The following is a 72,089-nucleotide window of genomic DNA, read 5'->3' on the forward strand; positions in this document are numbered from 1 at the left end:
TCTTTGGAAGCTGACAAGGCTCGGCTACAAGAGGAAGTCAAATCTTCCTCCTTGAAATTGGATGGCGCAGTCAAGATAGCTGCTGAGGCTCGCCAAGAGGTTGACTCTCTGAAGGTGGAGCTGGGCAAGCTGAAAGAGAAGTTGAAGGAGGAGGAAGCATCCAGGCTGGTGGCTGAAGCTCGGGCAGCCGAAAAGGATGAAGTCCTTCGTCAGTCTTCTTTGGCCTTACTTGGTAATTTTTATACACTTCTGTCGATTGATGTACTTATGGACTCGATCCTTTTGCCAATGTACTTTTTTCTTGCTTTTCCCTGCAGAAGCAGCGAATATCCCTGCTAATGCCCTGGACAGAGTTCCAAACAAATTTCCAGCAAATGCTATGTCGATGATTCTCGCCTCTCACCAGCTTACGCGGGAGCTTCTTGTAAAGGGGAAGGGTGCCCTGGCGCGGATGCACTCGATGATTTTCCCCAAGATCAAGCAGGAGAAGACCCTGGGACAGCTGGTCGATGCCTTCGCGGTTGACACCAAGGAGGTTATCGAGGTATTCAAGCGTACATCGCGCACTTATGGTGCTGTCCTTGCCTTCCAGCTTATGATGGGTTACGGCTTTAAGGGTGACATCGAAGAGATGACCAAGGAGCTGCCGAAAGAGCAAGACGGGCAGCTTGTTGATTTAAGCGCCTTTAAAGTGTCTGCCCTTACTTGTGCCCGCTAGCTCCTTGATCTGGTTTCATCAAGGAAATCGTCGGCTGGACCCAGTTTATCGACTCAGACCCAAGCCCCTTGATTCTTGTAGCAAACATATGCTTGAGCTGATGTGAAACATTGTTCTGCCGCAAAACTTATGCTTGTAATAAACTCCGTGCTAGCAATGTTGTTAGAACACTTTTGTTATGATATTTCTTCTTGTATTTCTCCCGATGAGAGTTATTTCAGATGCTCAGCTGTACCATATCCATCATCCTTTTGTAACGGTGTTTCTTGCAGGTCTTCCCAGTGCCCTCATTTGTTGATGACTCTTCGGGTGCCCTTCCTGAAAGTGATCGGATCCAGCGTATGAAGGATCGGATTACGTAGATGGAAAAGGACTTGCGCAGCACTTATGCCTTAGCTGCTATTGTCAATAAGAAGAGCGAGATTGCAACCGATGTGGAACGGTACACTCTTACTGAGCTGCATAAAGCTACTGAGAGTTTGAACTGTAAGTTTCCTGACTCCTTTGGTCTTTTGTCAACAACACCTTGTCTGACTCTTTACTGATTCTTTTGCCAGTCATAGCTTTGAACCGTGCGGAAGAGAACAAGCGGATACACGAGCGAGTGCATGCTTTAACCCAGCTTTCCTCATCCGAAGAGATTTTCTGGCGGGAGCACTCGAAGGCTTCGGCTGTTGCAAAATTTCAGGATCGGGTCCAACAAGTCCACCAATTCTTTGATAGGTGCTACAAAGCTATGAGGGTGGTTTGGAAGACAATGTTTCCTTTGAATGCAGTTCCCCCCACGCTTTTGACTTTGATGTCCGAGTTTGGAAACGCCAAGAAGGTTCGGGACTTGGTGCGAGCTCAAGTTTTCGCAGGGGCCAAATGTACGCTTGCCCTTGTGCTTGCTCGTTATCCCTCAGCATGTTTGCTATCTATCGCCAACGCAACTGGTGATTTTGAAGAACTGTACCCGAAGGTTTTAGTGCCCGCCAATATAATTGTCGACGGGCTTGAAGAGGAGTCAAATGTACCTGAAGAAAGGGAAACTCCGCAAGGGTAACGTCAGGGTGTAAAGTTATTTTTGTAAAATGAATTGCATTGGCTAATCCATCCAAGTGTTAGGATTGTTAAGCCAAAACTTGTTATTTGGTAAATACATGAATATGTACTTTTACCGTGCTGTTGGCAAATTTTTGAAGGAGCAAATCTTAATTGCCCGTTATATGTATGTATACTGGTTGGTCAGCAAATCATTATGAGTGATCAGCTCAAGTTGCAGGTTTTGCTAAACCTGTTGTATGCGCAACTTTGTTTTCAACCGATTGTAAGTTTCGACAGTCACTCCCGAATATTTCGGGTGCAATGATTCTGCCAATGAGCCCGTTGTTCTTTGATATTTCCATAAGTGAAATATCGAACGTGGGTTGTTTTATGTTTTACAAACTCTTGCTTTTTGCGGCACTCGTAGAGGCATCTGAAGCAGAGGGAAGGATTAATGTCCTTGTTTTTCTTTGCAGCACTCGTAGAAGTTTTTCCCTTGGGGCGCGATCTTCTGCCGCGCGTTACGTTGTACCGTTACTTGTAAGCAAGGTTCACGGTGGCGCGGTCATATATGCTTTAAATTACTGCAATGCTTAACAAGAGTTGAAACTTAAGTGCTCATTGATAGGGTAAATACGAAACTAGAGGGCGAAAAAGGGAGGCCCTGTGTAAAGTAAAGGGAAAAAAATTAAAAACTAAGGAAGTGCTTTATCAAGGAAGGGGTTCTTCTCATCTTCAACAACATCTTCTGATTTCTTCGTCATGCTAGTGGTTGCTACAGCGTTGTTGATTTCGCCAGGGGCTTGGGCAGCGATTGTCAGTGCCTTGCTGCCTGCTATATCTTCTGCATCGGCAACTGCCGAAGCTTGTGCTGCCGAGGCTTCAAGAGCAAGGTTGGCTGGCTTCTTCTTGGTTTCCCTGCCATGTTTTTCCTCCTTGATTTCTCGTATCGTCAGCCTGGGCGGAGGGTTGACAGTTTCTCGCTGTGGCCCAAACTTTGCAGCAATCCTTTGAAAATCACGATCACAATTGTCCGAGCGGGAGAAACTTCCATGGACTGTGATGTTCGTTCCATTGTTCCCAGACATTCTCAGCTTGAGGTATGCATAGTGCGGCACAGCCATGAACTTGGCATAAGCTGGTCTCCCGAGTATGGCGTGATACTGTGATTCCCAGTTCACGACTTTGAACTCGATCTTCTCCTTCCTGAAATTGTCGGGTTTGCCGAAGACGACGTTCAGGTATGCTTTGCCAAGAGAGTACGCTGGTGAAGTAGGGAGAATCCCATGGAAGCGGGTGTCTGATTCTTCTAACATTCTCATGGTGATCCCCATACTTTGAATTGTGTCAAGGAATATCAGGTTGAGTCCACTTCCTCCGTCCATGAAGATTTTGCTCATCTTGAACCCTCCTATCTGTGCTTCGACCACTAGGGCGGCGTGTCCTGGTTTTGGTATAGTCATCGGGTGATCCGCTCGGCTGAACGTGATATTCTGAGACGACCACTCGACATACTCAGGGATGTTCGCCATAACGCTTTCTGCCAGGTTGATTTCTCGGGTGAGCTTCTTCATTTCTCTCCTTGAGACGCTTGTCCTATGAATCATACTCATCTGCCCACGTGGTGGTGGAAATGCCTCGTTGGGTTGATGAGGTTGAGCTTGCTGGACTTGATGTTGCGGTGGAGGTGGTGGTGGTGGCGTTGGTAGCTGTTGCTGGCCTGCCTGCTGGATGAGTTTATGCATATCGATGAACTGCCGACAGTCCCTGAGCAGGTGGCTAGACTTTATTTTACCATCCTTGGAATCGGTATATGAATGCAGGTAGAAGGGGGCGTTGATCTGCTCAGCGTAGGGTAGTTCGGGAGTTCTCTGTTGTCGTGGTTTATAGTTGCCACGGTTCCCAGAGTTGTTCCGATTACCGTCCTGTCGATCATCTCGCCTGTCATCGTACCGATCATCCTGCCGATCAGAGTAACCTGCGGCCACCAAGTTATTGTCATCGTAGCTGCGGTTCTTCCTTCTCTTGTTGCGATCCCTTCGACCACCCGAATCGTGCTTCGGCTGGTCGTCCTCTTCGTCGTCACTGCGCTGTCGTGGCTTTCGAACGTTGTCTTCGCCATCGGCCCAGCTGTTGGCGATTTCCATTAACTTGGTTATGGTTTTCGGCTTCTTGCGCCCAAGTTCTTCTATATAGCTTTCACGTCGGATGCCATCACTGAAGGCGTCGATCGCTCTGTTGATAGATACGTCTTCCGCAACGTTCAGGAGCTTGGTGAATCTCCCGATGTATGCACGCATCAACTCCTTCTGCTTTTGCTGACAATGCCGTAATTCCTCGATCCCGACGGGCCTTTTGTAGGTTGCTTGGAAGTTGGCGACGAAGGCTTCTACTAGGTCGTCCCATGACTTAATGGAACCCTTTGGCAGACCTCTGAGCCAGGCTCGCGCTGAGTCCTTTAGGTAAAGCTATAGGCACTGCATTGCTACTATCTGGTTCCCTTTTTGCAGAATTACTGTTTGTAGATAGTCCTCTATCCAGGATCTCGGCTCCTGCTGCCCATCGTATTTGGCGGCGTCGGTAGGGGTGGGTTTGAACTTCTTAGGTGGCATCGCCTCCCGAATTTTGTAGCTTAAACAATCGGCCCCCCCTAAGTTCGCCGTCGTTCTCCTGGGTCTCATCCGAAGAATCGCTGTCGAATTCCTCTCCGAGGGCGCGTCGTCGCCTTGCTTTGTCGATCCTACTCTGAGTAATTTCATCCCGAGCGTCTCTTGCTCGATGCTTTAAGCCGCTGGCCTGCAACGTGGTCTTCTCCTTCCGTGGAACTAGATTGTCTCCTAATATCGCGAGACTTTCTAAGGCGCCACGGTGAGCCTGAGCCATGGATCCTTCGGGACGCTGATTAATGAGGTATGCTGCAAGGTTGGCTGTTGCTCCCGCAACGATTTTTGGCCGTGGCATTCCCGCGGTGTCCGTAGTCATAAAGGACTTGGCCAGGTTTGACGTTATCTCCCTTGCATCATCTTCCGAAAGCCTGGATATTCTTGATCGATGTTTGCCTCCTCCGTGGGTACTTCGAGAGGCGCTTCCCTGCGAGCCCCTCCGTCGCTCGCTGGATCGGTCTGCCGCAGACAGGCGTCTCTCGAGGGTGGCTTGCTCCTTAGCTAGGCGCTCCCGATTTTTCTCCAATATGGAGCGGTAAGCATTGAGAGTGCCAACCATGGTTCCCGCCGGAAGCGGTGTGTTGTTAAGCATGGCTGCTTTGGCTGCTGCCCACTCCTCCTCTGCGATGGTGTGGTCGCTGTTGTTGTTGCTAGCGCTGTTTTCAAAACTAGCTCGCCTGCTGGAACGGGGGGTGCGAACTTCGTCTCCCCTGTTAGCGACATAAACTTGGAGGGGCGCCACTCTTCGGGTGTCTCCTTGGGTGATGCTGCCGATGCTGTCCTCTCCCAATGAATAGTAGGCATTGCAGATGAACGGCGTGTCGCTTGACCCCAGTCCGTGCCTGGTGTCGCAGTTCAGGCAGTAGTACGAGGTTAGCTCCGAGGACGCGGGATCATCAGATCCGACCGACATAGAGGATGCCGAACGGGGAGTCGAAGGCGCGGACGGACTCGACGGGCTTATCAGGCCGGCCGAAAGGTCGAGTGATGACGACGCGCTTGGACTCGTCGATCTGGAGATGGGTGATTCTAGCAGCCGAAGAATTCCTTCTGAGTTGACGTTGTAGTGGACGCTCCCGAAAGCCATCTCCATGTTGCCTTGTAGACCGGAGAAAGTCGAGCGAGACGAATCGCTATGTGGGGTGAACTCGTAGGAGCCGAAACGAATCTGGCTTCCTAGACGAGGCGATGATGGTGTTGACGAAGCTGCCAATGACATGACGGGTTCAACCGATGTCCGATCTTGTGCCGACAGGGTTCCCACAGACGGCGCCAATTGTCGAGGGTACTCCTCGCCAATGCCCTCCGATAGGGGCTTAGGGTTGACGGAATCCTGTAAGCTGACACGAGACATCGGTTCACAGACAAGCGGGGAGAGCAATTTACCCAGGTTCGGGGCCCTCGATGAGGTAAAACCCTTACGTCCTGCCTGTCTGTTCTTGATTATGATGATAATGGGTCACAATGGGGTGCCGAATAGTTCGGCTAAGATCTCGTCGAGATGGCTATTGCTAAGGCGACCTAGCTCTAAGCTTTTGCTGGCTAAGATTGCTAAGATTGATCGTGTCCCTCGGCAGCCCCTTTCCTGGCCTTTATATAGGAGGCCAGGTCTCAAGAGGTCTCACCGAGTACGACTAGGTTTACAGTAGTTTTAGATCCGATCTTTCCTTGTTCGATTGCTTCCTTGTCTTGCTCGTCAAGGAACCTTCTGATGCGCCGTCCTAGTGGCCCATCTCGCCTTCAGGTGTCTTCATGGGCCTCCAATTAGTCAATATAGGATAGGGTAATGTGGGTTACCCGAAGGGTAGTGCCTGTAACACCCCAACTTTTACAACCTTGTTTAAGTGTCCAGAATGAAAAAAAAAATCAGGGCTGACAAAACCTTTTTATGTTAACATGTTGACATAGTGTCTCTTGCATGTTTGTCTTTGTTTGAGGTGCTAAGCGTGTATGTTTTAAGATGTTTGTTGAACAAGTTTGTGAAACAATACATTCCTTGTGCCATAGTGATCCTTTCTTTCAAAATACTACTACTTATTTGACAAAACCTTTATCTTGGCAACTCATATTCTTTTTAGTGATTTAACTTTTCTAAAACAAAGAGCCAAGATTTATTTTAGACACAAAGGTTTTCCAAACTAAGTATTTATAAAACTTTAGAGATCTATAAGTTGGTATGAACCAACTACTTTGCAAAACATTGTTTTATAAATGTTTTACAATGGATTTCAAACACTTTTCAAAGAATATAAAATTGAGGAGAGGCTTCTGTCTCCACTATTTTCTGGGAAAATACCTTGCCAAAGATTACTACCTTATTTAGAACCCCTATCCAAGCCTTACCTAGACATGATCATCATTTGGCACTTGTTCAACACCGCTTCTGGAAATGCTTGTATCTTGTGGTGTTAACCTTGCTTGACTGTGGGCATTACCTGGCGTGACATAGGTTGATGAGGTCTAAGACCCCGTGTGTGGCCCGATCTCGCGGATTGACTTCGAAACCAAGAGGGGAGATGGGAAAACGCGAGGAACACGAAGAACACAACGAACACGAGGAACTCCGAGACTCACGCACGCACACCAACCCGATACACCCGATACTTACCCCCGTGGCTCGATGGACCACGCCAATAGAATCACCCGGAAGAGGCACGCGGCAGAATTCCCGGTGAGAGATTGGTGTTGGAGAAAAAGAGATTGGTGAGGGAGAGAGAGTAGCTTGTACTAGAATCTCACTCAACAATATCCCAATCAACAACAAGGATGGCCTTGATTACAGAGGGATGATACCCAAGGGAGACTAAGCTCAAAGTTAGGTTTGAGTTCAAAACAAGTCTAAAGAGGTCTAGGGGCGTCCTGGGGGTATATATAGTCTTACAAGGCGTCATGGGCCGAAAAGGTACAAGTGAAACGGTTCGGGCCGAAAAAGGTGACTTAAGTCGTGCAGGCCGGTCAGGGGGCCGGTCAGACCGGGCCTGTGACCGGGCAGGCCGGTTTCAGACCGGGCCTGGGACCGGGCGGCGACCGGACGAGGCTCCGAGTCCCCTGGATGGCGCCCGGATGTCACGAGCGGAAACTCCGGTTTCGGACCGGGTGGCCCGGTCAGGAGGCCGGTCAGACCGGGCTGTGGACCGGGTGACCCGGTCAGGAGGCCGGTCAGACCGGGTTCTGGACCGGCCGGCCATCTTCTCTTCCTTGCGCTCTTCGGGCGACTTCCGGTCCAGCTCCAGGTCCATCTTCGCGTCCAGCTGCTCCTCTCCTCCTCTTGACCATGGTGTGTCCTCCTCTTCGTGCTCTTGATGCTCCTTGTACCTAATGACACATAACACGTCGGCATGAGGTAGCAATCCATCCAAAGGGGTACCAAGATCAAGGGTGGTGAGGAGTGAGTTCACCTCATCTTGGAGAGCCTTGACTCGGGCTCGTGTCATCGGTCCACTTGGGGGACTTGTTGGTCTTGGTGTGGAGGTGACCGAAGGCCACCCCGCATCATCTCCCCCCCCCCTTGGGAAAGAGTCGTCCTCGACTCTTGTTCCTCCTCATCTTCATGATATGGCGACAAGTCCGCAACGTTGAAGGTGTTGCTCACCAAGTACTTGGAGGTGGGGATGTCGATGACGTAAGCGTTGTTGTTGAGGCGTTTGAGGACCTTGAAGGGGCCATCTCCTCTTGGCTTGAGCTTGGAGTTGCGCTCACAAGGGAACCTTTCCTTCCGGAGGTGGATCCAAACGAGGTCTCCTTCTTGAAATATCCTTTCCTTCTTCTTGGCGTTGAGGCGGGTAGCTTGACGAAGCACATGTTCTTGAATGGTAGCTCTTGTTTCTTCATGAAGTTTCTTCACGTCGGCGGTGCGCTTGGCGAAGTCCATGTTCGTCCGCTCATGAAGGGGAAGTGGTAGTATGTCGAGTGCCGTGAGCGGCTCAAACCCGTAGACGACCATGAAGGGACTCCTTGATGTAGTCGAGTGCTTGGCGCGGTTGTAGGCGAACTCCGCGTGTGGAATGCATTCCTCCCATGACTTCAAGTTCTTCTTCACGAGGATGCGTAGGAGGGTGGAGAGGCTTCGATTGACCACTTCCGTTTGGCCGTCCGTTTGCGGGTGCGAGGATGATGAAAATAAGAGCTTCACTCCAAACTTTTCCATGAGCGTCTTCCAAAGATAACTCATGAACTTGACGTCTCGATCCGACACAATGCTTTGCGGTACTCCATGTAGGCGAACAATTTCCCTGAAAAACAATGAAGCAATGTGTGAAGCATCGTCGCTCTTATGGCAAGGTATGAAATGAGCCATCTTAGAGAATCTATCCACTACCACGAATATAGAATCATGACCATGCTTAGTGCGAGGCAATCCTAGAACAAAATCCATGCTAATATCGGTCCATGGTGCATATGGAATAGGCAATGGGGTATAAAGACCATAGGGATTGGAGGTAGACTTAGCTTGTAAGCATGTGGTGCACCGGCGGCAAAGGCGTTCGACGTCGCGGTACATTCTTGGCCAATAGTAGTGGGTTGAGAGCATGGCATATGTCTTCTCTCGACCAAAGTGACCCATAAGACCACCTCCATGTGACTCTTGCAAAAGCAATTTTCGAAGCGAAGACTCGGGAATGCAAATCTTGTTAGCTTTGAACAAGTAGCCATCATGCAAATAGAAATCATCCACTCCTCGCTCAACGGAGCACTTCTCAAAAATTGGAGCAAAGAAAGAATCGGAAGGATAGAGTTCTTTGATCTCTTCAAGTCCCAAAACATGAAAATCCAAACGAGTTAGCAAAAGGGTGTTTTTGTGGGAAAGAGCATCCGCCACAACATTGTCCTTGCCCTTCTTGTATTTGATAACATATGGGAAGGACTCAATGAACTCGACCCATTTTGCATGTCGTTTGTTCAAGTTGTGTTGGCTTTTCAAATATTTCAAGGACTCATGGTCGGAATGAATGATAAACTCTTTTGGCCAAAGATAGTGTTGCCAAACTTCAAGAACACGAACCAAAGCGTAGAGCTCCTTGTCATATATAGGATAGTTGAGGCGTGCGCCATCTAACTTCTCACTATAGTATGCCACGGGTTTGCCCTCTTGCATAAGAACACCACCAATACCAAGCCCACTTGCATCACACTCAATCTCAAAAGTTTTTGCAAAATTTGGAAGAAAAAGAAGAGGAGCTTCGGTAAGGCGTTTCTTCAACTCATCAAAAGCATTTTGTTGGGCCTTGCCCCAAACAAACGGAACATTCTTCTTGGTAAGCTCATTCAAAGGGCAAGCGATGGTGCTAAAGTCTTTCACAATGCGGCGGTAAAAACCGGCAAGTCCATGGAAGCTTCGGACTTGGCCAACATTTGTAGGGGTAGGCCAATTATGGATGGCCTCCACCTTGGAAGAATCAACTTCAATCCCATTAGCGGAAACCACAAAGCCAAGGAAAACCAATTTGTTTTGAGCAAAGGTGCACTTGGGGAGGTTAGCATAAAGCTTTTCATGTCGCAAGATGCACAAGACCTCTCTCACATGTTGCACATGGTCCTCGAGGTTTTTGCTATAAATAAGAATATCATCGAAGTAGACAACCACGCTCTTGCCAATGAGAGGACGCAAGATGTGATTCATGAGGCGCATGAAAGTTGATGGAGCATTGGAAAGACCGAAAGGCATAACGAGCCATTCATAGAGACCAAGTTTGGTCTTGAATGCCGTTTTCCATTCATCACCAATAGCCATGCGGATTTGATGGTAACCACTACGCAAATCGACTTTAGAGAAAATCGTGGCACCACTAAGTTCATCAAGCATGTCATCTAAACGCGGAATGGGATGGCGGTAACGGACCGTAATGGCATTGATGGGGCGACAATCCATACACATCCGTTGCGTCTCATCCGGTTTAGGCACAAGAATCACGGGAACCGCACAAGGGCTAAGGCTTTCGCGGACGTACCCTTTGGCGAGGAGATCTTGAATTTGGCGGTTGATCTCCTTGGTCTCTTCGGGGTTGGTGCGGTAGGCGGCACGGTTTGGGAGTGGAGCGCCGGGTATGAGGTCGATGCGGTGTTCTATGCCTCGGAGTGGTGGTAGTCCATGAGGGAGCTCGTCGGGGTAGACGTCTTGAAATTCCTGCAAAAGAGACAACAAAGACGGAGGAATGTTGGATAAGTCGTTAGCCGCCGACGAGGTTCCCTTGCATATGAGCACATAGTGCAATATGGTGGATGGGTTCTCTTGGAGCTCTCTCCACTCACTCTTGGTGGCTAGAAGGACACTCTTGGACTCACTCATATATGGCTTGTGGCGCTCACTCTCTTTGTGGTGGGTCGCTCCCTCTCCTCTCATCTCACTATGGTGGGTGCGGAGTTGTGCCCTCGCTAAAGCCTTCGCATTATCCGCGATGATTTGGCTAGGAGTCATCGGGCGCAACTCGAACTTCTTGTCGTTGACCTTGAAGGTGTATGTGTTGGAGAGTCCATCATGTATAGCCTTCTTGTCATATTGCCAAGGGCGGCCAAGCAACATGTGGCACACCGTCATGGGTACCACGTCACACTCGATGGTGTCCTCATAAGGTCCAATCTTGAAAGTGACGGTGACGGTATGTTGTATCTTGACGTTGCCCTTGTCACTCAACCATTGAATATGGTAGGGGTGAGGATGCTTGCGGAGAGTGAGGTTGAGCTTCTCACACAACTCGGTGCTCGCAAGGTTATGGCAACTTCCACCATCGATGATGACCTTGATTGACTTGCCACCAATTCCGGCACGGGTTTGGAAAATGTTGCACCGTTGTTCTTCCATAGCATGAGGTTGTGTGGTTAGCACCCTTGTGACCACAAGTGAGGGACTTGGGTCATGCTCACATAAGAGAGGATCTTCTCCACTTTCTTGCTCATAAGCTTCTTCACTTTCCACGGCGGCTTGCACAAGGGCTTCATATTCATCCTCATCAAGAGTCTCGATGTCACCATTCTCCATAGTGATCATGACCTTGGTGTTCTTGCACTCAAACGATTTGTGACCTTGGGTGCCACACTTGAAGCAAGTGACACTAGAGGGTCCCGTGGATGCCTTAGAGGAGGCGGTGGAGGAGACCGTTTGCTTCATGCGACTTTGGATAGTCGGTTTCTTGGAAGGTGTAGAGGAGGCGTCGGCCTTGGCACTTGTAGTATAAGGAGTTGATGTAGTAGGAGGAGTCGATGTAGCGAGCTTGGAGGAGAAATAAGTCTTGGCCTTGGAGTACTTGATGTCCTCAATCACTTGGCGCTCGGCCTTCGATGCTTGGTGGACCAACTCAACCATGTTGGAGTAGGGTTGGAACTCGACGATCCTCTTGATGGGGTAAGTAAGGCCATTGAAGAAACGAGCAATTGTTTGTTCCTCGGACTCTTGGATGTTGGCTCGCATCATAGTGAGCTCCATCTCCTTGTAGAACTCCTCAACGGTCTTGGTGCCTTGCTTCAACTTTTGGAGCTTGTTGAAGAGGTCGGTCATGTAGTGCGCGGGGACAAAGCGAGCATGCATTTCTTTCTTCATGTCTTCCCAAGTGTCAATAGGAGGTTCACCCTTCTCTTCTCGGAGAGTGAGGACTTGCTCCCACCAAGTGTTGGCGTAGTCTTCAAACTCTAGTGATGCCATAGCCACTTTCTTGGCACCGGAGTAGTTGTGGATGCGGAAGATCTTGTCCACCTTGAGTGCCCATGAGAGGTAGGCTTCGGCATCTTCTTCTCCCTTGAACTTTGGCATGGTGAATTTGAGTCTTCCAAACATGTTCTCTTCATCCTCCAAGGTTCTTCTACGAGGAGGGGCGCCGTCATCTCTTGCGGCTAGAGGTGGAATAGGAGGTCTTCTACGGCCAACCATAGCATTGGGTTGGCGTTGAAGATGAACGCTTGCTTCACTTGGTTCACGGTGAGGATGTGGTTGAAGATCTTGTCGCGGTTGAGGACGATGCTCAAAGTTGGGTCTCTCATCTTGATCATGGTGTAGCTCTCCTCGTCCACGTTGGTCATGGCGAGGGTGGCGACGGAGATCTCGCCGAGGTTGATCTTGAGGACCTTGGTCTTGGGGATGGCCATCACGCCCATGGTGGGTATGGCTATCCGCTTGGTGACGATCTTGGTGAAGGACTTGGTCTTGTGGAGGACGCTCATGTGGACGAGCATGGCGATGTATTTCTCCACGCCTAGAGTTGGAGCGAGAGTCTTCATGACGAGCATGTGGGCGATGAGGTCGATGATGGTCTTCATGCCTTGAGGAAGAGCTTGAGGACGAAAGGCCACCATGAGAGTAATAGTCTTGTGGCGAGCTTGATGAAGAGGAAGTAGAGCGGTGTCGACGATGACGACCCAAGTTGGTGATGGCGCGCTCGAGGCTGTCCATGCGCCGCTCCATGTTGGCATCATTGGCCGCCATTTGGCCATTCAAGTTGTCCGTAGCTTCACGAAGAAGGGCCAAGTCTTGGTTCACGACGGAGAAGTTGTGAGCCACCTCATCGTATTGCTCATCGATGCGGGTCTCGAAGAGGGTGAGTTGCTCCTTGAACTCTTGTCGTTGCGTCCATAGGTTGTGTTGAGTAGCCAACCTCTCGGTGTTGCGGAGGATCTCTTCATCCCTATTGGTATCTCCGTTCCTATCCATGATGGAAAGACAAGAACTATGTTGTGTATGTTAGTGGAAGGAGACTACCTCGCACTCTTACCAAGGTAAGATAGTATTGAGGCAATCCACCAAACCGAAAGCAATATCAAGTGTATCGGGAACACACGCAAAACCACACGCAAAAGCTAGCAAATATGGTATTAGGCGAGTGTTGTGGAAAGCCAAAAGACAAATCCAAGATCGAGTATGTTGTTAAAAGTGGGTGAGGACCAAAAATCCAAATGTCAATGTGAAGATCACTATAAACACGGAAAAAGTTGTGGAACACACACACGAGATAAGCGGGGTTAGTGCAACCAAAAGTGAGCGGAAAAGTGTATGTATAAGTGCTCGGTGTCACACTAACACAAGGAGAGCCAAAGCTTTGGTTGCAAAGGAAGAGACAACAAGATTCACACGCGGCCTCTCTTCTCCTATCTCTCTTTGCTTAAAAGCTTTTTCTCTTTTGTATATGGCGGCACTTGCACTCGTTTGTATCTTTGGTGGCACTTGGACACTTTGTATGTATGGGCGTATGGATGTATGGATGTATGGATGTATGGTGCCACTCGCACTCTTTTTGTGTTTTGGGGGCTTTTTGACGCACTATGTTAGCGTTAGCCTCGCTTTTGCTATCTTGCCACACGAGTGTTTGCTTGGGTGCCTTACTCAACGCGACACACACACCTCACAATGCGGGGCCACGTGCAATGTCTCGCAACACTAGACAAGCAATGCTCGATGGGATAGATCGCAAAAGGAAGAGGGGTTACAAGGTGAAAGCTGCAAGTTATACCTGCAATGGTGGTGGTGGTGGTGGTGGTGGTGGTGGTGGAGATCGCCGGAAGACGAGGTCGAAGGAGGGGGCGTTGCTGCGCCCGGTCTGGGGCCCGGTTGGACCGGCTCCTGGACCGGCCTGGCCGGTTGTACGGCCGGTCGACCGGATTCTGGGCCGGCCCAGCCGGTCTGTAGCCCGGTTGACCGGTGCTCAACCGGATCGCGCGATTTCTCTCTCTTGTTCTTCCCCAAACCAACTCCAAATCGACCAAATCGAAGGGAAACGATGGAATTGGAGGCTAAAAGTTGGGGAAATAGTAGATCAAACACAACAACACCAGATCCACGGACCAAAACCACTCAAAACGCAACCAAATCACAGATCGGTCAAGAGGCAATTTATGGCTATTTTTGGGGATTTTTTGGAAAATTTTCTAGGAATGAAATCGGGTGGGTGGGAGGTCAAATCCGCGGTAACCAAGAGCTGCTGATACCATATGATGAGGTCTAAGACCCCGTGTGTGGCCCGATCTCGCGGATTGACTTCGAAACCAAGAGGGGAGATGGGAAAACGCGAGGAACACGAAGAACACAACGAACACGAGGAACTCCGAGACTCACGCACGCACACCAACCCGATACACCCGATACTTACCCCCGTGGCTCGATGGACCACGCCAATAGAATCACCCGGAAGAGGCACGCGGCAGAATTCCCGGTGAGAGATTGGTGTTGGAGAAAAAGAGATTGGTGAGGGAGAGAGAGTAGCTTGTACTAGAATCTCACTCAACAATATCCCAATCAACAACAAGGATGGCCTTGATTACAGAGGGATGATACCCAAGGGAGACTAAGCTCAAAGTTAGGTTTGAGTTCAAAACAAGTCTAAAGAGGTCTAGGGGCGTCCTGGGGGTATATATAGTCTTACAAGGCGTCATGGGCCGAAAAGGTACAAGTGAAACGGTTCGGGCCGAAAAAGGTGACTTAAGTCGTGCAGGCCGGTCAGGGGGCCGGTCAGACCGGGCCTGTGACCGGGCAGGCCGGTTTCAGACCGGGCCTGGGACCGGGCGGCGACCGGACGAGGCTCCGAGTCCCCTGGATGGCGCCCGGATGTCACGAGCGAAAACTCCGGTTTCGGACCGGGTGGCCCGGTCAGGAGGCCGGTCAGACCGGGCTGTGGACCGGGTGACCCGGTCAGGAGGCCGGTCAGACCGGGTTCTGGACCGGCCGGCCATCTTCTCTTCCTTGCGCTCTTCGGGCGACTTCCGGTCCAGCTCCAGGTCCATCTTCGCGTCCAGCTGCTCCTCTCCTCCTCTTGACCATGGTGTGTCCTCCTCTTCGTGCTCTTGATGCTCCTTGTACCTAATGACACATAACACGTCGGCATGAGGTAGCAATCCATCCAAAGGGGTACCAAGATCAAGGGTGGTGAGGAGTGAGTTCACCTCATCTTGGAGAGCCTTGACTCGGGCTCGTGTCATCGGTCCACTTGGGGGACTTGTTGGTCTTGGTGTGGAGGTGACCGAAGGCCACCCCGCATCATAGGTTGACCTTGAGTGAATTTTTTTTGTGTTTCCTTGCCTCTGCAAGTGGGAATGATGTTCTCACTTGTCTATAAACTGGAAAAATCCAAACATAATCTCTAGAAACACCGATCACTATCCTCGTGGCCATTTTCCAACTTCCCAATTTGTCCCTCTCTTAAAGATCAATTTACCTCCCCTTTGCTTGATAAACCCTTCTCTGGTTTAGGAAGGGATTCCCAAAAATCTCTCCCTAATTTCTCAAAACTATTTTTTTTTGTTTATTTGTCAAACCACTCTTGTTTTATCAAATGATTTTCAAAAAATCCATTTCCTAATTTTAAAACCTTGGGTGACCTCTGACCCTATTTACCAAATCTTTCCTTTCCAAAATTATTATTTTTGAATAAAATAATTTACTTTAACATCTTTACTTATTTTCATTAGTGCATGTGATGGTGGTAATACCATTTCTTGCCGTTCTCTTATTCCAAAATTCTTTAAAAATTTGCTATAATGCAGGTTATGCTAGTAGACATATTTTAACTCAAAATAGCCTCTTTTACTTCTTCAAATTTTCAAAGGCCTTGTTTACCAAAATTCATTCAAATTTGGCCCTAGACGCGGAAAGTGACCCAAATATTTATCAAGTAAGTTCAAGTTTAAATGGCAGCGCTTGGACCATAAAATGTACCCCTCTGATTTATATAACATCATTACCTCATCTACCAAGTCTTCATCTAATTAGATGATATTTTGACCTTTTCATTTGATTAAATCTCAGTTTAATTACATCTATCTCTCCAACCCCTTTCCTTGTCAACCCTTGAAAATCCTTCTACCAAAATCATTCCGATCTGCACCATCTAATCCCTGTTTTGGATGACCCCCTGATTCCTAAACCATCCCCTTGTCCTCTTTTGTTTAGTACAAATGGGAGGAGGCCGACCCTGCATGCATGGCACTCTTGTGCTATGTCGCTCCCTCTCTATCTTCTATTATATTTCCTCCCCACCACTACCTTGACCACTCACAACAGCACTCTCTCTCCCTAGTCTACATGCTTCAATATCGTCCTTGGTTGTTTGCTCTTGGCCGGAGATAAGGGGAGAGAAAGACCACGCCATGCACGGGGTAAGAACTGGCGAACCTCTTGCTGCCTCGCCCTCCCTCTCCCTCCCTCTCTTCCTTCCTGCCAAGCCAATGAGAGCCATGCACACTTCTGTCCCCCACGCAACGCAGACCAGCTAGCCCTTGTGATCACTTTAGCCTTGCTCTTTTGTTTGACATAGGAGAAGGAAGCCGAGCCATGCATTGGCATCCAATGACCCGTAGAATCGTTGCACCTCCCGTCCCTCTCTCTCTCCATCCAACCCATGCCAGCACCCTCCCTGTCACACGCACGATCTGTGCCGCGCCACTCCTTGCCCGGAAGCCTCCTAGCCCAGGCCTGCAAGCTCTCTCTCGCAGCCGTGAACTGCCGCCACCCGAACGCACCCTCTTGGCGTCGAGCACTCCATGGCAGAAACAACCTCGCCATCCATCCCCCACCCTCTCTCCTGGTAAAAGGCTGTGCGCCACGATGGAGGAGTGCTCTACTACCACCCTAGACTTGCTAGCTAACCCCGACTAGCCCTGCCTCGCTCGTGAGCGTCCGCGTCGTCTGCAGTACTTTTGTCGAGCAGCAGCAGTGCGACATGACGCGTCGTCGACCTCCCTCCAAGCAGACCGAGCCTTCCCCGACCTGTCCTCTCGCCTCAGGGCTCCCCTCGTCCCTCTTAACTCTCTGGGCAGCCCCAGCTCCCCTTCTTGTCCCCTTCCTGCTCACCTGCTGGGTTTGCTCGCCGCCCTTGATCGCCAACTCACGGACGCCACGTCAAGGCCGAGCCCGGGGCTCGTCCTGGCCTAAAAGCCTCCGGCCTCCCCACCCCTTTGCACACCCCCACTCACTCCCTCTCATCCTCCCCCATACCCAGGCAGAACCCCTGCACTCCCGTCCCCGTTCCTCATCGCCTCCATACCGGGAGCACCGGATGACGGAGCAACGAAACAACCGAGATGGAGCTCGTCTCCGATTTCTCCTCTCCATCTCCCTGCCTCTCTTGCTTCCTCGATCTTGTGCTCATCCGAAATTGTCCCCGTTCGTGTCCAGGAACGTTCGTGGAGGCCGGCGTCGTCGAGTTCATCCGCCGCACCGTCAACCAGGTCGCTGTCCACGTCGACGTCCAGGACTCGTCGGCATACGCGCGTCGAGCCTCTGCGCGCGGCCCTGACCTCTGCGACCTCCCTGTACCGCCGCAGTCGCCGCGACCTCCGCCGGTGAGCACCACACCGTCTTTTCCCTCATCTCAGTCGGCAGGTTCCTCCGTGATGGTTTTATCACCGACGCTGAGCTCCTCCTCGGCCTTGTTTTCGTCCAGATAGTCGCCCGCGTCGTCGACCTGGCGCGCGTCGGCGCGTCCCTCTCCACTGAGGTGACCTTCGCCGCGCCGCCCCTGTGCCTTCACCGTCGACCCGCGGTGAGCTCCCGTTCCTCTCCGTCGTAGCCAGGTCGCGGCCGAGCCTGTGTCTTCCGTCGTCGCTGGTGGATCGGTAGAAGACCGCCGAATCGTCATCCCAGGGCTGCATGCAGCCCAGCCTAGTGCATGGCAGGCGGGCCCCGCCCCAGGCCGTTTAAAACCCGTCCCTCCCGCACGCATGGGCACCGAACTGGGCCGACCCAGCACTGCGCTGGCCGGATCCCATGTTTTGGCCCGTCCATTTTTAATTTCCTTTTCATGTTTTAATCTGCCAGAAAACACTTTCCTAGGTGTTGAAATTTAGAAAATTACTCTATTGCCCTAATTTTGTGAATCAAAATTCTGGATGCTCCTGATAAATTTATGAATCATATAAAATTGCATACATTCAGTTTCCTCACGTACATTTGTGCTGAATATTGTTCTACTGAAATGTGTCTGTTTTAGTATTTTATTAATTGTGAGAGTTGTGTGAATCCTTTCTGTGTGAATTCAATTTTTCTGTAAACTACTCATCAGTAGCTTTATTTTGGTATAAATATCACATGCAGGAGCCTCCTAGAATGTGCTTGGTTTGTGAAACTAGATCTGGCCAGTAGGCTCTTTCTTGAATTTTATTTTGAAAACTAAACATGTTTTTGCAACAATACCAAGTCCTCCTGGTAGATATCATGTTATGCTTTAGCCAGGTCAGAGGAAATAGTTTGGTGACTGTTATTTTATTTCTGGGGATTTTAGAACCAAAATAGAGTATCTTTTTACTATAAAAATTGTGGTAATTATTTTATAGCTCCGAAAAATGCCAAACCGATTTTGGTGTGTCACATTTTTCATTACCTGTCCAGTGGCATGATTGTCTCCGGTTAGTTCTGCTCTCTTACAGGTGTGCTTGAATATTGGAGTGATATAGTTTCTGCTTTATTTAAATCTTTAAAATTATTTGAAAACTCATTTGTGCATGATTCCAGTCTAAGTGTGTTCTACATGTTAATATCTTCCAGTAGGTATGTTGCATGTATTTTTTGTGAGTCACAGAAAGATTTAGGCCATTTATTTGGTCCCTAAGTCATTTCTGGCTTTATAAAAAATTTATCTATTGTTTTTAAAACCCAAATTTAGTGAATCCAATTTCTGTAGCTTTATAAAGTAAAGCTTTACACTCTGTGATTTTACCAAAAATTTGTGTGCATTATTCTGGAGTGGTTTGTTAAATTGATGCTAGTGCTTATTTTACCGATAGGAAAATTGTGTTGTTTTTATTGAAAATGTTTTTTTAATGAACCTTGGCACCAGACCCCTACTGGTGGTTTCCAAAGGTCATTAGCCACCTTTGATTGTGTAGGTGTTTTTTTATTGGGAGGCAGAGAGCCTCATTAACACAATAACCGTTTTTCCCTAGGTGCTATCATTTGATGTGTTTATTGTCTCTGATTTAGTGGTTGGCTGTTGTGTGTTGTTGTGTGGTTTGATGCTATGCATAGGGATTGATTGCCTTCTCTTTTATTTTGTGACGTTAGAATGCGAGTATTATCGGAGAAGAAGGAGAGGATCTTGGTGATGATTTCGAAGAGGAAAGAAGAGCAGAGGATCGTGAAGAAGTCCATGGACAAATAGCCAACCAAGGCAAGCCACCTCTTGATGCATGTCTCATCCTAATTATCTTACTCTTGCATTATCACAGGTTTTGTTAAATTGCATGTCTTTTATTTATTTATGTGAGTGGTTCCGCCACTCGAAGTTTTATTATTCCACCCTTCTGGGTGCAGCCCTCGTGTTACCTACTGATCACACACTTACTAGTGAGGTGGTGCTTAGCACCTAATCATCCTTGTCGCCGCTTTTCAAAGAAAAGTCGGACTATAGGTCGGGAGCCCTCTTTAAAAAGGTTTGTGAAAATGTTTTCAAGAAAGAAGTGTTTCGAAAACCTTGGAATGGGGTAGCCCTGCCCAAGTGTGGGTTTTTGAAAAGGAAAAGGTTTTTGTGAAGAAAAGTTGCTGGAGGCAAGTGGAGACAATTGTTTTCGAAAAACTTTGGTGACTGAGTACCTAACCGGACCTAGCCAGTACAACCACATTACCCTTACGTGGGACGGGGCGTAGCGTAGTAGTTTGTCTCGCCTTAGTTTGAGTCCTGCAAGTGTAGTGGCAGTCCGACCATGGACGCTTCGACCGGGGTTCTTCCCATGAGAAGGGACGCAACCTATTTGCCTGTTTAGGTACGCGGGGTACAACTTATGAGCTCCCATTGAAATATGCCTAAGTGGTTGGATGGCATTCCGGAGGGTCGAGTGTGCTGGGGACCTTGCTACTCCTGGATAGCCCTCGGACTCTGGTGTTGGGAGGTACAACTCATTCGGCATGTCTTATGCTAAGGCGAGCAGGCGAAAAACTACGATCGGGTACTTGTCATGGCATATGTTATTATGCAGGGATGATACCCACACGATGAGTATTCGGATCTTGTGGGGAAAGTGTACAACCTCTGCAGAGTGTAAAACTATTCGAATAGCCGTGTCCACGGTTATGGACATGGAAAAGGTTGTTGCTCGGCATTGAAGGAGTTTTGTTTTACAAAAGGGTTTTCTCAGATATAGTTTTGGGAAAGTGATGCCAGTGGGACTGGTGGAAAATGTACCTGGGAGGTACGGTGGAAAGCTGGAATGTTTGTGTGGCCATATGAGATGGCCGGAAATAAAATTGGGCCACCCTTACCTATTAGTCTGCAAACAAAATGGTTTACAAAAAGGTTTTTTTTTTATTTTAAAAAAAGATATAGAGATGTCATACTCTCGAGAGGAACCACCTCTCGCTCCTTGTCGCCCTAGTTCAGTGCCTGATCCTTGCTACTGCCAAATATGCATATCCTTTACTTCTCTCTAAGGTGGTTTGCGAGTACAATTCATAATGTACTCATGGCTTTGTCCCTGGCTATTTACTTGGCCAGACTTGGTGAAATCCGACGGATGAAGGAGTCTACGACGTCTATGCGAGCTAGGAACGTCTTCCCAGTCAGTTGCCTGTAGGGTTATGGCATGAATTGGGCCATGTGAACGCTTTTGTGTGAAGTATTTCCGCTGTGTGATTGTTGATCTCCTGCCATTGCGGCTCTTATGTAAGTATTGGTCATGTGACCTCTTGTAATCTTTTTATTCGGTATTGTAATGGATGATGTATTTGATACCAGTTCGGTTATGCTTTCACGACACATTGATCATGGGATCGTGAATGTGTATGCATAATGGGTGTTTCGGACAGCTAGTCCGGGGCCCCACAGAGCTGGTATCAGAGCCATCCTGACTGTAGGATACCCTAGTTAGCATGGACGTTAGTTAGGAAACTAGTATTTTGGGAAAATTTATTTACAAAACAAATTCTTTCTTTGGTAGGTGAAAGAATATCTTCTAATTTTCTTATCCCTTCAAAACTTCTAATTCTTACTTCACTCTATGATTTCCAAAGATCTTGAAAGCTTTGATTCTACTATCTCACCCTCTTCCAAACAAACATATTGGACGATATCCCCAACTTAGACCCGAAGACTCCAAGTCGAAGATGGATCAACCTTTCAGGAAGTCTCAAGAATCTCCGACTGCAGCTATTGAAGATTGATGCTGACTTAGCACTATGCGTATAGGTATAATAAGACCATGTCTCTGGTGGTCCCCAAAGTCTATCAAGGAACTGACCTTGTTCCTCTTTGGACTTGCACTTTTGCAGTCGTCAGGGATCAAGTCCTCAGTTTTTGACTAGTAATTTTTTACGCCAATCACAAGAAGTTCTCGACTTGGAGTACCTCAACAGTTACCCCTCTGAATTGGGACCAGAAGATCCTATGAAGCTTTCGCCCCCCGATTCAACATCGATGGCTCAACATCAGGTCTACTCCACCACCGACTGCTACAAGAATCAATGTTGAAGTCAATATGAACAAAATGAAGATGTCTACATCCCTGACCAACCCAAGCCAATAGGATGGATATAGGACAAACTCAAATGCTTTGGTTGAGCTACCCCCTCGTATCAGGCATCCCCGAGTACTTAAATTACCTCGTGTGGTTTTCATGATTGCTTGTGGTTCTGAATTTGCTCCTTGAGTGCTTGTGATTACTTGTTGTGGGTATGCTTGATTTACCCTTTTGGCCTGAAAAACCCTCCTTGTGTGGTAACCCTGTCTAGGAAACCCTCCCTAAGATATTTTACTCGCATTCGGGCAACATTCAGGTTGAAATTCTAACTGTTAGTTCGAAAAGCTAACGGAGAACCCTAACTATAATTTGGGTAACAACTAGATGCCACCCTGTTTTCCCGAAGTACCCAACTCCAGTACGACATTCAACCCAAGACACCCTGCGACGCCAAGGAAGCAGAAACCAGTGTCTTCAAGATCGACTGCAACTCCGCGAGAAGATGAAGCCATACAAATTTTGTCTAACCCTAGAGCATAACCTCGCTAACCTTGAGGATATCTTCTAACAACTACACCTTGGCTCCCCTTCTAACAAGTTGGGTGAGCGATATCACCGAAGCCAAGTTACCCTACACGGTCATCTAGTCCCTATCAAGTGAAGCGCCTGAAGACCCTTCGAGACTCAACATTTAACTGAGTGGTAAACACCGTCTGTGCATCCTGAAGCTGCGGACTACACTTCGCCCCTGAAGATTCCTCAACTCAAGACAGGAGATCGGTGACTTCTTCAAAAGCGCCCGGCAGGACCCCATGGCTGTAGCTCTGAGTTTTCCCGAACCCCCGATAAACAATCTTAAGGGTGGAAGACGAAGTCTTCCACTAAAATTTGAAGCTAACCCTAAAACTTTTGTCCCTTCGAAAGCACCGTTAGGATGCTCTAACCCTCCAAGGATCCTGGACCCCTCGAAGATTGTTAGGATGCTACAGATCTAACACCAGCATAGAGAAGTCAACCTCTTCATGAAGCTTCCCTCGGCGAAAATCTATTGCGTCTCTCCGAAGCTGAAGCTGTGACTTCCCGACAATGACACGTCTACCGGAGGATGCAGTCTAACTTAGATTAACCTATAAAACATTTCCAGTCCGACGCTTAGTAATCTCGGGACGAGATTATTTTAAGGGGGGAAGGATCTGTAACACCCCAACTTTTACAACCTTGTTTAAGTGTCCAGAATGAAAATAAAATCAGGGCTGACAAAAACTTTTTATGTTAACATGTTGACATAGTGTTTCTTGCATGTTTGTCTTTGTTTGAGGTGCTAAGCGTGTATGTTTTAAGATGTTTGTTGAACAAGTTTGTGAAACAATACATTCCTTGTGCCATAGTGATCCTTTCTTTCAAAATACTACTACTTATTTGACAAAACCTTTATCTTGGCAACTCATATTCTTTTTAGTGATTTAACTTTTCTAAAACAAAGAGCCAAGATTTATTTTAGACACAAAGGTTTTCCAAACTAAGTATTTATAAAACTTTAGAGATCTATAAGTTGGTATGAACCAACTACTTTGCAAAACATTGTTTTATAAATGTTTTACATTGGATTTCAAACACTTTTCAAAGAATATAAAATTGAGGAGAGGCTTCTGTCTCCACTATTTTCTGGGAAAATACCTTGCCAAAGATTACTACCTTATTTAGAACCCCTATCCAAGCCTTACCTAGACATGATCATCATTTGGCACTTGTTCAACACCGCTTCTGGAAATGCTTGTATCTTGTGGTGTTAACCTTGCTTGACTGTGGGCATTACCTGGCGTGACATAGGTTGACCTTGAGTGAATTTTTTTTGTGTTTCCTTGCCTCTGCAAGTGGGAATGATGTTCTCACTTGTCTATAAACTGGAAAAATCCAAACATAATCTCTAGAAACACCGATCACTATCCTCGTGGCCATTTTCCAACTTCCCAATTTGTCCCTCTCTTAAAGATAAATTTACCTCCCCTTTGCTTGATAAACCCTTCTCTGGTTTAGGAAGGGATTCCCAAAAATCTCTCCCTAATTTCTCAAAACTATTTTTTTTTGTTTATTTGTCAAACCACTCTTGTTTTATCAAATGATTTTCAAAAAATCCATTTCCTAATTTTAAAACCTTGGGTGACCTCTGACCCTATTTACCAAATCTTTCCTTTCCAAAATTATTATTTTTGAATAAAATAATTTACCTTAACATCTTTACTTATTTTCATTAGTGCATGTGATGGTGATAATACCATTTCTTGCCGTTCTCTTATTCCAAAATTCTTTAAAAATTTGCTATAATGCAGGTTATGCTAGTAGACATATTTTAACTCAAAATAGCCTCTTTTACTTCTTCAAATTTTCAAAGGCCTTGTTTACCAAAATTCATTCAAATTTGGCCCTAGACGCGGAAAGTGACCCAAATATTTATCAAGTAAGTTCAAGTTTAAATGGCAGCGCTTGGACCATAAAATGTACCCCTCTGATTTATATAACATCATTACCTCATCTACCAAGTCTTCATCTAATTAGATGATATTTTGACCTTTTCATTTGATTAAATCTCAATTTAATTACATCTATCTCTCCAACCCCTTTCCTTGTCAACCCTTGAAAATCCTTCTACCAAAATCATTCCGATCTGCACCATCTAATCCCTGTTTTGGATGACCCCCTGATTCCTAAACCATCCCCTTGTCCTCTTTTGTTTAGTACAAATGGGAGGAGGCCGACCCTGCATGCATGGCACTCTTGTGCTATGTCGCTCCCTCTCTATCTTCTATTATATTTCCTCCCCACCACTACCTTGACCACTCACAACAGCACTCTCTCTCCCTAGTCTACATGCTTCAATATCGTCCTTGGTTGTTTGCTCTTGGCCGGAGATAAGGGGAGAGAAAGACCACGCCATGCACGGGGTAAGAACTGGCGAACCTCTTGCTGCCTCGCCCTCCCTCTCCCTCCCTCTCTTCCTTCCTGCCAAGCCAATGAGAGCCATGCACACTTCTGTCCCCCACGCAACGCAGACCAGCTAGCCCTTGTGATCACTTTAGCCTTGCTCTTTTGTTTGACATAGGAGAAGGAAGCCGAGCCATGCATTGGCATCCAATGACCCGTAGAATCGTTGCACCTCCCGTCCCTCTCTCTCTCCATCCAACCCATGCCAGCACCCTCCCTGTCACACGCACGATCTGTGCCGCGCCACTCCTTGCCCGGAAGCCTCCTAGCCCAGGCCTGCAAGCTCTCTCTCGCAGCCGTGAACTGCCGCCACCCGAACGCACCCTCTTGGCGTCGAGCACTCCATGGCAGAAACAACCTCGCCATCCATCCCCCACCCTCTCTCCTGGTAAAAGGCTGTGCGCCACGATGGAGGAGTGCTCTACTACCACCCTAGACTTGCTAGCTAACCCCGACTAGCCCTGCCTCGCTCGTGAGCGTCCGCGTCGTCTGCAGTACTTTTGTCGAGCAGCAGCAGTGCGACATGACGCGTCGTCGACCTCCCTCCAAGCAGACCGAGCCTTCCCCGACCTGTCCTCTCGCCTCAGGGCTCCCCTCGTCCCTCTTAGCCTTGTTTGGTAGCAGAGTATTTGCAGGGATTGCAGAGTATTATCCCGGCCCATCCACGAATCCCCAGTTTTTCCCAAGAGCCCATTTGGTACTAGAGTTTTGGGCTTAAACCATCCCCGCCCATCCCCGGAAAACCCCGTCCCCGGCCCAATTTTGCCTTGGACTCAATCCACTGCTCCGACCTCGCGTATTATCCCCGTCCCCGTCCAAACCCTGCCCAGCGCTGCACGGAAGCGACCGGTGACGAGCGTACGGCGGCGAGCGGAGCGGCGGGTAGGGGAGCGGCAGTGAGGGGCGAGAGCTGTGTGAGGGTCAGAGCATCGGACCGGCAAAGACAAGGGTGGATCCCATCGAGCCGCTTCGCACCGCCGCTGCCGCCGTTGGAATTTGACCGACGACGCCACTTCCCACCGGTTGTGTACTCCGATCTGGGCAACCCCCTCCTCTCTCTCTCTCTCTCTCTCACCATGTTTGCCTAGAGCTTTTTCAGTTCATCAACTTTGGTTTGCACTGGTCTGAGATTGCGTTTCCTTCTTTGGTTAAGCGGCTAGCCCAGATTCCCCGCATACTACACATGCGACAGTAACGCCGCTTGCCAAAAAATAGCGAGCTTTTTTGAATACGTATGTAGCAAGTTCTGTTAGTTCTACTCCGTAGTAGAGATTCCCATCAGGTGCTGTCTAATCACAAATAAAATGAGGTTCTTACATGTATACAGGACAGCTGATACTCCGTCCAATTTTGTACGGAGTAGTAGTTCTTACATACACTTGCTTAACTGCACATGTGTAAATCTTGAAATGATTCTTCCGTAAAAATGAAGCATTGAGTTGATTAATGTGGTTAGAGTTCAATTCACATGTGCAATTTCTTTTCTGCGTTTGACTATCTTCATACATCATACTCATGAAGGTTCGTGAAGCATGGGCAGCAGCATCCTGCTTATGCACGAAATTACTAAGTTTCCTTCATATTTAGGTTCTACTGTAGATGCCTGATATCCTTGCAAGCCATGTCTTAATTCTAGTGTGGACTTCATTATTTTCTCTAATACTCGAGCTGTCTTTAACTCACATGAATGATTGAGAGATTAACTTGGAATGCATTAGACTCGAATTGATGTCTGAATCTTTTCTCTACCATTGATAATCCAAGTAAGATGATGAACAAACATGTGCATGGGACTGCTAGTTTGCTGATGTCTACTTCAGTAATGGGCTTTATGTATTACTCCCTCCGGTCCGAAAAGATTGACGCGTAGCCAACAAACATCAGCATATAAATACGTGCACTCCCGCGTCGATTAAAGATGAATGGAGGGAGTACTTTGCTATTCTTCCTTTCTAAGTTAGGAAAGCTGATGTAATTGAACCTTATCCATCTTGTTAGCCTGATTGTATTCAAGAACAGTTAAACAGAGGGACATGTGGAATTATGCTTCTATACATCTCATGTATAGTCTTGTTATGGACTATTTCTGTTTCTCAAGTTTGTTTCAGATTCATGTTGCATGTCTAGTTGCTACCATCCAACTCGTGTCTTAATTCTAGTGTATATGAATGGATTTATATTGCAAGTCATGTCCAGACTTGAGATAGATAAGTCCAGTGCAAAACATCCGACTTGAGATAGAATTGCAAGTAATATGGAGTAGGAAGAGTATATAGTACTAGTGGTCAAGGCTACGACTGAGACTTGAGAGCTTATTATGTTATCCTCTACTGATGTTATTCAATTCTTGCTACTTTAAGCTCGTTTGCTGCAAAACATCCGAGAGGTACTCCTTCAAGCCATCGAGTAAAAGTTGTGATAACAATCTGGATGCATATTATATCTGTTTGTAGCTTCAGATTTTATTACCGTGTGTGTGACTTGTTAATTTTAATGTATGCTAAAGCTCAAATATGTCTGAGAGTTTACATGTGTATTGAAAGTTAAAAATCTTTGCTATTGTATGTTGGTTTGCATTATTTTATTCGGTTTTCCCTTGCGCACCAATCCCTTCCAACCAAATGTCAGTTTTTAGGAGTAGGGATTAGGGATTAGTGGGGATGGGGATTAGTGGGGATTGGGTGATGGGTGGGGATTCACTCAATCCCCTGGAAATTATCCCCACTAATCCCCATTAATACTCCACTACCAAACAAGCCCTTAACTCTCTGGGCAGCCCCAGCTCCCCTTCTTGTCCCCTTCCTGCTGGGTTTGCTCTCCGCCCTTGATCGCCAACTCACGGACGCCACGTCAAGGCCGAGCCCGGGGCTCGTCCTGGCCTAAAAGCCTCCGGCCTCCCCACCACTTTGCACACCCCCACTCACTCCCTCTCATCCTCCCCCATACCCAGGCAGAACCCCTGCACTCCCGTCCCCGTTCCTCATCGCCTCCATACCGGGAGCACCGGATGACGGAGCAACGAAACAACCGAGCTGGAGCTCGTCTCCGATTTCTCCTCTCCATCTCCCTGCCTCTCTTGCTTCCTCGATCTTTTGCTCATCCGAAATTGTCCCCGTTCGTGTCCAGGAACGTTCGTGGAGGCCGGCGTCGTCGAGTTCATCCGCCGCACCGTCAACCAGGTCGCTGTCCACGTCGACGTCCAGGACTCGTCGGCATACGCGCGTCGAGCCTCTGCGCGCGGCCCTGACCTCTGCGACCTCCCTGCACCGCCGCAGTCGCCGCGACCTCCGCCGGTGAGCACCACACCGTCTTTTCCCTCATCTCAGTCGGCAGGTTCCTCCGTGATGGTTTTATCACCGACGCTGAGCTCCTCCTCGGCCTCGTTTTCGTCCAGATAGTCGCCCGCGTCGTCGACCTGGCGCGCGTCGGCGCGTCCCTCTCCACTGAGGTGACCTTCGCCGCGCCGCCCCTGTGCCTTCACCGTCGACCCGCGGTGAGCTCCCGTTCCTCTCCGTCGTAGCCAGGTCGCGGCCGAGCCTGTGTCTTCCGTCGTCGCTGGTGGATCGGTAGAAGACCGCCGAATCGTCATCCCAGGGCTGCATGCAGCCCAGCCTAGTGCATGGCAGGCGGGCCCCGCCCCAGGCCGTTTAAAACCCGTCCCTCCCGCACGCATGGGCACCGAACTGGGCCGGATCCCATGTTTTGGCCCGTCCATTTTTAATTTCCTTTTCATGTTTTAATCTGCCAGAAAACACTTTCCTAGGTGTTGAAATTTAGAAAATTACTCTAGTGCCCTAATTTTGTGAATCAAAATTCTGGATGCTCCTGATAAATTTATGAATCATATAAAATTGCATACATTCAGTTTCCTCACGTACATTTGTGCTGAATATTGTTCTACTGAAATGTGTCTGTTTTAGTATTTTATTAATTGTGAGAGTTGTGTGAATCCTTTCTGTGTGAATTCAATTTTTCTGTAAACTACTCATCAGTAGCTTTATTTTGGTATAAATATCACATGCAGGAGCCTCCTAGAATGTGCTTGGTTTGTGAAACTAGATCTGGCCAGTAGGCTCTTTCTTGAATTTTATTTTGAAAACTAAACATGTTTTTGCAACAATACCAAGTCCTCCTGGTAGATATCATGTTATGCTTTAGCCAGGTCAGAGGAAATAGTTTGGTGACTGTTATTTTATTTCTGGGGATTTTAGAACCAAAATAGAGTATCTTTTTACTATAAAAATTGTGGTAATTATTTTATAGCTCCGAAAAATGCCAAACCGATTTTGGTGTGTCACATTTTTCATTACCTGTCCAGTGGCATGATTGTCTCCGGTTAGTTCTGCTCTCTTACAGGTGTGCTTGAATATTGGAGTGATATAGTTTCTGCTTTATTTAAATCTTTAAAATTATTTGAAAACTCATTTGTGCATGATTCCAGTCTAAGTGTGTTCTACATGTTAATATCTTCCAGTAGGTATGTTGCATGTATTTTTTGTGAGTCACAGAAAGATTTAGGCCATTTATTTGGTCCCTAAGTCATTTCTGGCTTTATAAAAAATTTATCTATTGTTTTTAAAACCCAAATTTAGTGAATCCAATTTCTGTAGCTTTATAAAGTAAAGCTTTACACTCTGTGATTTTACCAAAAATTTGTGTGCATTATTCTGGAGTGGTTTGTTAAATTGATGCTAGTGCTTATTTTACCGATAGGAAAATTGTGTTGTTTTTATTGAAAATGTTTTTTTAATGAACCTTGGCACCAGACCCCTACTGGTGGTTTCCAAAGGTCATTAGCCACCTTTGATTGTGTAGGTGTTTTTTTATTGGGAGGCAGAGCCTCATTAACACAATAACCGTTTTTCCCTAGGTGCTATCATTTGATGTGTTTATTGTCTCTGATTTAGTGGTTGGCTGTTGTGTGTTGTTGTGTGGTTTGATGCTATGCATAGGGATTGATTGCCTTCTCTTTTATTTTGTGACGTTAGAATGCGAGTATTATCGGAGAAGAAGGAGAGGATCTTGGTGATGATTTCGAAGAGGAAAGAAGAGCAGAGGATCGTGAAGAAGTCCATGGACAAATAGCCAACCAAGGCAAACCACCTCTTGATGCATGTCTCATCCTAATTATCTTACTCTTGCATTATCACAGGTTTTGTTAAATTGCATGTCTTTTATTTATTTATGTGAGTGGTTCCGCCACTCGAAGTTTTATTATTCCACCCTTCTGGGTACAGCCCTCGTGTTACCTACTGATCACACACTTACTAGTGAGGTGGTGCTTAGCACCTAATCATCCTTGTCGCCGCTTTTCAAAGAAAAGTCAGACTATAGGTCGGGAGCCCTCTTTAAAAAGGTTTGTGAAAATGTTTTCAAGAAAGAAGTGTTTCGAAAACCTTGGAATGGGGTAGCCCTGCCCAAGTGTGGGTTTTTGAAAAGGAAAAGGTTTTTGTGAAGAAAAGTTGCTGGAGGCAAGTGGAGACAATTGTTTTCGAAAAACTTTGGTGACTGAGTACCTAACCGGACCTAGCCAGTACAACCACATTACCCTTACGTGGGACGGGGCGTAGCGTAGTAGTTTGTCTCGCCTTAGTTTGAGTCCTGCAAGTGTAGTGGCAGTCCGACCATGGACGCTTCGACCGGGGTTCTTCCCATGAGAAGGGACGCAACCTATTTGCCTGTTTAGGTACGCGGGGTACAACTTATGAGCTCCCATTGAAATATGCCTAAGTGGTTGGATGGAATTCCGGAGGGTCGAGTGTGCTGGGGACCTTGCTACTCCTGGATAGCCCTCGGACTCTGGTGTTGGGAGGTACAACTCATTCGGCATGTCTTAGGCTAAGGCGAGCAGGCGAAAAACTACGATCGGGTACTTGTCGTGGCATATGTTATTATGCAGGGATGATGCCCACACGATGAGTATTCGGATCTTGTGGGGAAAGTGTACAACCTCTGCAGAGTGTAAAACTATTCGAATAGCCGTGTCCACGGTTATGGACATGGAAAAGGCTGTTGCTCGGCATTGAAGGAGTTTTGTTTTACAAAAGGGTTTTCTCAGATATAGTTTTGGGAAAGTGATGCCAGTGGGACTGGTGGAAAATGTACCTGGGAGGTACGGTGGAAAGCTGGAATGTTTGTGTGGCCATATGAGATGGCCGGAAATAAAATTGGGTCACCCTTACCTATTAGTCTGCAAACAAAATGGTTTACAAAAAGGTTTTTTTTATTTTAAAAAAAGATATAGAGATGTCATACTCTCGAGAGGAACCACCTCTCGCTCCTTGTCGCCCTAGTTCAGTGCCTGATCCTTGCTACTGCCAAATATGCATATCATTTACTTCTCTGTAAGGTGGTTTGCGAGTACAATTCATAATGTACTCATGGCTTTGTCCCTGGCTATTTACTTGGCCAAACTTGGTGAAATCCGACAGATGAAGAAGGAGTCTACGGCGTCTATGCGAGCTAGGAACGTCTTCCCAGTCAGTTGCCTGTAGGGTTATGGCATGACTTGGGCCATGTGAACGCTTTCGTGTGAAGTATTTCCGCTGTGTGATTGTTGATCTCCTGCCATTGCGGCTCTTATGTAAGTATTGGTCATGTGACCTCTTGTAATCTTTTTATTCGGTATTGTAATGGATGATGTATTTGATACCAGTTCAATTATGCTTTCACGACACACTGATCATGGGATCGTGAATGTGTATGCATAATGGGTGTTTCAGACAGCTAGTCCGGGGCCCCACAGTGCCCACGTCAGTGGGGCCACCATGGCCACCGCCCCATGCACCCCACCCCCTAGGGTTAGGGTTTGGGGCGGCCGACTGATGCATGTAAAATGCATACATGAACTTTGTCCTTTATCATATTGAATTACCATATATTTGCAAAATATATGATGATAATACCTTTTACATTGATATATGGGGATTTACCAATGATCCTCTTTATTTGGTTTATAACCCTGTAGAACAGGAAAATCCTGTTTCGCGTATTTTTCACTTTCAGGGACCTATAAGGAGTCAAATTGACCTGAGATTTATAGAGCATCATTTTTTCACCGGGAGGAACATAATGGAATTTTGGAGCACACCTGGAGAGGCCCGAGGAGCGAACGAGGCCAGGTGGCGCGACCCAACTTCCTGGCCGCGCCACCCACCTCTGTTCGCAACGCGATTGCCCTGATTCTTTCGCCCACCTTCTCCAACGTCTTCATCATCATCACCATGATCAAGAGGTAGTAGTCCACCTCTGGGCTACGAGTTTGTGACAGTAGCTTGATCTATTCCTCTCATGTTCTTCAAAGTACTTAGTGCCATATGAGTTGCCTACCATGAATATGGCTATATTTGTAATACCTATGTGGTGGCTCCTTGTTCTACGATATTGTTATACGAGATATGATCTTATTATATTTGTGAGATGTATTGATAGATGCATATTATGTACCTCGTTCTTAAGTTTATGTTCTAATCCAACATCTATGTGTGTGTTAGGTGGAGTAGCAAGGTTTTAGTGATTGGATAATGACAATATGTTCAAGAGCTATTATGGCTTTGCCTTTCTTTTGCTACATCACTAGGGATTAAGTGAATGCACGTGCTATGTTCATCATGTGATAGTAATGATGATCTTATTTGTTCAAGGTAGCATATTTTGTATTCAAACTTCATGTCAAAGTACTTATTGGTATTGATAGGGCAAAGGTGTCCGATCTTTTGATGAGAGGATGATACGTCAATTTGTTGGTGGAGTTCGTGCTTGACGATCCGACTACATGTGCAAAGCTCGTGCACCAATGCAATCGCTAGGACAATCTCCGGGAGTTACTGATCTTGCAGATGCACGATCACCCTGACCAAAAGGTCTTAATTCCTACTTGAAATCGAGAACAAGTAAGAACTAATAATGCAATCAGAATTATTGTGGATATGGATGAAAACTTTATTAAAAAGGTGGGATTCTGAATAGTCGGTCTTGTTCTGGGCGTTGGCTTCAAAAGAAGTACACGAAGAGTTGCTGCAATGGCTAACTTTTAGTCTAATCAAAATCCGAGTCTAAATGGGACATCTATAGGGGTATTTAAAGGAGGAAAATGTGGGGTTTCGACAACCATAGGTATGGTGGCCAAACCAAAACCAAGAAGGCCTTTTCCTCTCCAATACGGACTCTAAACGGTGGCTGACTTAAATCCTGCGAAAATAACATGGATTTGGAGCAAAACTAAAGGTGACGCAACACCATATATGCGATGGACAAAATTATGAAGTATAATCTTGTGTATTTCGTCCAAGTCTTCAATCATCATTACGGTGACTTTAAAGTTCTAAAATCTCCACTTGTGAGTCCTCTTCAATCCTCACATGCTTGCTGCCATCTTCTCCATATGTGATCATGCTCCAATGTTTGTCCTTCTCATCCATGCTAGGTCCATTATTCCTAAGTGTAACAAACCCATCTGATTTAGAAAACATCATATTCTCATGTATGTGAGGAATAGTTCCAAGAAATGAAAGTACTTGATAGTTAAGTTGTTTGGCACGAGCTCGAGTGATTGGTCCTTGTATTTGTGGGGATGTAGGTATAGCGGTTGTATCAATAGATGGGATGCCCTCATGAACTATGCTCTGTTAATTCTTAATATAAGATTGATGAAGTTTCATTCTTGTGGAGCATAAGAGAGGCGTGTTGCATCATCTCTATGTTAGGACGTGATGCCCACATTAATTCTGATCTTACATATAACATGATTTGTACCTTCATATCTCATTGATGAATTGCTTTTTGTCCACCACAACTTTACGTGAGAATAGTCAAGTGAACCCATGAACTCCGGTCCACTTTTTATCATAAGAAACACCTTTATCCTGCATTTACATTATTTTCTATTAGCTGCACTATTTTATTCCAAAAATATAAAAATATTTACTTTTTTATTTGTATCCAAAACATCAAAATCAATCAATCTCTTTACAGTTTTTATTTAGTTATTTTATCTAGTTTAGTTTACTACTTGTTTTATTACTACTTGTGTTATTTACTTACGCGAAACCTTATGCTTGACAACCACACAGTGGAGTTGGGGACACAAGGTATTTATATACTTCTAGGATTGCTTGAAGAAGAGAGAAGAGAATACTTTTCCATCCAGTTCCCCGAGAGTTCGATATAAACCCCCGGGTCACCCTTGTGGGAAAGATACTTCCTTGATACAACACTCTGCATTTGGAGTCCCAACGTATCAAGATCTTTTTGGCGTTGCTAGTAGCTGTCATCAGTCCAACATGTCATTCATCCAACAACATGACTCCATTATTAATTGACGATGTTCTCCATGACTAGGAAACCTTGATCATCTATTAATCAATGGACTACTTTACTAGGGACAAGGTTTTGTTTACATACCACACATGTACTAATGTTTTCGCTTAATACAGTTATAGCATGCCATGAACCTTACTTGAACATTACAAATATGACAATAAATCATCTTTATTTATTTGCCTCCAGGGCACATATCTAACATGAATGAGGGGGGAGGGTGATCCTCTTTATATAGGGCTGGGGGAGAGGAGGTGGGGCCTCCGAAGCCCCCCCCCCCCTTTGGCCGTCGGCCACCCTAGGGTTTGGGGTGGGCCGCCCGAGAACCTCGTACCTTGGTGCTTGGCCGGACCCCTTCATAGGCTGCCTTCTGATGGCACATTAGGGGGTATCCCTATATTTAAATCATTTTTTAATATTAATTAAATTACTAAAATAATAAACATATTTATTAAGTCTCTGAACAATTCATAGACTCCGGAACTTATAATGATACCTCTCCGTAACAATTCCGGTGTTCCCTCTTATTACTCCAACGATCCCGAATCAACGCCACTCTACAGGTTCGGGAATATGCATACATGATCGGGGCATTTCTCCGATCAATGACCAACAGGGGGTTCTGGAAAACCATGTTGGCCCCTTTGCTTTCCACGAAATATCCTTATCACTTGAACCAACATCGAGTCTTATTCCCCTTTTCTTACGATACCTAGTTTTTCCGAGATTTGATCTTTGGCACCTCTTATACCTAGTTCGATCTCATTACTGACAAATGCATTTACCCGTTCTCGTGATATCACATCCCCCTGACCTAATCACATGCTTGCAAGCTTCATAGATGTAATATCACCGAGTGGGCCTAGAGTATCTATCTGTCACGCAGATGGAAAAATCCTGATCTTGACACATACACCTCAACCAATCTCTTTGGAATAATCGAGAAACACTTTTATGATCACGCTGTTACGGTGTAACGGTTGGTGCATTCAAAGCAGCCTTCAGTGGTAGTGATTAGATTTGCCCTCACGGTCAAAGGATTTAGGTTACAACATTCACTAGTATCGTAATGCTGAACTTTGTGACTATATCACATTGAAATACTGTAATTGGGTGTGAGTCCATCACATCATTCATCCATCAACATGACTCCATTATCAATTGACATAAATATTCATGATCAAGAGTACTTAGTCGTACAAGAACATTCCTGTGTGTGGTCATCTACAATTCTTGAACCTATACTAACGATCATGGGACTAACGTGGGGTGAGGTAAATGTTTCATTCCAAATCTGGCTAACAACTAAAATCATTGGTCCCTATCTAAGGGAAGTATTTACTCGTACCAGAAAACACTATTTCCCTATGACTAACTACTAATTCACTAGTCTTGTACATGTAAAAGAGAGAGGGAGTGGTGGTACTGACCTAGTGGTGGCCGACAGCAGCAACGAGCCGATGTGGTGGTGGACAACTACAACTCGGGGAAGCAGCTCCGAGTGGACCTCCCCTGCGTGGGTGCTAGTCCAGGAGGAAAGGCGATTGATGATATCACCATCGCTGCTGGTGCAAGAGTGGGTGGCGGAGAAGAGGTGTAGGAGGAAGGGAGGCGTGTTGAATGTGGAGAAGATGAGGCGTCGAAGGTGCGGCAGACGAGGTGGCCAGCGAGGGTACGACTGCAGAGGCGGGCCGCTTGATTGGATCGGGGAGGTGACATGAGCCTACCGATGGTTATTGATCTGCAGGTAGATGGCCTCCTTGGCGACGATGGTGCCGGGGTCAGTAACCTTGGAGGCCATCGGTGACCAGGGACGATTAGGATTTTACGTTGCCGACTCTAGCACCGCACTGACCATGGAGTGTGGGCGAGGAAGCAGCTAGGGTAAACGCGCAACGAGGGTGCCATGGCAACCATGGGGAATTAGAAGGGCAAGAGGTACCGCGCGTGGCCTAGCATTCTTCATCCCCGATGTCGGCCAACAATCCCTAGGGTGTCGTCGGGTGGTGGGAGAGAGGAGTGGTGTCACGGGAAAGAGAGAGAGAGAGAGAGAGTAGGGGAGTGTGGGGTTGGGGGTGCGGGCGCAGTTAGCTGACGGTTGGTTTCACACAAGCATGACTTCGATGTGTTCCCAAGGTTTTCAAACGGAGTGGGACAGTGCGGGAAGGTGAGCCCGGCAGGGCGAACGTTTTATTTCTGAGGGTAAGTATTTGTAACATCACACACTATTTTAACTAGGGGGTGTGTGACGGGGGACCTTAAAAATCCCGTACTAGTATATGGAGACGACAAGGGTTAATTCTTGAACGCATCATCAGTCTCGATTGGACGGGTTACTGATCAAAAATTTCTATAGGCGATGGCTTGTGGAGAAGCTATGAGTTTGCCAAAGGACATGCAACTACACATGTTTTAGATTTCTTCTTAATTGAATAAAGGAAATTCAGAAAGAAATAAAGAAAGAATGTGGCCGTCATTGCATGATCATCTTTTTTTTTTTGCACATAAAAAGGGGTCAGAAGACCCCTGTGGAGCTTCTATTCAGAACCACGTGGCAGGTACATATTACAGGAAAGACCCTTGACATCTCTTGCCCTATAAAACCTAGAATTTGAGGAAAGGTCCTTCCAATTTACAGAAACCACCCTGACTAAAAAGTAGAAAAAGCAATCAAGTCCAAAGGTGACTCCGCCACACGCCGCCGGCGAACTCAAGGCGTCGCCGCCAAGTCCTGAGCGCGGAGTGCTCGAACGCTCATCTCCGACGACCAGATCAAGCCCCTGGCTACCTTCAGAGAGTCGGGGACGCACCACTTGACTCCCCGTCGGCGTCGAGCTCCAGTAGCCGATCGATTGGGCCTCCGCCATGGAGGTTGTAGAAGTCGGGCCACTTTTTTGGCCGAAGATCGCGGTGACAAGCATGGTCACCGCGTGATTCGCTTGAAGAAGAATAGCTCCGGATAAGGAGCTCACAGATCCGTCAACCGCGCCTCCGTCGGAGATCTCCTCCCAGTCTCCACCGCCATGGTGACTAGAGAGAGGAAGATCTAAGACGAACTCACCCGGATCTGGAAGCTCGAGGAAGAGCTTTATTGAAGAGGATGACGCCGTTCTGCCGCCGCCCGCCTCTGGCTCCGACCGCCGGAGCGCCACGAGCAGCAGTAGCACCGCCGCCAGTAGCAGGGAGTAGCCCAGCCTCCACCGCCACCACCTCAGCACCGGCATGAAGCCAATATCCACAAGGGTAAACAAAGAACTAGAGGGGAGGAGACCTACAACTAGACCTAGACTACTCCGGCGCACCACCTCCACCGTCTCCGACCGGCTATTTCGGCGGAGAGGCTTCGGATCGGCCCGGCCGAGGAGAAGGAGCGACCAGTTACTGTAGAGAAGGGAGAGCTGGTGGGGGGGGGGGGGGAAATGAACGGACCATTGCATGATCATCAAGGAAGTCGCATCTAGATGATTCTTGCTGGAAAATGCTTTGTATCAGTCGGAGGCTGGAACCATCGCTGCCTCCGGATCGCGCGACGTCGCCTCCCTCCATAGCTTGGTCCTAGTGAGGCCACGTCGCCAACAGTTGGAAAGATAGACTTGGCTGGGACCCATAATATTGTTTCTCTCTCCCCAATTTCTCATCTTCGTCCCCAATTTCTCACGGGGAACTCTGCCCCAACCGCCGGCCCTCCTTGCCTGCACCACTCCCTCCTCTGCTCCGGCGATCACTAGCGCGCCGTCCTAGCCTTAATCGTCGGCAGCCTCCCCCAAAGCTCCCGCTCCCTCGCCTCACCCCATGCCGAGCTCCACCTCCTCGGCGCACGACCGCAACCTCCCTCGCAACTCTAGTCCCCTCGCCGCCCCCTCACCAAGTTCCCCTCGCCGATATCCGCCTCGCCCTAGCGAGACCGCCGCCTCCCCGACCTCCTCCGTAGCTCCTGCAGCCGAAATAACCTCGTCGCATGCCGTCCCTGTGGAGCGCCACTGGCCGTTACTCATGGTGGTGTTTCCTTGTGCCCCGCGGGGGTCGCTACCGACCTACACATCGCCGCCATGTGCTCGAGGGAGGCGCCTCCGACCTCCTCCACGTGGGCCACAACCAACCCGAAGGTCCACCGCAACTATGCCTTGCAGCACCTCCTCCACCAAATCAGAGTTGTGGCCGCCTGAGGTGCCGATAAGCAAGATCATGGACTACAAGTGGGGGGAAGCGATGCTCCGAGGGGCGTGCGGCAATGCTACAAATGAATCTCGGCGTTGCTACATGGGGCGTGCAGCGGTGCTACGATGGAACAGTATCGGTACTACGAAGGAATCCGGCGGTGCTGCATAGAAACTCCGATTGTGCTACAACGGGTGTATGGGGGTGCTGCCATCATTGCGGCGGTGATGCTGCCATAGGTTGGTAACGTTGCTAACAATGAAGAGCCCGAGTGCTACCAACAAAGAGCCCGGGTGCTACCATCGATTAGCGCTGGTGCTACAAAAGAGCAAGCGGTTACCTCGCTAGGACCTCGCCAGAGATCTCGTAAAATTAGTTGCGATGCTACAATATTATAAAACATTTGCTTCAATTAATCTTCAGTTTTGCTACCTTAGTATAATTTTTTTGCTTCAAGGTCTCCTGCGAGGTCCCGACGTGTCTCCGACAAAGTCTCCGGCGAGTTCGGATTTTGCTACAAGGTTTCCGGTGAGCTCCGCGTGTCTTTTTATTTTTTTAGATGAATCGTTTTGTGTTTCAATGAATTTTTGCTACAACGAAGCATCGTCAGGATTTTGTCTGTCAGGGAAGGAGGAGGCTGGAAGGAATTTATTCTCGGGAGGATCCTCAGTAGTGTCCTTTTTTTTTGAAACACAATACAATCAAAGACGCTCACACATACACACTCACCCCTATGAACACATGCACACACACCCTACCCATATGAGCACTCCGAGAGACTGCGTCGAAGATCTGATCGGGCGGGTCTTGAGATTGACGAAGTCACTACAGACGCCTCGCTGTCGACGGAAACGTTGCCTCCCACTGAAAAATATTCCGCCTTTATAAAACACCAAAGTATCAAATCGTGGATTTGAACTCTTGTTTCACGACGTTGTATACATCCACGAAAGACGTGAAGCGATACCAGCCCAAGCTATAACTTCACTTTATTTTGGTACACGTACATGTTTGGCTAGTTAATCTAATCCCCCAACTAAGGTGGAATTTCTGTAAACGGTTCGAACACTGACTAATATAAAGCTTCCGCCGTTCCTCTCAAAAATAAAATAAAATGCAACATGCCTTGGTCTGACCAAGTGTCAATTGTAGCGGCCACGCTTTACCTACCTAGGGTTCCGGGTGTTTTCGTAGCACCTGAGTTAGGTGCTACTCCCTATAAAAGGACACCACATCCGCGACGCTGCTCAATACCATTACACCAACGTCGATCACCACCAAACGGCCAGAGAGAGATCGAGGGACGCAAAGATGCAGATATTCGTGAAGACGCTGACGGGGAAGACAATCACGCTCGAGGTTGAGAGCAGCGACACCATTGACAACGTCAAGGCTAAGATCCAGGACAAGGAAGGTACGTATATATATGAACTCTTCGTCTCCGATCACGCCTCCGTCTAATCTCCGGCCAGCAGCTGTTACTTTCTCTATCTGTTTTCGTTCATCCTTGCTCAAAAGCAGGCCAGCTTCTCTCTCTCTTTCTCTGCTTGTTTGATTTATTTTGTCCGCCCATATACAGCATTAATCTAGTCTAGTACGACTGAATTATCAATTGATCTGTCGAATGAAGTTCATAGCGTCCTCCATGTTTCCATGGTCTCTCAAACTGGCAGATATAACTGGCGGTTAGATCTGTCTTTTTCAGCTAATGCATCTCTGTTTCATCCGTGGGTTCAATTTGATAATGTTGTAGGCCTTTTAGTCCTCGTGCTTCTTGTTAGAAGATAAGTTTGGTAGGAATTACTTGGATTTCATGTTTGATCTCATCATAAAATCCAAAAAATTAACAGCCTCTAGTGAAGTTTTTGATTTGCTTTGCTTTGTTTAATCTTAGGCATCCCTCCGGACCAGCAGCGTCTCATCTTCGCAGGCAAGCAGCTCGAGGATGGTCGAACCCTGGCCGACTACAACATCCAAAAAGAGTCCACGCTTCACCTGGTGCTGCGCCTCCGCGGCGGAAGCAGAGGCGGCTACTCCAAGAACCTTGAGCCCAATCTCCGAATCCTCGCTCAAAAATACAATGAGAACAAGATCGATGGTCTGCCGCAAGTATGCACCCTCTGAATTTTTCCTTCACTCCGTCAATAAGTCGTTGTTTCTGTCCTATCTGTGGAGGCCTATGCATGCAACGCTGTGAATTAGCTTTGTGTCTGTGGTCTCTTTGGCCTTCAATGTGCTAATAGTTGCCGTGGATTACTATATCTGATAGTTTAGATATATTTGAGTAGATTATGTGCATGCTTATAATTGCTTGATACCAGTCCCCTACTTTCTCGACTTTGGCACTTGTTTTTTCAAGGAAAATTGCCTTTTTTTCAGTATGATTTGTTTGTAGTTAACTACTAGTAAATTTGCCCGTGCGTTGCTACGGCCTACGGCGACACACTGAATCAAATAAACAATCAGTTCGAAAGTCAATAAAATCCAAATGTCATTAGATTAAAAATTAAATATATGGTGTGGCCTATCTGTTGGCGAAAGTTGGTGGATGGCAAAGAAAAAGAATTTGCTCTATCTACCTCCGCATGAATATCCGATTCCATGTGAAAGTAGCCATTTCTTTTTGAGAAATCACATGAGGCATTTCTTGGTTTGCTTCAGTTTATCCACACCATGGAAACAAGACGCTCCAAAATATGGTGGAGTGCGCTTCTCCACCATCTTTTACAAAGCAAGTACTCAAAGCTACATGTGTACATATACTGAATCAAACCAAAGCGTGCATGAAAGCAAGCACTCTAAGCTACAGAAAAAGAAGCAACCGGAGTTGAACAGATACATGCGTGCACACAGGCGTTATATACTGTTCTCATCTCATCAGCAATCAGCTATGCTTTTTACAACAGCACCAATCTTATCTATCTTATATATCACATAAACACATGTTTCCTATATTGCCTGAAAAACCAACAATTAAGCCGAACAACCACAACATCATCAACCAGTTCGTTAGTGGTTTCGGAACAGAAAAAACAGCCTCGGAGCTGCCAATCGACGTAGATTCGTTGCCTGCCAATTAAGCCTCGGGGTTTCGGAACAGATAACGATTGTCTCTAGAAGGGCAAGGACACCTCCGGTGATTGCCTCGTTCTTGGTCTGGGTGGAGGACTGAGCGGGAAGGTCAAGAATTTGGGATGAACCTTGCCATGTCCTTGGAGTGGAGCTGGGCTCGGAGCCGTCTTCGAAAGGGACCTGCGTCTGCTCGTAGTGGGAGAAGGCGCCGGAGGGGAGCTGTGGTCAAGAATAGAGGTAGGAGTGAGGCGTGAGGGATTTGGGGACTCAGAGGGGTGCTGAGCAGCAAGAGAATAATGGAGAAGAGTGCTGCAAACAATGGCGGGTGGAGCCTATATGAGGATAATTCCTAGATGGAAGAGAGAAGACATAGAAGCGGATCCATCAATTGCCTGGTATTATGTTACCATTTCTTGCGCATCGACTATAAAGTTGTTCATTCTTAAAGTAAATTTCTCTTATGCTGAAAGGGTGAAGAGATCGAAAACTGAAACTGAACCTACACAACTCGACTGCTAATTTGGTAGCATGTTAACAATTTCATGTTGCAATTCACTTTCAGAAGCAAATCTTTATAACTGAATTGTTACATCTGAATGTTTATCAGCACCTGTACACTGAAAAGAACAAAGAAATAAACTTGCAGCGAAAAACTGTGATATTCTGAATTTTCCTTTCAGATTGATTGGTATCATACTGAAAAGCAACACAACAAACGAAGAGGCAATAGGTAGTCCTCAGCACATACTGATTACATTACAATTATACAGAAAAGCACAAAATACACAAGAGAACTAATGACCATAGCATAACATGGAGCCAACTACTGATGAAAAATTTATGTAGTATAGCTGCACTATTATCTAGGTAGTGTTTTCTTGAAGTGTGTCAGCTCTTGCAGGTAACTTATGCACAAAAGGAACCACTGACCATAGGATAACATGAAACTAACCACTGATCAACTCTTGTAGGTAGCCTGAGCATCGAACATATGTAGCTGTCACATGCAGATATCTGAATGTAGCTGCTTGAGCATCATCCTGGTCCTGCAATTGATCTTGACCAATCAGCTCTTGTTTATTTCTGAACCGGAGGATATCAAGAAGTTATATAATGCATAGAAGGCTGACCGCATTAGAGCAGAAGCAAAACACCCGTTATCCAGTACTGACTATTCTTGCACCTCAATGTCAGTCATCTAAACTCTGTAGGCACCAAGAACTCCAATGAAAAAAGGGACATGTAGATCTAAAGAAATGGACATGTAACTTGATGCTTTCAGTAGAGAGCGAAGCCTAGAAAAAAAGAACAATGAGAGGGAACAATAAATAATATAACAACATAATCAAATAAATATCTCTGAAAGTCTGGTACATATAGGCTGCCATCTAATAGTATCTTAAGAGTATAATTTTGTATACATAATGAATTTAGACAAATATTTAGTGTGTAAATACATCCGAATTTAGAAAAATCTATGACATCCTGTTCGAGACAAAGGGAGTAGTACAATGATTTTATATACAGCCATGATCTTCCCCTAAATTTGAGAATTAGTTACCAACCCTTGCTTTCATGTTTCCACCAAACCAGTAGATGAAGATACAATTGAACTGCATGGTAGTAGTGAGGACCTTTGCTACTTCGTTCTGCTAGTCGATAAGTGGGCGAAGAAACACATCAAGTATTCAGGAATCAAAATCATAGGAGCATGTCAGAGCCATCACGACCGAACAAAGGAACCAGAAGTTTGTCTAAATGAGTGGTCTCATCAGGAAATGTACCGAACTAAAATAGGAGGAAAATGTAGCAGTATCTACAAATACAGAAATAAAACCAAATCAAATGCCGTGTTCTATTACCTAAAAGGAGGGTAGAAATTCATATTATCCCCAAGTTGTTCTAATTTATTATTGGCTCCATGCATGCTCCATGAAATTTTCACGGCTGTTTGAGAATCCCTTGTTAATTTGTAAACTTGGCCTGCATCATGATGCCTTTTAAAAGGTTACTTCTGGTAATCAAGAGATGTGTAAAATGCATGTACTTGCTTGCCTATGACATAGGAGCATCTAGTTATAAACTTGATCTGCACGTGACTTTATCTGGGCATTCTAATTTCATTATTTCTCCCATTATAATTTCATTAATTATCCATTACCAATCATAGAAAACATAAAGGTCTATAAAAATAACCATACCTGCATAGCAAGTGCTATTTAGTTCAAGAGTATTTTTGTACCATTTACATGGAGGTGTGATAGGAAGTATAAAGCCAAATTTGGAAGCATAGTTGTATTTCCGGGTTTTACATTTTTCTACCAACAATTCATCAAAAACAAAAGGGGCAAAACATAGTGCATGATCTGTAACATTTGGCAAAACAAAAGGGGCACATATAACAAGGATTTCCAGGAGCATCCGATTAGTCCCATGCTTAAATAGCAAAAAAATTACAGAGGCTTTTTATGAAATTCCGTTTCTAGTTCACCATCTTGACCAAACCACTGCTAACATAAGTATATCACTACAATATTGGCATAATGAAAAAAAAAGGAGAAACAAGCAAGGGACCCTGACATACTCATCGTCGAAATCAGCATCTGAAACTTCTTGAGATGATCTGTGTAATTCGTCTGGTTTAAGAAGTTTGGTATGCTTGGCACATAATCTGCACGCACAAGGCGAAGCCACATCTGAAACTTCTTCAGATGATCTGTGATTCGTCTGGTTTAAGAAGTTCGGTATGCTTGGCACATAATCTGCACGCACAAGGCGAAGGCACCGGGCATGACCGTGCAGTGCAGCAAAATGGATAGCAGTCCCTTCCATTCGGATAATCTGACCTGTGTATCTGAAAAGACATTTAGCCGCCGCCTCAGGACTACATATCCAGGCAGTAAAAAGAAACAGAGTGAACAACAAGCAATATACTCGCATTTGCATTGAAGAGCATCAGCGTTTGAACAACCTCCCAGTGGCCATATTGGCATGCTTGCATCAAAGCAGTCTACACATAATCAGAAACGTTGCATACTTAGATAGAACACTTCATCTCTGAATGTGGAACTGAAAATAAGCAAATGCACCTAAATTTGAGTTTACCTGCCCCTTTAGTTATGAGATTGATCTCTACACCAAATTCGAATAACATAGAAACAATCTAAAACATGGCACCAGCAGCAGGACAAATGTTAGTGCCGCTCCTTTGTCCAATCACGACAAATATCAAAATTCCAGCTGGTTTAGCAGACACATGGCATTACCTCATGGTGACCCTGTGCGGCGGCGTAGTGCAGAGGCAAATTGCAGCCGCCAAATGTGGAGTACTGGGCCAGCCGAGGGTTGTACTCGAGGAGCGCACGCGCCTCCTGCAGGTCGCAGTCCCTGGTTCCTGGCTGGGATCAGTACGTCGGTGTTGAAGAGCGGGCAAGAGGACCAGATTGGAACTTTACTCCCTTTCACATCAGATCTGCACTTAAGTCCCTTAATGGAAACTTTAGATGAACATTTTCGCTCTCTCTCTCTAGAACATTAACATCCATGGTACTATATAATTAATCAGCCAGAAATGAACTATCTAGAGGAAACAATTAATTGAATGGTAGTCCAAGTATTTTTTTGTGGGTGCAAAAGAATGTAAAAAAATGGAAGTGCCCCGAAACATGGTATCCCATGTTTAGGAGGGTCACCTTTCTGGTGATCTTCTCCTCTACACTCTGCAGATAAGCAGGCATTTTAATTTGTTATGCACCAATGCACGATACTACAAGTACAAGCACACTGGATAAAACTTAGGACCCCCTTTTTGACTATCTATCTATTCTCACTACAGCCAATAAGAACTCTCGTCATACCAAAATTTTGATTCAGAAACATTTACATGAAGGCTCTCATTCACCATGTTGCAAACTTTTCTAGTAATTACTAATTAGATCGCCATTCTCCATGTAAGTCTTTGTCTGGAAATGAACCAGATAGTTTGATGACATCTTGGACAGCATTCAGGGAACACTCTCCCTACTCTGGCTATAGTTTGACGACACCCTGAACAAGATTATTTCAATCTAAACCCAACCCAATGATGGGAGATGTGCTGCCAGTATCGACCAAATCAAGCACAGCGTAACAGTGATCCCCGCAAATGCGCAGTTCGAGGACACCGACAAAGAACCCACTTGCATAAGTAAATCGGGTGAGGGGTAGTAGGCGTGGGGAGGGGGCAGACCTCGCGGCATTGAACGGTGCCGCTGTATACCGTAGCCTGGCAGAACCGGTGGTACAGCGGGACGGCAGCGTAGGAGGCGCCGACCATAGCAGCCGCCACGCCGAGAAGGTACCCCAGAGTCCTCCTAGAGCTCTTCTAACGGCCGGCGTCGGCAGCGGCGACGGCGGAGGAGGAAGAGGCGAGCCCGCGAGAGAGGAAGGCGTCAGCCGCGGGCGGCCACGGATGGAAAGGGGAGTAGCCGCGCGCGGGCCAGCGGGAGGGCGAGGTGGCGGTGGAGGAGCCTGGGGAGCGGAGGAATCGCGTCGGCGACGCCCTTCCCTTACCTCGCCGGAGGAGGCTGGCGGCGTGCAGATGGGAGCGGGCGGTGTCCATGTTCTCGTGGGGGGCGGCATCCTGATGGAAGGGAAGGCGAGCGGCATAGGGAGGCCCATGTTGACGCGGCCCAGCTAGGCGGGGCGGAACGTAGTGCGACGAGAACGACCAAAGGGTTAGACGTATTGGGAGGTGGCAGAATAAGGAACCCATTCATTCTTTTTAAGTAGTGTAGATTACTATAGGATTTATGAAGATTTGTTATTTACTAGTGCATATTTTTATGTACTAGGGCAAGTACAACGCGGGCGCTTAGACATCGACGCTAGGATCAGATTCCTGGTAGATCGGCAGTTTGGTTTTTAATTCCTGGCGTCTGTGCGGCATCGACGCAAGAAAAAGAGTCGAGCGCCCGTGATTAGCGTCTGCTGTTTTCCCCTTTGTATCGAGTGTAGCCTGGAGCGAAACGGACCAAGCGGCCAGGTAGTTATTGCCCGTGATTAGCGCCCGCTGTTGGGGACTAAAGCGTTTAGAATATAATCTGATTTTATTTTGTTATTTTTCCCAATCTAAGCGCCTATAGTAGCATCGGCCGTTGTATATGCCCTAATTGGCACTTGGTAGGAGATACCACATGAACCAATTAGATACTATGTTCTATTTATATAGCTTTGCTAATTCTCAAACGACATAGAATTAGTTTACTTTTGAGCCGACTCCTAAACCTTGAATTGCGGCATGCTTTGGAGGTAGCCATGGGTTGCAACCGAGATTTTACTACACATGTGGTCAACTGTGGTTTTGCTGCTTGCACATGGTTGCAACTCATAAAAATACCCAGAACTATTAAAATACTGAAAATATATTGTTTCTCAACCGTGTAAGATAAAGGCATACTTAATTTTATCCTTTTGTTCGTGCATCCCTGATAGTTGAACCATTTGCCTTGCAGGTGTTACGCACGCCTTCCCTCTAGGGCTGTAAATTGCCGCAAGAAGAAGTGTGGACATAGCAATGAGGTGAGCCATCTTGTCAAAGTGTTTTATATGTGTTATCGTTCAAAATATTAGTATCCAAAATATTTGTATGATATTTAAAGTTTTTATAATTAAATCGGTAGCAAGACCCATCAGCGTGCTTCTGCCATCTAGATAGTGTCTGCGTCAGTTTTTACCTTATGTTATATATGCATATTTTAGATCTGCGGTCTACCAGTTGTGCAAAATATTTTATGTGTGACAAATACATGGTTAGAATTTGGTCCGTAAATGGATATTTCTTATACCAGACTTTTACATATTTTGCACTCTTCTTTTCCAGCTGAGGCCCAAGACAAAATTTATGTCGAAATTTGCGACAGACTAAACATTGGAAAGGAGCGATGGGAGGAATCAACCGACTTAGCAGCAACATATAATTCGTTTATCATTAGAATTCGTACCCCGTGTTATTTTGAAGTCAAAACATTATTGGTTTATGTGTTGGCATGAGCAAATAAGAAACAATGGTGAAAGTTTCCATAGGATGTGGTCTCTTGCTTGTTTTTATACTTTTTTTTGTAATAGTATCATGTTTAGTTTCTTGCCTTTTCTTTAGGGCTCGTGCTAGGCGTCGGTCGACTGATCCGTATCGCTAGGATCGGTTGCTTTAAGCACCGCTGGATCATCATCTTACGATCTAGAAATCATCCCTTGTTTCGTCACGTCGCTATCTAGTGTCAGACAAAACGCAAAGTCGCGTTCGCGCTGCTGCCATGCATGCGCTGCTATGGTCAGGTGGCTGATGGCCCCACCATGTGCTGCTCTATGCGTTGATGGGTTTTCTCGTGTGATAGCTCCTATGCAAATGAAGTCTACTCTGTATTTGCTATTTCCACACACAAGCTACATGTGAAAATGGCAGTTCGGCAGCTAAAAAATAACTAGATTTGCACTGACAAGTGATGACTTCAAAAAATAAAATAAATCATAGATAGCATCGAATAATTTGCAAAAAAAATAGCTAGCAATTTTTACAAAAATCACAGACAATTGCAACGAATCAATGTGTTTGGAGCAATAAATAGTGCTTGAGCAGATTTTTATGTGAAGATTCATTTACAACAAAATGTCATAAGCAATTACAACAAATAAACCATTTGATTGCAACTTTTTAAAAAGATGTAAACACTATTGAAAGATCCGAGGAAAGCACAAACTTGTAGCAAACACCTAAAACATTACAACATCTGGCTTGTGATTTTGCAACAAAAGGCATTGGGGTTTGTTACAATTTCCATGCACGTATGTAACATCAAAATTTTGGGAAAAACCCAAACTAGTAGCGAACATCCAAAAATATTTACAACATCTCGAATATGCTTTCACAACAAAATTCTTGCGACTTTGTTACATTTTAAAACCATTTATGCACCATAAAAAAATCCAAGAAAATGCAACAATAAAACATACATCTTGTGTCTGCTTTTACAACATAACTCATATGAGTGTGTTACAATTTTAGTGCATGTATGCCATATCAAAAAAATTCAAGATAAAACTTTATTGTTTGGCGTCATTGCAATATCATCGTCGGCGACACAAGAGCCTTGCAACATACTCGCGGACCCATTGAAACGGTGCCGGCCTGCACTATTCAAAGCTTGAGCGGTGAGAGCAGCATGGGTAAGCGGTGCAACGGTTTGCAGCAAAAAGGACGGCCACATAAGACACGTACCTACAAAATAACTAACAAGTTGTGTAGACATAGGAAAAATCAGCATTGATGCATAGGAGCACACTAGCCCTACCCTGGTGGGTGCATGCGTACGGGTAGAAGACAAGTTCTGGTCATGTGCGAAGTGCGCATGCGGCATCAGCTAGCTAGCAAAGCTACGCGCATGCATGCGTCCTACCAGCAGCGGCCACAAAGCTCACGCATGCGTGCTACTAGCAGCGGCGACACGCAAAAACAAGTGTGAGACTGACCGGTTACCTGCGGCTGCGCGGGTGACGTATTGCCGCGTTCCGTCCCGAGCGACCGATCGCGCGAAGTTAATCGGTCGGCGGATGTGAAGTATTTTCCTTTCTTTAGAGGAGTTAGGGTGTGTTTGGATTGGTTCCTCAAGTTGCCCCGCCAAATAATTGGTTGACCATAGAGTGGTGGTTATTGTTTGGTTTGTACCCAAAATTTTGGCTGCCAATGCATGCCCATCTCTCCCCCTCACAGATTCTTGCCAAAAAGTTGGCAAAACGTGGGCCAAGGATTCCTTGACCAAAAATTTGGCAACCAACTCTTGCCAAATATTTGGTAGGGCTAGTGTGGGCATCAACCAAACACACCCTTAGTAACCACCCATTAAACTTCAACTGAATCCGGACCACATACATGCTCGCTGTGGCCTGTTGCGAACACCTTGGGATGCACATTACTATATAAAAAGTACTTGTATCAAAGCTGAATGAACTAAACTTACAAAAATAAGGGAAAACACAGTTTTATACATAAATCATGATGAATCATAATCTTGCAGTAAAGCAGCAGAACTCAAAAGCTTTATACCACGCCTCCTCGTAGAGAAAATGTAGGCTAGATTCAAATATGTCAACCTTCCCAGCCACTCTCTCTACAATTTTGCTCACACAGAGCATGTTCTAAAGATGTGCCCGGAACCTTTCTAGGCGTTCACACCTCCACTCTGCTATTTTCCTTGGGGCGTGCTTCAGTGTCCTCCCTTTCCAACCAAAATTGAAGGGGGTAAACGAGCGTTTGGTTCGTGACCAGAAAATATGGATGATCCCATCCAAAAAACTGAATATTTCTGAGAAAGGCGGGACCATATGATCCGTGAATTTCATGACTAATCTCACTAGCCACCTGAGAATCCATGGCCGTCGACGCGACTCCGACACCTACCACCGTCGTATGACTGGCTCCCCAGCTCGGCGGCGGCCACCAAGTCGCAGCGAGCGGTGGGCTCGTTTTTCCGCGTGGCTCCCCAGCTCGGCTCAGCAACCTCCAGGGCGCGGTGAGCGACGGGCTTGATTTTCAACGTGGCTCCCTAGCTCGGCGGTGGCGGCCTTCATGGCATGGCGAGCAGCGAGCTTGCTACGTCTGCGCCACACCCAGTCGACAGAAACGGCCTCGCTAAATACGTGCGGGCAGTGACCTTGCTAGGCATGGTTAGGCGGCCGCTCCGCTAGGTCCGGCCTCAGCCACGAAGGAAAAAAGGACCCGTTAATTACATATTAATCGGTGTGTTAATAGCCTATTTATCCTTTTCTATTATCGTTAATTAAACATATTTTATCCCATCTCATCCCGTACATATTTGCCCATGAACCAAACACACACATTAAGTCAACCCACGAATGGATATCAGCAGATCCTAGCCGTCTAAATAGAACAAAGTTTAGAGAGGGGGGACACCGGAGCAATAGCCATTTTCCTTCGTATGTGTTGATCTTGAAAAGCCATATCTGGATGTATTTTCCAACGGAAAAAGGAGAAATCTATTTCTTGCCAGGGCACCATCTAGTCTTAGGCAGTGCTCCCGAGCTGTGCCGTCCGATTTCAATCGGATGACTCATGTACGTTTGCCTCCCACCTACCACGTCCGATAGTAAGAAATTAATAGCCCAGGAGAGAGAGACCGCTCGTGAGCCCAGTAAAATTCCCCATTCGCTTGTCCTCCCTCGAACCCCTCCGCTCTCTTCGCATACACAATCTCTTCGTCGGAGGCGACGACCGGCAGCCACATCGAGCAGTGAGGTGGCGGAGGGCGGTGGTGGCGCCTTGGGCGGGTGGCAGGGTGCAGGCGGATCGGGCGGATGGCGCGGTGGCGCTGATTCAACAGCGACGGGCGCGATGCAGTGGCGGTGATTCGACAGCGCGACGCCGTGGTGGCGCCTCGGGAGGGCGGCACGGTGGCGGTATATCGCGCGGGAAGCGCGGTGGCGGTGATTCAACGGTGACGGCGACGGCGCGACGTGGTGGCGGTGATTCAACATCGAGGGCGCGGCGCATCGCGCCGGTGAGTACCTCAGCCACAGCCTATACCTCTCCCTCTAGGGATCACCGGCTTCTTGTTCTAAAAGGAATCCGCCCCACTCCCTTAGATCTGATCTGAATTTTTGTCCCAAAGGGAATGGGGTCCGAATCCAGGCAGGCTATTTCTCGAGCTACACCATGAACAGAGAAGGACTCACACGTGTTCAGATTCCGAGCACAGCCTCATCAAAGATGTAACTGTAGCAGTTTTTTCCCAGTTCTAACTATAAGTTTTGGAACTAGATGTACTTCCGGCTTTTTTATACATGCAGAATGATGAAAAAATAGGATGCAGTTTTCTCCAATTTTAAATTAAAGTTTTGCATCCGGATGTATATTTATCCTTTTTCTACATCCGAAATGTTGAATTGATCAACGTGTAAAATACTAGTATGTGTTTTGTGATCCTAGTTTTTCTGCATCTGAATGTAAATTTATCCTTTTTTCTACATCTAAAATCTTGAACGGATCAAGGTTGTGAAACACTAGTATGTTTTGTACTCCCATTTTTGTGTATGTAGATGTAACTTTTTCACTTTTCTACATCCACCGCTGCCTTTCTTACATCACCAATTGGAATCACAAAGTAGCTAATATAAGTAATTTTCGAGGAATTTTGCGAGAACTAGACAAATTTACATCATTTTTTCTTCTAGATTATTCTTCATTTTACAGAACACGCGTACACCGGTTGTGTGGTTGCATGCACTCAAGATGAGAAAAGGGGACCACAACTATTTTATTTGTAGAAATCCTCGGGCGGTTTCATGTGTGGGGCTGGTTTATACGGGAAAGAATAATGTTGCACCGCATCACCCCATTCTATTTTCGGTTACCTGTCACTACCAGCTTGTTCTATTTAGAGAAATATTCTGTTCGGACATGGGGCTATCCGGTGCCTGGGCACTGTGTAGAATCGTCCACGGAAAAATCGGCAAATCCCAGACGTGGCAGCTACAAGTTATCACACCACTTATCTAGACACTTGCATTATTGACTCCATGTTAGAGCATCTCTATCGGTGCCCTTTAAATAGGCACCGGTACTGCATACTCCATTTAGAGATGTTGTTCCCACACCCGTGGCCCCTAAAAAAATTCAAACTAAAATCATTTAAGAAAAAAATTCATATGAATTTAGACTAGTTTTAACAAAGTGGCTCGAATTTAAACTTAATGAAACTTGAACTTTAAATTAGACCGAACCCTAATCTATTGGCCGTCAGTTGGGACGTGCGATGGGCCTGCCTCGTCGTCGTTCTTCCCCTTTGCCGCATGCGTCTGTGCCCGCCACTCCGTCCTTGCTTCGCGCATCTGGTGGTGGAGCATGGCCGCCGTCGACGCTGGAGCTTGCCGGTGGCGCTGGCCCCTCAGAGACGCAAGCCACTCACGAGACGCCTCGTTCTGGGCGAGCCTCGCTTGCTCGCGGGTGGCCGCCTCGGCATGGCGTTGAGCGTTGAGCTCAAGGAGTTTTTGTCACTCCGCCGCCGTGAGGAGACGTCCCGCCTCCTCCGTGGCCGCCCGCTGGCGCGAGAGCTCAACAGCATGGTTGAAGTTGGCTTCGTTGAAGAACTCCTGCTCTTCCTCCTTCAGCCTCTGGAAGCGCTGCGTGTTGAAGGAGGCTAGGATCGCCGCCTGCTCCGGGTCACCGTGGACCAGCTGCTGCTCGCTCCACTGTGACGCGCCTCCGTCGCCTCAGCTTCTGCGTCTGCTATATACGCCTTCCAGTCGTCTAAAATGGAGTTGTCAGAGTTGTCGGATTTGAAGTCGATCTCGGCGTCTGGCTGTGGCTGTGGCGGCTGTGGCTGCGGTGCTGGCTGCGGCGCCGATGGCGGCGTGCGACCGTTACAGCCAAGCATCTAATACATGGTATGCAGCCTCCGCGGCATTATTTTGCAGAGGAATACGGCGGTGGTGGAGAGGAGAGGATAGCGCGGCGGCGGTGGAGTGTACAGGGACATCGCGGTGGAGGGTGTACTAACAAGCGATGCCAACTAGCTGCACAACAGCCGAGGCGTCGGATTTACAACGACGTCTGCGCTTGGACTGGTGGTCTCATCTGTGGCCGGCTGCACAATAGCCGAGACGTCGCAATTATGATGCCGCCGGCCGTTGAGTCGTTGCCAAGGCGGCTCCACCCACGAAAACTGACATGTCGTGAGGCGCCGGCGCGCCCGATTCGCGTCCTTCGCGAAGGGGCCGACACAAGGTTGCCGGCGATTTTATTGGACTCGAAACCGCGCCAGAGCTTTTTGGGGGAGGGGGGATGTGAGCCCAAAAACCACACCGAGCCACAAATAGCTATCGGGGCCGCCTGTGGAGATGTTCTTAGTGATCTCGCATGAAGAAACAAGTTTTCCCACAGCTCATCCACACACCTGAATTATTGAGCTCATGGTATTGAACGCATAAATGAAGCTTACTTTTAGATGATGTCAATGAAAAACATTATATCCAGGTTGTTGCGCTTGGTCTGGACAGTGATTAGCAAAAATCAAAGAGCGGTGCAACATGTTGATGTGATTGTGAGATTCCTCCATGATAAAAAAGAAGGTTCCATATCCACATGCCATTATTTTCCACAACTTCAAGCACGTCACTGCATGCTCCAATAGGTCATTTGCACAACCTTTGCCAGGCGAAAATAGGCCATTCTTCTATTTTCAGTGCATGCAATCGATACTTCTGAGCATCGTAGAAAATCATCTCGTTGTGATTTATGTCAGGATCTATGATGTGCCAGCTTTGATAAGGGGATCCTAGCAGATCCTCCTAGGGTGTTGCCCGATCTTTCACAGCGAGAACCCGGGTAGATAGAATCTCCCAATAACGCGATGAACGCAGCCTGGAGAAGAGGGACAAATCCAGCAAGAAACGGATCGATGAACGATACGCCTCCAAACCTGAGCTAGATAATACTTGATGAACACAAGACCTTCGCAGCGGATCTTATTGAGAACTAGATAAACGGCAGTGCCGTACCCTCGGAGGGATGATACACGTGAACACACCCAATAGTTTTTAACCTAAACTTGTCTACCTCTAACCCTAGCCGCACCAGCCCTTATATGAGAGGGTGGTGGCCGGCCAAGCCCCTAGTGGGACTCACTAGTTCGACTCAGACAGGCCCAAGTCAAAACACACAACTTATTAAAAACCCTAATTAGCCCACATATGACCATAGATATAAAATATATAAAATAAGATAACTAGCTAGGTGGAGTCCTAAAATTGGGCTTCACCTTGGCCTTCATGCCTATATCATCCTCCCCCTTCAAGAAGCGTTGTTCCCAACGCGTGAGGGTCTTCTGGAAAAGGTGACGTGATATGAACATCACACGTCCGCGCCGTCTTCAAGTCTTGCCTGCCTACCACACCACATCCTCCCTCTCGGCGTGCTTGACTGAATACACCAGTTGGTGCGTCCTTTCTTATCCACATGAGTTTGGACTTCGGCGCCAATACCTTTGTCTTGTGAGGTTTTGATGGACTCCTATGTCGCTGAACATGACCCTGCACAAGATGTATAATATCTGGGCCACATAAATATCTCACACGTCCATCCTTGCCTCGATGCATCCGCGGTATCGCGAAAAACTGGATTGCAGTACTCCTAGCACGGTAGTGCCGCTGCCCACTGTCTCCACTGACGCGCTCGCCTCCCACTCCTCTCACGCGCATTTGCGCCATATGTAGTGAAACACCATCAACACAAACATCATCAGTCTGTATACTGGTGTCAACACAAACTGGAACTGTAGCACATGCTGAAACATCATCAACAATAGGATTAGCTTAATCCGGCTTGTCACCAACAAGAACTGGCTTGTCATCTACATGCATGGATGAAACATCACCAACATCAATGCTCGGAACATCATGCACCTCATGCTGCACTTTAGGCTTGTGCAACTTCTCCTTACGCACCATTAACTCCACACCAGACTTGATATGATCATCACCCATAGGCTTCAAAGTCCGTTGTTTGTCATCATGCATAAAAGAATATGTATTTTCTCTCCCAGCATGTGTCACATTACGATCATACTGCCAAGGACGCCCAAGTAGCAATCCACACACCTCCAATGACAACACATCACACTCTATCTCATCAATATAATCAACAACTGTAAATGACACACACACCTTATGAGTAATCTTCAGCATACCACATCTATTCAACCACTCAAGATGTTTAGGTTCAGGAAGACGCCATGTAGACAAACCCAGTGTTGCAACCATCGCCTTGCTTATGCCATTAGTACAGCTACCACCATCAATAATCAATTTGCAAGACTTGCCCTTTATAAGACACTGAGTCTGAAACAAACTCCATCGCTGCCCCTTGTCAACTGTCTTGCAAGCATCATCTTGTACCTTCTTGAGTTGCATATTCAGCCCGCTCAATGGTACGTCCTCCTCAACAGTCACAATAGTGTCCTTGGTATCAGAGCCAAGTTTCCTCTCCTCAGTGACCGCCTGTACTGGAACAACCTCCTCCACGGTAGTGTTAGAGCACACCACCGCCTTTTCCAACTCTTTGGACTTGACCCGAATCTAGCACACAGAAACTGCTTGAAATCCGCCCAACTAGACCTTACACCAATGATACCTTGAACTATCAGAAAATCATGGTACCAATCAGCCAGAACATCATCAACACGCCGGTATGCAATATCAAATTCAGTTTGGCCACCGGACGTACTATCAAATTCCTTGCATCTCTCAAAAGCACTGTCAATGTGTGACTCCCGAAGCTGAAATTCCGCCGGCATCGCGGAGCTAGCCAACCTCCACTTGATGGTAGATGCATCGGAGTGCGAACCCATCACAATATGAAGGTAGTCGTGGTATATATCTTCCTTCCTAACCACATCACGAAAAGGTGAAGAAACATCAACAACATCAGCAGTCAAAACAGCAGGAATAGGTAAAACAGCAGCAACATGACCGGTCAGAGACCCAGCTTGGCTGGCCTGGGCGCCGGCCTAGCCGGTCTGTGGCCCGGTCATGCCGGCCTGGGCACCGGCCTGGCGGGCAGAAGCCCCTGGAACTGGCCCGGATGGCACCGGCCTGGGAGCCGGTTTTGGCTGGTCTGATCGGCCTGGAGCCCGGTCTAACCAGGTGTGGCACCGGCCCGGCCAGTCCTGGAGCCGGTCGGCCGGTCTGGGCACCGGATCCTGTCGCGATCTACCTTCTTCTTCCCGATTGCAAACACCAAATTTCGCGATTTTGACATCTGGAACAGCCATGGATGATAGGAAAACTGCACCACAACAGCACCAATCTTCCTCCTCCCAACCTCCTTCAACCTTGAGCCAATCTCCTCTGATGCAAACCGATCCAATGAGATCGATCAACACAACCTCGCCGTGAGCAACCCAGTAATCTGATACCATATGATAAGGGGATCCCAGCAGATCCTCCTAGGGTGTTCCCCGATCTTTCACAGCGAGAACCCGAGTAGATAGTGAAAGATCGAGATGTCGCCTAGAGGGGAGGGGGGGGGTGAATAGGCAATTACAAAACTCTTGCGGATTTGTCTTGTAAGAATGCGGAATTAAACTATCGTTTAGTTTACAAGCACAAACCCTAAATATGCTAAGCTCAACTAAGTATAACAATAGCAACTAGAGCTAAGCAAGATAGGCACAAGATATATGTAGCACAAGTGATAGCAAGATATATGTACTTCAAGCACGATGGCTATCACAAGGAAAGAGAGCTCGGGTATAGAAATAACCGAGGCACGCGGAGACGAGGATGTATTCCCGTGTTCCCTTGCTTTACAACAAGGTACGTCACGTTTGGAGGAGTGGAGGTCCCACGAAGGATTCCCCACGCCACGAAGGCTCACCCTATTCTCCGAACCACACCCACGAAGGATAATGGCCCTTTCCTTATGGTTAGCTTTTCCTCCGCTCCGGAGATGGCAAGCTCCACAACCACTTCACAAGCTCCACGAAGGAGAAGCCCGGGCCCCTTCACAATCTTCCACGAAGAGATCACCGGGACACCAACCAAGCCAACTAGGAGGTCACCCTCCAAGAGTAACAAGCTCACGGTCTCTCACTCGAACAAATCGTGGTGGAGAGCTCAACACTATGCAATGATGCAAAGCAAGAACACCGGAGGTGTTCAAGTCCTTCACACTCAAATCCCACCAAAGCAACGAATGCTAGGATGAGATTGGAGAGGAAGAACAAGGGGGAAAGTCAACTAAAGACTCCAAGATCTAGATCCCAAGAGATTCCCTCACTTAGAGAAGAAATGGTTTGGTGGAAGTGTAGATCTAGATCTCCTCTCTCAAATCCTCAAATATGAGCAAGAATGGTTGGAGGAATCAAGGGAGAGAGCAACTTCTTCAAATGCAACAATGGAGGTGAGAGAAAGGGGAAGAAGTTGTTGCTCAAGGTGGAAGAAGGGCTATTTATAGTCTAGGGAGAAAAATAACCGTTGGGGAGAAAACCGGGTGAAAATCGCATTAAAATCGGGCTAAAAAAGTGGCCAGCCGGTTGCAGCCGCCGATCGGCCCGGGCGCTCGAGGGAGCCCGGTCCGACCGGCCCAAAGAACCGGGCGGCAAAGACACCGCGTGGCCGGGCGGCGGAAAGCTTCAGCCGCGCGGGGGAGAGGCAGGCTGTGGGCCTTCGGCGGCCAAGGCGGCCTAGTGCGGATCCGCTGGGCCGGGGAGGCAGCCAGGCCTGTGCCAGCCGCGGGCCGAGGGCGAGGCCGGCCACAGGCCGCGCGAGGCGGCTCACCCGGATCCCGGTTGGACCGGAGGGGCAGCTGGGCTGGCCGGGCGCGTGGGCCGGTGGCCGCCCGGTCCGGTTGGTGCCCGGTGCAGACCGGGTGGGCCGGCGTGCGGCCCGGCAGGCCGGGCGGCAACCGGCAGCCTTCCCCCTTTTTTCTTTTCTTTTTCTTTTTGTTCTTTTACCTTTTCTTTAATAACTATTGCTCCCGAACTCCGATTGACATGAAACTAATTTCGTTGGAAAGATAACAACAAATGCTATCCAATAGAAAGTGCAAACTCAAGAAACTATAGGAGGGGATTTTATCATGAATATAAAAGGGTATAACCTTATATCATGAATAACCGGTAAAATCACCCAACCTCGAAAACGCAATAGAAGATGCATGCGAACTCCGTTTTCGATGAACTTGGGCTTGTTGTAAAGCTAGCAACAAGCTCAAGAACCTCACATAGAGAAACACCAAGAAGCAATAAGGATATGCAAAGTATGCAAAGGATTGAGCTCTCTAAGACGATGTGATCAAGTTACTCAACCGAAAGCCCCTCTTAATAGTGCGGCTATCTATCCTATAATCCGGTCTCCCAACATCCACCTTGAGACCGGTAAAAGGAAAACCTAGCAAGGCCATACCTTTGCCTTGCGCATCCCGCTTGATCTTGATGATAATTCTTCAAGCTTCACTCAAGCCGGAATGCCTCACTTGACCAATGTTGCTTCGTGAAGACTCACAAATGCTCCCCCATACACTATGATGGGAAAGCTCCATTGATGCACATCTTCACTAGTCCATTATCACCATATGGATGGCAAGCTTTAAGCATGTGATTCACTTGAGATGCTCATCTTGAACTTGCCCAACTCAACCTTGTATCTTCTCATACTCACATAAGATAGAGCATGGCTAATATTGAGTTCCACATAAGAACTCTATCTTCATTTCTTCTTATTGATCATATCACATATATATATATCTTCATACCGATGATCTTGATGCCAATACACAAGATATACCTTTATCTTCATGGCATCCATACTCGAATCCAACACATGGAGAGCAAGTAGTACCTATGGAATATTCCTTCATATAAACTCAATGAAAACATTAGTCCATAGGGGTTGTCATTAATTACCAAAACCACACATAGGGGAAATGTACCCTTACAATCTCCCCCATTTTGGTAATTGATGACAACAACAATAAGAGGGTTTATATAATGAATATTAGAAACAAGTACGCAACTTATCCGAGAATAAGTTGTATACAAGAGGTTGTATTTGATATGGTCAAGTAACACAAAGCTACTAGCCCATATCAAAACCGGCTCTACTCACACAACTACAACAAATGCAATGGATGTGAGTAGAACCAATATATATAGAGAAAACTCCCCCACAATGTATGCACGTGTGATGAACATGAATTCATTGCATACTTCATTGCATACATTGTCAAGATTAACCTTTGGGATAGTTTCCACTATATATATACAACCATGCAAGACATATAAATATGGAATGCATGAGAGGCAAAACACTTAAGCACAAACCAAACTTAAGTATAAAACCATTCCCTTAAACCCTCTAAACTTCTCCCCCATTGGCATCGATTGTCAAAATGGGTGAAAAATTTAGAAGGCAAATATAATGTGAGTTCCTCCCCAAGGTTTGCACTTCTCATAATTTGAGTGGAATCAAGTGCACATATCCAATGATGAATACTTGAAGGAAGTCAAACTATATTGAGGATCAAAGATTGCATAAAGATAACATGGTGAGGTGAGCTTCAACAAATAAAGCAAGCAATCAAAGATCCAATTGGACAAACAAAGATATCATGATAAGAGAGATATAGTGCTTCTAAAACTAAGAAAGCTCCCCAAGGTTCGTGCACAATTTATAATGTTTGCATTTGAATACAATATGCACAAACATGGAATCCTCACTCCCTATATATCATTTAGAATGCAACTAAGATAAAGAGAGTATGCTTATCAAGAACAACTTTAGTCCAAAAATTACGAGATATGAGTGCATGAAGATAATAAATAAACCAAGCACTCATAAATTTTCTTTACCAACCCACTAAAACAAAAAAAGGGGTAAAAGATGGTTGGCAAAGAACAAGGATATCAAGGTGATGGATTAACTCTCTTATGTATATGAGTTTCTAAAGTGGACAAAGTGATCCATAAAGAAACATGCACACACAAGAGGTTAACAAAATAGATAAGACAAGATATCAAAGATGAAGTCATAAAATATACCAAAGGATGTTTGCTTAAGAAGCATATATAGCCTATGGCTCCAATTTTCACTTATGGTATATGAATGAACTTCAACCAAGTTAAACCTCAAAAACATCACAACTAACAATAAGGGAAATAGAGCTAGTTGGGGTGTTTTGAGAAAGGCAACAAGTATCATAAATATGGATTTATTTCGCAATTTCATCAATATTGCACATAAGAGCTCTTTGAGGAATTGATATGCAATAAATTGCTAGAGGGCATATTTGTGATAGGTGAATCATAAAATATGATATATATATATAACCTATCATATGCATCTTCTCAAATTACTCAAATGTTCAATAAGAAGTTTTACTTTTAAAAGGGTTTTTCAAGAACCGCAATATTTTCGAAATAAATAATTTCATGCCAAGATACAACCTACAAGAGGTTGGATGCTATATGAGAGTGCATGAATAAGATACTTGTTACCGAGATAGCAATGGCTTGATGTTGTAGATAAGAGTTCATCGATCATCCTAGCTTGACTCCAATTCTCATATGGTGACAACACCTTCCTTATATATGAGACAAGCCTCCATTGCATCTCCAATGTACCTAAAACATCATTCAAGTACATCTTGGTCCCCAAACTTATTGGGTCCAACATGGTTAGACTAACCACAATATATAGGACACACTCCATATAAACATGTGCATATTTAGATGAAATTTGAATTTCATGCACATCTTAGCCATTTAGGATTTGATGGAGTATATCCTACATAATGGATCGAAAGAAAGCAAGCATGCTACAAGTATAAACAAATTACATATAAGCATGCACCAAAACTTTTAAAGATCCAAGAAAGATATACTTTGGACAAAACACCAAAAGAATTAAATAAGGCATAGAGGTGTCACAAAACAAATTTGTTGTCCAAATTATATCTAAGAAGCAAATCACAAAAGATTTGTTCAACAAAGTTCAACAAGTGAACTAAGAAGAAACCATTGAGCATAGAGGATGAAATAAAGCAAACATGCTCAAAGATTTATCTCATTCAAGCTAATAAAATATGTAAGAAGGAATGAGATAGCAAACTCCCCAAAATAGCAAGGTTCGAACAAATAAACCAAACCCTCACTTTTCACAATGGCACAATGTACCGTAAAGAAAAGGTATGTATTCCAAAACAAACACTTGATATGAATCAAGATGATTTATCAAAAGATTTTTCAAAGGGACAAGGAAGACATATGGGAGCTATAAAGATTTCTTGGAGATAAAATAAGGAAGTAAGAAACAATCCAAGTTGAAGATGATCCAAAAATTCAACCACATACAAGGTTATCAATTGTCAAAGACAATGAGTATATTGGAAATAATTTCCGGTGGAGTATTGACAATGATAGTAAGGATCAACTTCACAATAAAAGGCATAGGATAAGTATATAGAATTAAGCACTATGCACGGATGAAGATTCTTGATAACTTCAACTAGTCACACAATCACGCACGGCATGATTAGAATAACTTGAAGCAAACGGTGTCCCAAATAAGATATAGAGATATGTATTTGAGAAAAACCGCACCAAGAATTTCATATTCAAACAAGAGCCCACAAGATGAGTAATAAAATATTTTTATTAGGAATGGAGCTTGTTTGAGCAAACATGCCACCTAGGAACAAGATAATTAAGAGCATCAACTCTAAGTGGCATAACCTCATATGTTCACATTTTCTAGGCTTGTGATATGTACAAAACATATTACTCCCCCATAATGTGATAAAACATTTCTTCTAAATAAGAGGCAACTAAAATTCAACTAGAGATGATTAATGGATATTTAGAATTTGAATTTCTCATGAGTATGACACACCACATAGTGACTAGATAATCTTGCAATATCAATACTAAGTGGTGGTACTCATGTACACTCATTTTAAAGAAAGAGAGATGCACAAAGCATATTACTCCCCCAAAATGGGATGTTCCATTAATCACTTCAAAGAGAGCCAAATAAGATATCATTAAGATGCATTAGGCTCAAAACAATACACAAGTATATGATGAGTCAAACAAACATACTTGAATACACAAGATAGGTAAGTAAGACACAACACATACATACACATATTTGGTACAAAACCAAACATGCAAAGGGGGCAAGTAACTTACAATAAACATGAAGAGTTGAAGTATAAGTTACCGCAAAGAGGAACATTGGATATAAGATATAGATGATAATCCATATGACTTGGCTTGGTAAAAATGTAATATATGAAGATCCCTTAATTCTTCATGAAGTAGCCAAGTCTCCAATGACCTCCACTTGTACCTATTGATCAAGTTTGAGATTGTTGGTCCCCAACCAAGTTGGGTCCTAAGAGGTTAGTCACAATAGGCTTGGCAACCCAAATGGTTCTTTTCTTGAAACCACTTTGAGTTCCAACAAACTTGGCACACACATTGCCATCCTTATCCTTCCCTAGAGAATAATCATCATCAACAATTATAGGGTTAGATAAGGTACCACCTAAGCAAGAAGAAGCAAAGTGCCCCTTCTCACGGCATAAGTAGCAAGTGTTCCCCTTTCTCTTCTTTATTGATTTCTTCTCTTGGGGAACAATATCTTGATTCTTCTTGGGAAGTGGCCTATCTTCAACTTGAGGTCGAGCATGAGCTTGACCTTTACCTTGTGGCCGTTTCCCTTGTTGTTTCTCACTCAAGTGCTTCTTCTTCTTCAATGGGCATGATCTAACATGATGCCCTTCAACCTTGCACTTGAAGCAAACCAACTTGGCCGGATCCTTGACTTTGTCTTGGCCCTTCTTCTTCTTGTTGCTCTTGCTCTTGGACTTGTTCTTGTTATTGGAGTTGAATCCAAGTCCACTCTTGTCATTGGGGGATTGTTGCACACTTAGCATCTTGTCAAGTGCGGATTTCCCTTCATGACGCTTTTCCAAGTCTTTCTTCAAAGAAAGGACTTGAGCCTCGAGCTCTTTTATTTCCTCTACATGGTTAGTAGAAATACAAGTACTAGAGGAAGTAGAAGCTTCATTGTTAGAGCAACAAGGCAAAGTGAGTAATCCAACACAAGGTGTATCACTAGTTTGACTAGATGGATTACAAGGACTAGCACATGGCAATATAGCATTTGTAGTAGAGATTGCGCTAATGTCCACATGAGACTCACAAGATATTACCTTAGTGATACTAGCCTCATGAGCTAACTTTAGCCCATCATAGGAAATTAGAAGATCATCATGAGAGCGTGAGAGCTTTTTATGACTTTCTTCCAATTCCCTATAATTGCTAGTTAGCAACTCATGTTGAGCCCTGAGCTCAACATTCTCCTTTAAGGTCGATGCTTCACAAGAATTAGAGTTAGTAGCACAAGCATCATCAATAGTTTTCTCATTTTTATTCATATAGGATTCAATTTTTTGTGTAAGCATAAAATTAGTATGCTTCTCATCTTTTAGCTCATGCTTGAGGAGAGTGAATCTCATTTCCCCATTTTCAACATGGGACTGCAACTCCACTATGGTTTCCCTATATTTATACAAGGTATCCATAGAGTGTTCGAGATTAGCACGAGCTTCTTTATTACCACGAATAGAAGCATACACCATTGCCATATTATGCACCAAGGTATTATATTCTTCATCATTATCATCATCATCATCATTCTCATCATTAGAGGACATGTTAGGAGTCAAAGTAGGAGATACCTTTGATCCATATGCCATAAGGCACATGTGCATACCGGAGGATGAAGATGAAGATATTCTTGAATCCTCATTTGAAATCATGTCTTGATCCATAGAGTGTTCGGTTTCCTCTACATTGTTAGTCAACAAACAACTAGAGGAAATATAAGCATTTTGATTATGGGAGCAAGACAAGGTAAGCATATCTTCATGAGATCTATGTAAGCAATTTACACATGATATGCAAGGACTATCAACACAAGCATGTAGGTTATTTTCAATGCTAGATGTGTTTAAGTCCAAAGAGGAAGCATTACAATGGGATAGAGATGAAGAATCATCACTATTGAGCACAATATCAACATTGCAATTTTCCTCACCACTCACCATATCATTACCTCGTGTCTTGCTACACGTTGGTGAAGTGGAAGAAGACGATAACTCATCACGACCGGAGGTGGAAGCAACTTGGAGCTCTTCATGATGTGAAGGGGAAGAGAGCTCCTCGGAGTCACCACCGACCAATTGAGAAGTGGATCCACCAAACATTTCCTTAAGCTTGATCCACATCTCATGAGACGATTTTCGCTTTATATATATCAAGAACCTACGAAAATCGGGTCTCAAAGAGAATAAAAGCTCATTAGATACTTGAGCTTCAAGATGTAAGTTTTTCTCATCCTCTAAAGATAGATTTTGAGAATCCATCGGAGGAGAAAAACCGACATCTAGAAATTGCTCTATATGTGGACACAAGGTCCGAAGCTTACAAAGCAAGCAATTTCTCCACAAAAGATAATTTGTGCCATTAAAGACAATTGTGAAATTGTGCACTATACTAGCCGACATCTTTACTCTCAAGGCGGTGAAGCCTTAAACAAGGAGAGACCTTGCTCTGATACCAATTGAAAGATCGAGATGTCGCCTAGAGGGGGGTGAATAGGCAATTACAAAACTCTTGCGGATTTGTCTTGTAAGAATGCGGAATTAAACTATCGTTTAGTTTACAAGCACAAACCCTAAATATGCTAAGCTCAACTAAGTATAACAATAGCAACTAGAGCTAAGCAAGATAGGCACAAGATATATGTAGCACAAGTGATAGCAAGATATATGTACTTCAAGCACGATGGCTATCACAAGGAAAGAGAGCTCGGGTATAGAAATAACCGAGGCACGCGGAGACGAGGATGTATTCCCGTGTTCCCTTGCTTTACAACAAGGTACGTCACGTTTGGAGGAGTGGAGGTCCCACGAAGGATTCCCCGCGCCACGAAGGCTCACCCTATTCTCCGAACCACACCCACGAAGGATAATGGCCCTTTCCTTATGGTTAGCTTTTCCTCCGCTCCGGAGATGGCAAGCTCCACAACCACTTCACAAGCTCCACGAAGGAGAAGCCCGGGCCCCTTCACAATCTTCCACGAAGAGATCACCGGGACACCAACCAAGCCAACTAGGAGGTCACCCTCCAAGAGTAACAAGCTCACGGTCTCTCACTCGAACAAATCGTGGTGGAGAGCTCAACACTATGCAATGATGCAAAGCAAGAACACCGGAGGTGTTCAAGTCCTTCACACTCAAATCCCACCAAAGCAACGAATGCTAGGATGAGATTGGAGAGGAAGAACAAGGGGGAAAGTCAACTAAAGACTCCAAGATCTAGATCCCAAGAGATTCCCTCACTTAGAGAAGAAATGGTTTGGTGGAAGTGTAGATCTAGATCTCCTCTCTCAAATCCTCAAATATGGGCAAGAATGGTTGGAGGAATCAAGGGAGAGAGCAACTTCTTCAAATGCAACAATGGAGGTGAGAGAAAGGGGAAGAAGTTGTTGCTCAAGGTGGAAGAAGGGCTATTTATAGTCTAGGGAGAAAAATAACCGTTGGGGAGAAAACCGGGTGAAAATCGCATTAAAATCGGGCTAAAAAAGTGGCCAGCAAGCTGCGGTTGCCGGCCGACAGTGCCCTGGCGCTCGAGGAGCCTTGGTCGGCAGCCCGGTCCGACCGGCCCAGCAACCGGGCGGCAGCACACCGCGTGCTGGGCGGCGGAAAGCTTCAGGCCGCGCGGGGGGGAGAGGCAGGCTGTGGGCCTTCGGCGGCCAAGGCGGCCTGGTGCGGATCCGGCTGGGCCGGGGAGGCAGCCAGGCCTGCCAGGCCGCGGGCTGAGGGCGAGGCCGGTCACAGGCCGCGCGGGGAGGCGGCCCAGTCCGGATCCCGGTTGGACCGGAGGGGCAGCTGGGCTGGCCGGCGCGTGGGCCGGTGGCCGCCCGGTCCGGTTGGCGCCCGGTGCGGACCGGGTGGGCCGGCGTGCGGCCCGACAGGCCGGGCGGCAACCGGCAGCCTTCCCCCTTTTTTCTTTTCTTTTTCTTTTTCTTCTTTTACCTTTTCTTTAATAACTATTGCTCCCGAACTCCGATTGACATGAAACTAATTTCGTTGAAAAGATAACAACAAATGCTATCCAATAGAAAGTGCAAACTCAAGAAACTGTAGGAGGGGATTTTATCATGAATATAAAAGGGTAGAACCTTATATCATGAATAACCGGTAAAATCACCCAACCTCGAAAACGCAATAGAAGATGCATGCGAACTCCGTTTTCGATGAACTTGGGCTTGTTGTAAAGCTAGTAACAAGCTCAAGAACCTCACATAGAGAAACACCAAGAAGCAATAAGGATATGCAAAGTATGCAAAGGATTGAGCTCTCTAAGACGATGTGATCAAGTTACTCAACCGAAAGCCCCTCTTAATAGTGCGGCTATCTATCCTATAATCCGGTCTCCCAACTTCCACCTTGAGACCGGTAAAAGGAAAACCTAGCAAGGCCATACCTTTGCCTTGCGCATCCCGCTTGATCTTGATGATAATTCTTCAAGCTTCACTCAAGCCGGAATGCCTCACTTGACCAATGTTGCTTCGTGAAGACTCACAAATGCTCCCCCATACACTATGATGGGAAAGCTCCATTGATGCACATCTTTACTAGTCCATTATCACCAAATGGATGGCAAGCTTTAAGCATGTGATTCACTTGAGATGCTCATCTTGAACTTGCCCAACTCAACCTTGTATCTTCTCATACTCACATAAGATAGAGCATGGCTAATATTGAGTTCCACATAAGAACTCTATCTTCATTTCTTCTTATTGATCATATCACATATATATATATCTTCATACCGATGATCTTGATGCCAATACACAAGATATACCTTTATCTTCATGGCATCCATACTTGAATCCAACACATGGAGAGCAAGTAGTACCTATGGAATATTCCTTCATATAAACTCAATGAAAACATTAGTCCATGGGGGTTGTTATTAATTACCAAAACCACACATAGGGGAAATGTACCCTTACAGATAGAATCTCCCAACAACGCGATGAACGCAGCCTGGAGAAGAGAGACGAATCCAGCAAGCAACGGATCGAAGAACGATACGCCTCCAAACCTGCGCTAGACAATCCTTGATGAACACAAGAACCTTCGTAGCGGATCTTATTACGAACTAGATAAACGGAAGCGCCGTACCCCCGGAGGGATGATACACGTGAACACATGCAATAGTTTTTAACCTAAACTTGTCTACCTCTAACCCTAGCCGCACCAGCCCTTATATGAGATGGTGGTGGCCGGCCAAGCCCCTAGTGGGCCTCTCTAGTTCGACTCAGACAGATCCAAGTCGAAACACACAACTTATTAAAAACTCTAATTGGCCCACATATGACCATAGATATAAAATACATAAAATAAGATAACTAGCTAGGTGGAGTCCTGAAATTGGGCTTCACCTTGGTCTTCATGCCCATATCAAGCTTCCTTTGGTGCTCTTAAATAGGTTGATCCAAACATTGCCACTACCGCACCGCAGAACTTGCACATACTTTCGATGCATATGGACTCAGACATGTGTAGGTAGTCGCCTTGTGTATGTCTATAAGCTCCATATGCAAGATACGTCTTAGCACCCGTGCAATTCAAAATAGATGGGAAAAAATCGTTCTAGTTTAGTCTCTCTTGCATATGAAGAAGTGATCATACTCCCACACACACCATGCACAAACAAAAGCATGGCCAAAAAATTCTTGGTGGTACGTGTTGGCTTATTAGCAAAATAGTCGGCCTCTAGCGAAAAATGTTTAAAATAGCCGGCTACAGGATATAGCCGCGGTCTTGCAAAATAGCTATAACTCGGCTATAACCTGACTATAGCCGGCTATTTAAGAAGTTTAACACCTTTTAGCGGGCTAATGCAGTTAGCCCCACCATGCGGCTATAGCCCAGCTATAGCCGGCTATTTTAAACTATGGATGACCCTCCATACTTTGATGGTTCTTTCTCCCAAACATCGAACGTAAATGCCGAGGAGGGCTTAAAAACGTAGAAGACAAGAGACTATCATCAAGTGCTTATCATCGTCGTCACAATCACTGTCTTCTCTTGCATCAATTCTCGGATTATCCATTCATCGTCACTATCTATAGTCTGTAATTGAAACAATGAAGCAATCAAACATCCAAACACTCTATCTAATTTACCTATGCAAAAAATCTATAAAAAAAACTACCTAAGCAAACGGCCCAACACTTGGTGTGCGAGGCGGGAAACAGCCAAGCTTTTGTGCCGCACCCGGTCGAAGAAGATGCACATGCGAGACGGCCTACGGAAGTGGAGGCGGATGACATGCGAAAGTAGCGGCAGGGCTTCGATGCGAGCTGTCGACTGCCGGATCCAAGCAGCGTGGCAACCAAAGGATGGGAGGCCTGCATGGCGTCGCTGGGTAGACCCTCTAGAACTTTTGCTGTCGAAAACAGGTCGGCGGCGATGTTCGGGTTGGGGGACGGGAGGAAGTGAGCACAAGAGAGGCGATATAGGGCAGGGGAGAATGTCCGAGTCCCAGAATCCTTTGTGGGCCATGCGCTGGCGTTCCATCGCCAGGTTTGCGACCGGCGTGAGAGTGTGTCGTGCAGTTTATTCGTCCGTGCAATGTGCTGATAGTTCATTATTAGACCATCTAGAAGCCTTTTTTGTGTGTGTGTGTGTGTCTGGCGCCGCAGTAGCAACTGGGCCCAGATGCTCTTATAGTCGGGCCAATAGCTCCTACACAGTTGAGTGAAATTCTCCACGGTGCGATGTTGTTGGCTCAAATAGCTACCATGCGTCGTTTTTTATGCTTCAAATAGCTCGCATGCGATAGGCAGCTGACGCGGGTTAAGAAACTTAGTTAGGATGCGATTAGGTTAGGACAGTGAGGGTTATAACAAGTGGGGTCCACCTTGGTCCATGTACGGAAGAGTCAACCGTTCACGAGTGAGGGTCCCGCGCGTCTCAACGGTCTGCTCGACTCGCGCGTGGTGAACTGGGAACGGCGGCGAGCGGCGGCGCCCTGGGCTTCTTCTCCGACAGCGGCCCTTTTTCATCTCAGCGGCGGCGGAGCGTCTATCTCGGCGGCGGCGGAGCTATTGCAGGTGAGTAATTGCAAAACCCTAGTCTCATACCCCTCGATCTTGGCCTGATTTTCTTTTTTGTTGCCGATTTAGAATCTGCGTATCTTGGCGGATCGAGAGGAGCGCGGGCTGAATCGGATGGAGGGACGAGACGGTGCTTCAAATCGGTAATGCGCCCCTTCTTTTAATGTTATCGTTATCGATTTGGGGCCGATTTGGGGATCAATTGCTTACGCCGCCGCTGCCCACCATTGACAGGGGAGATGCTGCGCCCGATTCTGCGCAAAGACATTCGCAATTACAGTCGAATTTTTTCCATGTAAAGCCAAGTTGAGTGATGGAAGCGTCCAAGACATTGCAAATAGCACCGTGAGGTTGGCTCTTGATCTTGAAGATGTTGATCCACAGGAATTGGAGGGAAAGGAGGAGGAGGCCGTGCGCAATCTGGTGGAGAAGATAGGGGAGAAGATTGTTTGGGGTCCATAACAAGAGGTGTCTGTGCTACGGTTTGACAAATATAAGGGTGAATATGTGAGAATTGAAGATGGAGAATCTATGGTTGCTGAAATTGATCGTCAAGAAGGGTGGGAAAGCAATCAAGTAAGTTTTCATGCAGAGCTTATTGATCTACAAACAAATTCCATAGTAGGTTATGTGCCATCAAAGATGGCTGCACAGATGCAAGATGATGAGTGGGCTTCACAAAGGAGGGGGCAGATGTTGGCATTGTTCACTGAACCGACAATACTAGCTGAAGATATAGGGGCTGATGCAGATGCAGAGGAGGGAAACCATGGTGCTCAAAAGATTGTTGTTGACTGGAATGTAGTAGAGTTAAATGAAAAAACAGATTTAGTCATTGCACCAATATCTGACATTGAAATGGCCAAAATGTTTGGCATTCCAGTTGATGATAGAGATGAAGGCCGTGCAACTGAGGATGACAGTTCTTTGCCTGCAGATGGTAACACAAATGCAGGCCGTGGAAATGAGGATGAAGAAGACCTGATGAGACAGGCTGCAGATGATGTGGATGATGCAAATGACAATGAGCTGGTCTGTTTGTATGACAAAGAGAACCCAGTTGTTGAGGTTGGAAAGTTGTGGCCAAATATGAATGAGTTTAGGATGTCTTTTAGGACCTATGCAGTGAAAAAAGAGTTTGATGCCAAGACTATGTGGACTGATAGGAAGAAATTTTATGCTAGATGCAAACGCTATGATGGTGGTGGAAATCCATGCAAATGGTACATATCTGCCAGACTACAACCTGATGGCAGTACAGTCAGGGTAAATCAAATACCAAACCAGCATACATGTACGACCACTTCACAGAGAGTTTCAAATATGACAAACCAGCTTTGGATTACAGAGAAGATTACTCCTATTTTAGCAAAAACTCCAAACACTACTGCAAAAAGGCTTAAAGTGGACTTGGAGAAGCTATACCCCATCAAACTGAAATATACCACAGTTTGGAAGGCAAAACAAAGGGCAATGAAATCATTGTATGGTGACTGGGCAAATACATTTAGGATGTTGTATAGCTTTAAAGCTGAGGTGGAGAAGAGGTCACCTGGAAGTGTGGTGGAGATAGATACAGAGGTTACAGAGGATGGCAGTGTTTACTTCAGCAAGTTTTTTATGTGTTTGAAGCCTTGCATAGATGGATTCAAAGCAGGATGTCGTCCATATTTGAGCATAGACTCTTCTTTTTTGACTGGCAAGTGGAATGGTCAGTTGGCTGCATGCAATGCTTTGGATGGACACAACTGGATGTTCCCAATTGCAATTGGACTGTTTCAATCAGAGACAGATGCAAGCTGGACATGGTTCATGATGCAACTGAAAAGATGTATAGGGCCAGTTTCACCTTTGGCCATCGACACAGATGCATGTAAAGGGCTGGAAAATGATGTAAAAAATGTTTTTCCCCATGCTGAGCAGAGAGAGTGCTTTGGACATATGTGGATGAATCTGATAAAAAAAATTAGAGGAGATGAATTTGGGCGCATCTGGCCAGCAGCAAGAGCTTACAGAGCACAGACACATTCCTACCACCTTGGTAAGATCATGGAAGCTTGTGCTGACAATGAATTTGCTTCCTGGTTGAACACATACCATTCTCTGTTGTGGTACAGATCAGGTTTTAATACTGCAATAAAATGTGATCACATCAATAACAACTTGGCAGAAAGTTTCAACAATAAAGTGAAAGATTTAAAAGATTTGCCTGTGCATGACATGGTGGACCAAATAAGGATCATGATCATGCGTTTGTGGGACTTGAGAGGAAGACTTGGTGATATGTTGGAAGGGGACAAGCTTCCAGCAGTGGTACAACAGGTGGTCAACAAGAGTAGAAACCTTTCACATCTATCTGTTGAGAAATCCTCCTTATTTGATGCTGAAGTTAAAGATGCAAGGAGTGTCAAGAGGCATGTGGTAAACATTGAGTTGCAGGAGTGCACTTGCCTAGAGTGGCAACACACTGGAAAACCATGTGAGCATGCCATAATTTTTTTGGCATCTAAACCCAGGTTAAATATGCACCCATATTTGCATGAGTATTACTCAGTACAAAAGTTTAAGGCTGCATATGCAACTCCAATTCCAGCCTTGACTGACCAATCTCAGTGGCCTGAGGTGGATATAGAATTTACACTGTGTCCCCCTCTGAGTAAAAGAAAGGCTGGGAGGCCCAAACAGAGCAGATACAAAGCTTGGTTTGAGAAGGGGGGTTGTAGTAAGAAGGGGGAAAAGGAAAAAACCAGAAAAGCCTAAAAGGGCTCAAAAAGGTAACAAAAACAGGTGCAAGTTGTGTGAGGAACTTGGGCATAGAATTGGTTCCCCAAAATGCCGTTACACTCCTGTACAACCAAAGTATGTTAATGTTAATTCTCCAATTTATGTACCTTGTTTCATTTGCTTATTTCAGTATCTAATTTATATCCTTGTTCCAATTTATATGCTTTTTTAAGGAGGAAGCGTGGAGAAAAAGCCCCACCTCTTGTTGTTGAACAGTGCTGGCCAATGAAAAAGCCAAGACTCAATGGCTATAGAAAGAA

The 72,089-nt window shown here is 46.0% G+C and overlaps 3 long non-coding RNA genes and 1 pseudogene across 5 annotated transcripts; 3 read left to right on the plus strand and 1 right to left on the minus strand.

Annotated features, from left to right (window-relative positions):
* Positions 1-16,176: 16,176 nt before the first annotated feature.
* LOC127327100 (uncharacterized) lies at positions 16,177-21,068 on the plus strand. The gene is made up of 3 exons (XR_011755469.1): positions 16,177-17,664; positions 17,766-17,864; positions 19,382-21,068. It is a non-coding gene; the product is annotated as an uncharacterized lncRNA (long non-coding RNA).
* Positions 21,069-27,522: 6,454 nt separating this feature from the next.
* Positions 27,523-28,623, plus strand: LOC139830020 (uncharacterized). The gene is made up of 2 exons (XR_007868346.2): positions 27,523-28,043; positions 28,145-28,623. It is a non-coding gene; the product is annotated as an uncharacterized lncRNA (long non-coding RNA).
* An 8,903-nt stretch (positions 28,624-37,526) lies between these two features.
* Positions 37,527-47,417, plus strand: LOC127327102 (ubiquitin-ribosomal protein eL40z fusion protein-like; annotated as a pseudogene).
* LOC127327103 (uncharacterized) lies at positions 42,036-44,690 on the minus strand. Of its 3 annotated transcripts, XR_011755471.1 has the most exons (6): positions 44,565-44,690; positions 44,404-44,461; positions 44,237-44,308; positions 43,883-44,152; positions 42,429-43,295; positions 42,036-42,344 (listed from the first exon to the last, which is right to left on the minus strand). It is a non-coding gene; the product is annotated as an uncharacterized lncRNA (long non-coding RNA). The 3 variants fall into 3 exon arrangements; XR_007868347.2 differs by having other exon boundaries at positions 42,429-43,281; positions 43,883-44,308; XR_011755470.1 differs by having other exon boundaries at positions 43,883-44,308.
* Positions 47,418-72,089: the final 24,672 nt, after the last annotated feature.

The sequence above is a fragment of the Lolium perenne genome, chromosome 3, assembly GCF_019359855.2.
Source record: "Lolium perenne isolate Kyuss_39 chromosome 3, Kyuss_2.0, whole genome shotgun sequence".
NCBI classification, from domain to species: domain Eukaryota; kingdom Viridiplantae; phylum Streptophyta; class Magnoliopsida; order Poales; family Poaceae; genus Lolium; species Lolium perenne.